Below are 72089 nucleotides of genomic sequence, written 5' to 3' on the forward strand. Positions count from 1 at the left end.
TTGATTTACATAATCAGTCCCCATATATTTAATTAGTATCTTTTGACCACAAAATTAATTCCAAATAAACTCTTCATCAATACTAATTAAATAAGATGATTTCATATATTAATATATTATACTTGTAATATATTAATAAGTCGTAAATAACCTTATTCTCAAAAGTGCATCCTATCAAATTGCACTGGTGAAGGCAACCTAAAAGGACCATGCTACTATCGGGTCAAGTACATCCGAGTTATAGTTATGGGCATAGACACAAAATCCAACAAAGGTGCCCCAGAAACTGCACCTCGCGCAACCAGAACTCGCACTAGGAGAACTTGGCATACAATCTCTCCCTCCTCAGGGTATCCAACACCTCTCTCAAGTGCTCATCATGCTGCTCCTGTGTCTTGGAATAAACCAAAATATCATCGATAAAAACTATCACAGATCGATCCAGCATCGGTCTGCATACGCGGTTTATGAGATCCATGAACGATGTAGGAGCATTGGTGAGCCCAAATGGCATCACCACGAACTCATAGTGGCCATAGCGAGTCCGAAACGCTATCTTATGCACATCCTCGTCTCTGACTCCCATCTGATGGTAGCCTAATTGAAAATCAGTCTTGGAAAACCAAGATGCTCCTTGAAGCTACTCGAAGATATCGACAATCCTCGAGAGTGGGTAACGATTCTTCACCGTTACCTTATTCAGCTCCTGGTAATCTATGCACATCCGATGTGAGCCGTCCTTCTTCACAAAAAGAATCGGGGCTCCCCAGGGCGAACTGCTCAGCCTGATAAATCCCTTGTCTAACAGCTTCTGCAGCTGTGTAGACAACTCCTGCATCTCAGGAGGAGTCAACTGATATGGTGCCTTGGCTATCGGAGATGCACCCAAAACTAGGTCAATCTTGAATTCCACCTGTCTCTCCGAAGGTATCCCATGCAAATCTTCTGGGAACACATCTGGATACTCCTACATAACTGGCACATCACTCATGGTCGCCTTACCCCCTTCCCAGGTATCCATAACATAGGCGACATAACCTGCACAACCATGCTGAAGGTAGCACCTAGCTCTCGCTACTGAATACAAGGTCGGCCTACGTTGCAACCTCTCTCCTGAATCACCAATTATCCCCCACTTGGGGTCATGAAACGAACCAACTGCTTCTCACAATCGATCACCACCCCATTAGGGCTTAACCAATTCATGTGTATGATGACCTTGTTTCTACGAAAAGGAATGAGAACCAAATCCACAAGATAATGATCGTCATACATCCTCATGACACAATTCTGTAAACCTCTAATGTCTGGATGGATCGGTCATCCTTAATCTCTACCTTTAAAGAACAATCCAACATGCCTGAAGACTCAGCAAACCTCTTGCTAAGTGCAAGAGATATGAATGATCAGGTAGCCCCATAGTTAAATAATACCTATACTGGGACGTTGTTCACATGGAACGGTCCTAAAAAAACACATAGAATATAAATATCAAAACTGAGATATAATAAAAGTTAGGGAGAAGAAAACATACCCGTCACCACATCCGGTGTGGCACGCGCCTCCTTTTTGGTAAGCTGGAAGGTTCGGCTCCTCACCACAGGAGCATTTGACTTGACCTGTCGGCTATTTGTGATCCGTAAGGTATCTAGAGCTAGCGCCGCGCTCCTGATGTCAATCTCGGGCAATTGGCCTTTTTATGACCCCTCTAATTGCAATGAAAGCAAATTAGGTCTGATGTCTGAATGGTGGGGGTAAGGGCTGTGCAGTCCTTGCCAAAGTGCCCAGTCTTGCTGCACTTGTAGCAGCCCGATCCCCTAGCTCTAGAAACTCCCTCGGGTGGCCTATCACATTTCACACAATGGCTCCGGCCCTACTAGCCCTTCAACCTCGAGTTGAATCCCTTGGGTTTCTTCCTTGAAACCCCAGTTGTCTGCCCAGTCTCCGCCTTCCTCTTTCTGATGTGCTCTATATCAATCTCCCTCTCCCGTGCCCTAGCTATCATATCATCCAAGGTCAGGCACACCAAATAGTTGACCTACTTTCGAATTTCAGCTCTCAACATATCATGGTATCGAGTTTTCTTCATCTCCTCATCACCCACAAACTGGGGCCCCAATAAGGCCGTCTCCCTGAACTTGGTGGTAATCTCCGCCACCGTCTTAGTAGCCGTCTCATATCCAAAAACTCTATGGCCAACTGTTGAACCTCCATAGCTGGAGCCAACTTTGTTTGGAATCTAGTCACAAAATTAGACCAAGTCATAGCATTAATGGTTGGGGCTCCCAAAGTATTGATGACTGCCTCCCACTAGTCGCTAGCCCGCTCTCGCAAACAACCAACAACAAACTTGACATTCGACCCCTCAGGGCAAAATCTTGTCACCAGCGCAAACTCAATGTCCACAATCCATCGTCTCGCTACAATGGGGTCCTTCACACCGCTGAATTCTGGCACTCCACATCCCCTGATATCCTTGAAGGAGGGTGTGTGAGTCCCTGACTGGCCAAGTGTCGTATCACTCTTGAAAGACCTAAGGCGATCCTCCATCAGCTCAATGATATCCTCCTTGATCGACCCAAAAATCACCAGGGTCACCTCAAGCATGCCTCTCGTAATATTGGATGCAATGAACTCGCGCAATCAGTCATCAACTGGATCGAAACCTATACTTGAACCTAACCCAAACCCTGAACCTCCTGCTCCGTGACGTGTCATCACCATTCTGAAACAAACCACACAATCATTAGATTCATACATAATATCGAGAGACCTCATGCTTACTACAAGTTCCCTGGTTTAGTCTCAACTCTCCTTGATTCGAGTATGGATCCTCTGCTTTTAGTAGTACGGGCCCATACTACCTTCCACATCTATCCGTACTTTCCTCAAGGATTGTCTTGACTCCACCAAGTCCCTTTCACAACAACTGCCCACTGTACTAATCTCATCCTAGGCTTACCCTAGGGTAACCTCCGGTCCACTCTCCGCCATCAGCTGCATAAGAAGTCCATGCTATCTCCCCCTAACAAGCTCGCGAATACCATTACATATTACTAAGACCAGATAATTCTTCGAATGAGAGGTCTCTCCCAACAACAGTTAGACTCAAACAAGAGCTACGAAACAGGGCTAAACCTAACCTTCTAAAATTATTTAGTCCCTATAATATCTAACTTAGCGTATTCGTTTACTAGTTAGTTAAAGATAATTAGAACTCCTAAAAGCACAAAGCAAGCAGCATTCGAGCATTGAGTAACCAAACCCAAGCATATCCTAATCATACCATCATATCACTTAATAATCAATACTAGCATGCAGCTCAATAAGTACATACAACAGGCATACAAGGCATCATTCCTAGATCCTTAGCCGTAATCTAGCATGCAATTCTCATACACATACAGTAGGCATAAAAGGCATCCTTCCTAGATCATTAGCCCTAATCTAGCATGCAATTCTCATAATCATATCATATATCGTAGCAAACATGTATGGTATCATGGGGAAACTTACTTGAGCTCCGCCGATTGCACACATCAAACTCCTTAATCTTTCTCAAAACCCTTAATTTTAAATTTTTAAAAAAAAAATTGTTTCCATTGTAAAAATTTCTTAAACCCTCGATTTGATTCCAAACACCCCCAAAGGTGTGTTCGAATCCCTCAAACCAAGGCTCTGATACCAACTTGTAACATCCCAAAATTTAAGACCGAAAATTTCGTTTTTTCATTTAATAATATAAAACCACTTGTCTGAAAACATCTATAGTATCAACTAATATCGAAACTAATGTATCAATAATCAAATCATGTCATAGTAAATCAATATCAGAGTATAACTCCCAAAGATCTCGTGTGCGGAAAACGTAGTGTAATGCGCTGCGATCATGCCGGCTCCTTACCTTTCGAAGAGGAAGTACCTGAAACCAAAACTAAAAATCGTAAGCACAAAGCTTAGTGAGTTCCCCCATCATACAACATATCATACAATAAATATACTTCCACGCATATATAGGTGCCCGACCTACCCTACTGAGCATACCTGGGTGCTCAACCTACCCATGTCAGGCATATCGGGGTGCCCGACCTACCCGTATCAGGCATATCTGGGTGTCCGACCTACTCTGACAGGCATATCTAGGTGTCCGACATACCCTCCGGTTTATCTCAACCGAGTACGGGGTCTATTTAACCCCTACCACTACCACATAATAACCTATCATAACCATAATGTCAGGCATATCTAGATTCTCGACCTACCCTGTCAGGCATATCTGGGTGTCCGACCTACCCTCCGGTTTATCTCAACCAGTTACGGGGTTTAATTCATCCATCCTACCACTATCACATAATATCATAACATACTAGCACATATAGCATAACAGATAGTGGCATACTAGACAATTGTCACAAAGACAGTCATCTCTACTATAACTAGCTACTAGTGGGTCGGGATGGGCGCCTTCGACCCACTTCTACTGGAAGGTAACTCACCTCAAATACTAGAAAGTAGCTAAAAATCCTCAGATCCGATAATCTACCCAACTCAAGCTCCTATACCTAAAAGATTTCCTTAATTACCTTTTCATACTTATGACCCATTAAGGGTCAACATTGGTCAAATTTAAAGTCAACATTCTGGTTAAAGTCAACATTCCAAGTTGACTCAACTCATCGAGTTAGCCGTTCAACTCGCCGAGTTCCATAAATCATAAAACCCTAAACTCGCGATCCAACTCGTTGAGTTCTTTCATGAACTCGTCGAGTTCCAACTATCAACAGAATCAGGATTTTCCAAATCAACTTGTTGAGTCCATCCTTGAACTCGTTGAGTCATTCCTCTTAACAGAATCAGGACACTTTGACTCAACTTGTCGAGTTCCTCTATAAACTCATCGAGTTCTTCAGTCTGTTAAGCCTTCTTCATGCATTGGGCCATTATTCTTCGAATCTAAGTCCCATATTCTAGATTTGGGTTGAATACACATCTACAAGGGTAAAGTTTCCAACTTTACCCATTAAAACCCATCCTAGAAGAAATAAGCTCTAACCCTACCTCAAAATGTCTTAGATCCAACTCCAAAAGCCATCAAAACTTCAAGATAGACCATAAGGTCATAGATCTGGACTCTAGGGACGATTTGGTCACGTAAACTTCCTATATTTACTTGCATGCATGACCTACTTGGCTCTAAACACCAAAAAGATGGTCTAAAAGTTTCATGGGACTTCCATGCCCATAAAGTTGGCACCTTTATGCCATGAAGTCCCATCAAGACCCGAGATCTGAAGGGTTTGCCCACATAGGACGTCTAAATCCTAAAAACCAACATACTTGGACCAAAACATGAAGAAAGCATTATAAAACTAGATCTAAGCATGCGATAGACAAGGTAGGAGCTTTATACTTCATATAAACCAAAAATGAAGCCCAACTTCTGGATCTACTCTGCTCCTACACATCCTTGCTCCTTCTTCAAGTACCTTCTTCTTCAAAATCACCATGAATGAACAAAAGTTGGCTCAAAACTCTCAAAAGTGAATTAGGGTTTCGAGGTAGGGTTTGGGAAAATGGAGGCTAGAAATGAGGGCTGTTTATGGGGGTTAAGGTGTTTAAATATGGTGCAAAACCCTGAAAATTAGGGTTTCATTCTACCAGCCTAATCATCGAGTTAAGGCTTCTCAACTCGTCAAGTAGACTTCTTAACCCGCATCCCAATCCATCTCTACTAAACGAGTTTGGGGCATCAAAATCATCGATTTTCTATACAAAAATGAATAATTATGAATTAAATACACACTAGGAACCAGGCGTTACACAAAACCTCTAAAACCAATGCAAAACCATCAAATACCATAAGTATTAATAAACCATGTGGTAGAGTACTAAAATTCAAATAATAAAATGCATAGGATATATAAACCCATTTTAAAAAACAAGGATACAAAACCCATGAACCTAAACCCAAAAGATGAATAATTCAAATTTTCTATCCAAAGAAGGTAATAACCAAATCCAATATCAAGGATTTACTAATCCACAATCTATAAAAAGGGAATTATTATTCTACAATCCAAAACCAAGGGTTATTTAATAAGCACCCCTAACCAAATCAAATTAGGGTTCTAAAGGACCCAAACCGAAACAAAAAGTTATTATATGACCCATAGTTCCAAACATATCCAAAAGCTAAGCATTGATTAGCAAATGATAAATTTTATCGGAATCCCAAAAGGTTAAATAAATAATGTATAAATAATATGCAATGCATTCAACTATTCCCAACTCGTGTCAATATCCTAAAGTCCAAACTTCAAAAACGTTGATGTTTTAGGTTGAGATTTACGAATGGTGTACTACCATCTGAATTTTATCTCAAGCCTTAAACTCACAAGTGGTGAACTACAACATAACTTTTTTCTAAGATCTAACTATAACTAGGGAACCATTCACCTTATCCTACACAAAGGGTAGCTAACATTTGCTTGTGTAATAAGGATTATCTAGAAATCTACCCATAATACTAAATACAATGTACCATCAATTTGGGTACCTAAGGTCTCTTAGCCAACCCATAATAACATGTATGCAACAAGTAGGTTGCTCAAAAATATATTTTCAAAATAAGCAATTAACTTTTATCAATTAATTAGCATTTTGGAAAATGATTTCATGAAAAACAAATAATACTCATATAATCTATATAGCAAGCAAGGTTTGAATATAACATAATACAAAATAACAAAAACAAGAAATCAAACTCTAAGTTATATATTGTTGGGTTTTGAGCAATCTAACACTTCCTAAGTGTGCATGCAACCCTAATAAACCTTGGATCTATGTTTTTCTAAATACATGCAAAATAATAATTTTCCAAGGTTCATAACCTATCTAACATGGCATGGGGTACTTTTAAACATAAAAGAATTAGATGAGATTACATACCTTTTTGATAAGTTTGATTCTTAAGGAGTTTGAGGGCCAAGCACCAATAGTGTGAATGCCTCAAATGGAATCACAAATCACCACAAACTCTTGGAAAACTTTGAGAGAGTGTATACACACTACAATTTTCGGCCACGCACAAACACACACACTAGTGGCTATTTCATGCAACAAAAGCATGCTTATATAGTGTACATGATTAGGGTGAAAACCTAATAACCCATGACCTTTCCTTTTCCAAGGATCCATGGGTTAAAAGCTCCATGGATCATCCATGGACTTCCATACAAGCCTAGCCCATTAACAAATGAGTGTTAGCCCACACCATATAAAACCAATAGCCCACAATCTAATTAGTCTTCCTTTTAATCTCTAAATTAATTCATAATTAATTTAAGACTAAGACTAATTAAATAACTTGACTTCATATTAATATATTATAACTTATAATATATTAATAATCATATGTGTATAACTCTCATAAAATTATCCATAAATAGTTTGGATGAAATGCAACCCAAATGGACCATGCTGGGTCGGGTCAGGTATATATCAAATAAGTTATGGACTTAGACACCTTATCCAACAGACTCCCACTTGGATAAGTCTAATCACTGTATTTGCCTATTACTTCAGGAACCAACCAGCAATTATAGCTCTCGAAAACTCTGTTGAACTATGAAGCACCATTTTAAGATAAGTGATCATACAATCCTCTGTTCTCATGATATCAGCCAGACAAACACATAGAACTATGTCTTGCTTATTGTTTGGCAGTTGTTTCTCGATTTCCGATTTGTTTGACAAAGAACTCAACTGAACACATCAATTTAGTTCTGACCGGGCCCGGTACATGGGTCAACACAAAATCATCGAGGGGCCCAGATATCGCTTCTATTTCTAGAAGGAACAGATAAACTTCGACTCATATACTTGTTCTACTATTTGTTGAATTGTACACAAAGGCACGTTTTATAACATCGAGTTACTGATGCGTTTACGTGCAATCAATGCACAACCAACTCATAGGTAACAACTCATATCTCTAGGTTTGAAGACTTATATGATATTACCGTCTCAAGATCACTCGAGATAAATTCCATGAAGTGATACAAGTGAGTGTGGGTTTATTCCAATACTCATAACTTATGAGTACTCATGAACGTTGCAGCAACCATTACCATGTCTAAACACTTTTAGCCATCTACAAACCCAATTCATGACAATCTTGATTCATACCTACTTCCGACGTATGACCGATTGTGGAGGTTTGAATAAATTAATTATTCTGGAAGTCAAAACATGTAAAGCTGAAACAATTGTAAATAATTGACAATGATAGCAACACCTTACTCATAAATAAATCACAATTTTATTCATCATCAAATGTCGATTACATTTTACAAGTTTCAGAGAATCTATCTAATCTGCAAAACTAATGTCGTCCCTCAGCCCGATGCGCCTCGCATGCTGAAAATGCTTAGCCCTCGTCAGTCCCTTTGTAAGGGGATCCGTAGGGTTCTCATCTGACGATATCCTCTTTGCCACAAGGAGTCCTTCTTCTATCTTGTGTCTTATGAAGTGATATTTTCTGTCAATGTGTCGGGATCTCCCATGATCTCTCAGTTCTTTAGCTAAAGCAACCGCACTATTGTTGTCATAGAAAATTTCCATAGGCTCCTTAATAGCTGGCACAACTCCAAGGTCTCCGATGAAGTTCTTTAGCCATATTGCCTCCTTCGCTGCTTCACTCGCTGCTATATACTCTGATTCACAAGTCGAATCAGCCACTGTCTCCTGCTTGGAACTCTTCCAAGAAATTGCCCCTCCATTTAAGGTAAAGACCCAGCCCGACTGAGAGCGAAAGTTATCCCTATCGGTCTGAAAACTAGCATCACTATACCCTAATACTCTCAATTCATCACTCCCACCAAGGGTAAGGATCCAATCCTTAGTCCTCTGCAGGTACTTGAGAATGTTCTTTACCGCAGTCCAATGAGCCTTGTCAGGGTTCCCCTGATACCTGCTGACCATGCTCAAAGCAAAGGCCACATCAGGGCGGGTACAAGTCATAACATACATGATCAAGCCAACAGCGGAAGCATACGGTAATTGGCTCATCTCAGCTATCTCTGCCTCTGTACTTGGACTCTGAGTCTTACTCAGCTTGGTATTGCTTTGGATCGGTAAATCTCCTTTCTTGGAATTCTGCATGTTGAACCTTTTCAACACCTTATCCAAGTAGGTACTCTGACTAAGTCCAATTACTCTTTTACTCCTTTCTCTTAATATCCTTATCCCTAGGATATAGGCAGCTTCCCCTAGGTCCTTCATAGCAAAGCACTTCCCAAGCCAGGACTTAACCTCCTGCAAGGTTGGGATGTCATTTCCTATAAGTAGTATGTCATCCACATACAGTACCAAGAAGCTAACTATACTCCCACTAGCTCTGACATACACGCAAGACTCATCTTCACTTCTCGAGAAGCCAAACTCTTTGACCTTCTCATCGAAACAAAGATTCTAGCTACGAGATGCTTGTTTTAATCCATAAATGATTCTCAAGCTTGCATACTCTATTAGGGTACTCTGCACTGACAAAACCCTCTGGATGATTCATGTACACATCCTCAGCCAATTTTCCATTAAGAAAAGCGGTTTTGACATCCATTTGCCATATTTCATAATCATGAAATGCAGCAATGGCTAGCATAGCCCTAATAGACTTAATCTTTGCTACCGGCGAGAAGGTTTCATCATAATCAATACCCTGAGTCTAAGTAAAACCCTTCGAAACCAGTCGAGCCTTATAAGTATGCACTTTTCCTTCCATGTCGGTCTTCTTCTTGAAGATCCATTTGCACCCGACTGTTTTACGGCCTGGTACATTGTCAACCAAGTTCCAAACTTGATTTTCATACATGGACTGTATCTCACTGTCCATAGCCTCCTTCCACTTAGCAGACTCCGAGCCTGCCATGGCTTCCTTAACACTGCTAGGTTCATCCAAATTTACCAGTGTACTATCACTGATAAACGTATCACCTTCCGTAGTAATATGAAAGCCATAATAAAATGCAGGTGTGTTCCTAACCCGTGTGGAACGCCTCGGAGGTACAGACTCGTCAGCTGGCTCAACAGGAGTTTCCTCCTCAGGTTGATTGCTAGTGTCTGAGGTTCCTTCACCAATTGATTCTTGAATTTCTTCAAGATCAATTTGCCTCCCACTGTCTCCTTGGCTTATAAATTCTCTCTCACAAAAGACCCCTCTTCTTGCTACAAAGAGCACATTTTCACTGGGTCTGTAGAAGAGGTAACCAAAGGATTTCTGTGGGTAGCCGATGAAAATACACCTTTCACTTTGGGGTTCAAGCTTATCATGAGTTTCACGCCTCACGAAAGCTTCGCAACCCCAAATTTTGATGTGGTCCAAATTGGGAACTTTCCCAGTCCACATCTCATGAGGTGTTTTGGTAACCTTCTTTGTAGGGACTAGATTAAGGATATGGGTGGCAGTCTCTAAGGTATACCCCCAAAAAGAGATTGGTAGCGAAGCTCGACTCATCATAGAGAGAACCATGTCTAACAAGGTTCGATCTACACCATTTATCTGTGGTGTCCTGGGAGGAGTCAATTGTGAGACAATCCCACACTCCTTAAGATAGTCAAGGAAATCGGTACTAAGATACTCACCACCTCGATCGGATCGTAGCATCTTAATGTTCCTGCCCAATTGATTTTCTACTTCCTGTTTGAATTCCTTAAACCTTTCAAAGGTTTCTGACTTATGTTTGATTAAGTAGACATACCCATATCTACTAAAATCATCAATAAAAGTCACATAATACCGATTAGCATCCCTTGTGGCGGTTTTGAATGGTCCACATACATCAGTATGTATTAGGTCCAACAAACCCTCACCCCTTTCACAAGTTCCAGTGAAGGGTGATTTTGTCATCTTTCCAAGTAGACAAGACTCACAACTATCATCCAATTTAAGGTTGAATGACTCCAAGACTCCACTCTTTTGGAGTTGGCCTATGCGTTTCTTGTTTACATGTCCAAGATGACAATGCCACAATGATGCCTTATCTAGGCTAGTAGAAGAATCAATATACAACACATTATTTCCTAAGTTGTCTACAATCGACACAATTTCATACACACCATCACAAGGTAATGCTTTAAAACAAAACACATTATTAAAGAAACAATTAATACCACCACATTCATTATCAAACGAAAAGGTAAAACCTTGTTTGTACAAAGCATGAAAGGAAATAATATTCCTCACCATTTCAGACGAGTACACACATTTATTCAAATCTAATTTTAACACATTATTCAGCAACAAAGTATAAACTCCAATCTTGGAAACAGGTGAAGCCTTCCTATTCCCCATGATCAAGTTTATCTTCCCGTGCTCCACATCCTCACTTCTTCTTAGGCCCTGCAAATCAGAACATATGTGAATACCACATCATGTATCAAGCACCCAAGAGTTAGAATATGGTGAGTTATTAGACAATATTGTGTAAATACCTGCGTGGGTGGGTTTCACCTTCCCATCCTTCAGATCCTGCAAGTATTTAGAGCAGTTTCGCTTCCAGTGCCCCTTGTCCTAACAATAGTATCAATCAGCATCCTTGGGAATGGCAGAAGGAGTGGCAGAACCGCTCTTGGTCCTTGATGAGGAGCCTTCAAGAGACTTTCCCTTGGTACCCTTCAAAGGGCTCTTCCTCTTTTTCCATTTGCCTTTCCCGATAGACAAAACAGGGGTAGATGTTGGAGTAGGAGTAGTAGAGGTAACAACCGCCTTGCCCTTAAGACCGGTTTCAGCGGTCTTCAAGAGTCCTTGAAGCTTGCTAAGGGTAACTTCCTCCTTGTTCATATGATATGTCATACGAAAATGGTCATAACAAGAAGGTAAGGAGTGCAAAATGATGTCAATTTCCAACTCCTCAGGGAAGTTTACATTCAGCTTTAGAAAACAGTCCACATACATTTGCATCTTTTGCATGTGGGCCGTGACGGATTCACCATCCTTCATGCGGGTTGTTATTATGGAGGAGATTATTTCATACTGCTCTTGACGAGCACTCTGATGGTACCTTTCCATCAGGTCTTGGTGCATCTCAAAAGGGTAGAAGTCCTCATAGGACTTTTGGAGCTCGGCTGTCATCGTGGCCATCATGATGCATGCCACCTTAGTAGCATCTTTCTCATGTGTCCTGAATTCAGTGATCTCCTCAGGAGTAGCAGTAGACTCATCAAGCTCTTTTAACTCCTTATCGAGGACATATTCCTTGTCCTCATAACGAGTTACCATCCTGATGTTCCTTATCCAGTCCATGAAGTTGGAACCATCAAAGATGACTCTCCCACAAAGATTCATGAGAGAGAAAGAACCAGTTGGGTTAGAGCCCGAAGCATTAGTGTTGGAAGACATCTGAAAGAAGAAAGTAAGTTTAGATTAGATCTATAGAGTCCTTAATAAGACACCCAAATGTAATATTAAGGCTAGGATCCAATCACAATATATTATACTTAGAAGAGGGATTCCGTAATCTAAGTAATAATATATTTGAAAGGTAGGTGAATGATGATTCACCAATTTCCACCACGAAAACGAAATGATTTATTAGGTTTTAATTGGATTTGAAATTCCTAGATTCTTTTGAGATTCATTGAACTTTTCAATGGCATGTTTCAATCTCGATTGTGCCCTTCAAGTATTGTGACTAGGATGCCGAGGATCACAAAACAAGGTGTGAATAACCATGCCAATTCACTTGGTACCCTTAATATTATCACCTAATCAATGTGTCGGTTAACCACACACGCTCCATTGATCTATGACAAACATTAAGTCACCCTTCGTGATCCTTACTAGTCCAAGTTAGTGTGCCGGTTAACCACACACGCTCCACCAACAACTTGGTAAGGTACAAAGTGTGAATTCCATGGATTAGCACCATGTTCACATTTTTCCTAAAGTAACTAAGATTGGGAATTAAATAAAAGATTTAGTTACTTTATAATATTCATCATACTTAATGAGAATTTATAAGTCTTTATCTTACCCGTTCGGCTAACGACCCTCCACCAGTCAAGCAAGCGGTGGGTGAGAGTATACACCCATTAAGTCGCCATTTTATAGGCAACAACCTTATACCCACCTTATAGACTGGCTTCGTGAATGAGGCCTACTAACGGTAAAACGACTTGTTCTTATACATACATACATATATATATATATATATATATATATATATATATATATATATATATATATAATTAACCATTAATGTTATAAATAGTATAAGTGTTGAATTTTAACTTTTAAAATTCTAAGTGTTGGAATTAAAGTTTATTAAATTATGTGAAACTTTTCCAAATTCCAAAACTTGAGGACAAGTTTTGTAACTCTTCAAAACTTTTCATTTCATAACTTATGAATTAAAGGTTCATAAAATGAAGACTCTTCATTTTATGTAACTTATGTGTTTTTAATGTGTGTTAAAGAAAGTGACCTTTGGATATCCTTGAGGAAAAATTATGGACTCCATTAAAACACATAAATGATCAAGAATTAATCCTAAACAATTCAGCAAATAATTCGTATCATCTTCTAAATTCATAAGAACATGAACATGATTATCAAAGTTTCAAAAAAAAAATTATATGAACACATACAAAGCATGAAATTTTGATATATGATATTGTAAATGGATTAGAACAACCATTACACCAACTAAAATAAGTTTTAAAACATCAAAACAATTTGGGGTAAAGTTTCTAGTCCGTTTCCAGCAGCAAAAGTCAAAAATCTGCATTCTGAACCTTCTACTCGCCGAGTGCACGAACCTACTCGGCGAGTAGGATGAATTTTGCCTTGGACTTGGCGAGTCCCCCCATAGACTCGGCGAGTCCATCATGCAGACAGAAAAAATTTAGATTTTTTTCACTATTGTGCATCAAGTATCAAACAAGCAAGCCTAGGCTCTGATACCACTGTTGGGTTTTGAGCAATCTAACACTTCCTAAGTGTGCATGCAACCCTAATAAACCTTGGATCTATGTTTGTCTAAATACATGCAAAATAATAATTTTCCAAGGTTCATAACCTATCTAACATGGCATGGAGTACTTTTAAACATAAAAGAATTAGATGAGATTACATACCTTTTTGATGAGTTTGATTCTTAAGGAGTTTGAGGGCCAAGCACCAATAGTGTGAATGCCTCAAATGGAATCACAAATCACCACAAACTCTTGGAAAACTTTGAGAGAGTGTATACACGCTACAATTTTCGGCCACAAACAAACACACACACTAGTGGCTATTTCATGCAACAAAAGCATGCTTATATAGTGTACATGATTAGGGTGAAACCCTAATAACCCATGACCTTTCCTTTTCCAAGGATCCATGGGTTAAAAGCTCCATGGATCATCCATGGACTTCCATACAAGCCTAGCCCATTAACAAATGAGTGTTAGCACACACCATATAAAACCAATAGCCCACAATCTAATTAGTCTTCCTTTTAATCTCTAACTTAATTCATAATTAATTTAAGACTAAGACTAATTAAATAACTTGACTTCATATAATATATTATAACTTATAATATATTAATAATCATATGTGTATAACTCTCATAAAATTATCCATAAATAGTTTGGATGAAATGCAACCTAAATGGACCATGCCGGGTCGGGTCAAGTATATACCGAATAAGTTATGGACTTAGACACCTTATCCAACATATATATGATATCAAACTCCAAGTAGGAAAAACAAAATTCAAATAGAGAATCAGACATAAAGTGTGAAATAGTATAAAGACTTGTACTCCCGGTAAACTTACATCATTTGATTATGATTTTGGTTCACATTGCTTACATGTTAGAATGATATCTTAATCACCACCTAGTTATATATTCAAAAGGTTGAAAAAATGGGCAAATTACCCTTGAGAAGATCCTTAACTTTCTTAGTCTCAATTTATTTGTTTATCCTTATGTGGGAGGTTTAGGGATAATTGGAGGTCAAATGCTAAGGGGTTAGGATTTACAAATCATTATTAATCCTTTAAGAAGTCTACACGGTCGTGTAACTTTTTCTATGGGAGTTACACAACCGTGTAGCTCACAACACACCCCCAGAAACTGAGTTTGTACTCTTAAGTCAATGTACGTTTCTCCTCTTACTCCCAAACACTACCAAAATTTCACCAAATAGTCTTAATGACCTAAAAATATCTTAATATCATTATTTCATCTCTTTTAATTCCTACTACTCTTGATTTAATAGTTACGGCATTTTGACATCACAAGATCTATAGGGCAGCTCATGTAGATATCATAACATCAACAATGATTTCTAATCTCTTAATGTATTCCAAATTCTTCAATCATCATTCCAATCAATTAATAAAATCTTAATGGACATCTAAAAATCTTAATTAGTTTTTATACATCTATTAAGCCATTTAATTCATGATTCCATCAACCATACATGATTCCAATCCTGATTGTGAAATTATGATGCTTTATTTCTTATAAAACATTTGTGAGTTCAATTAGATATTTAAACCATTTTAAAACCTTATAGCGTATGGAGTTTTGAAATAATTTATTCCCTTTTAATGTTTACAAAAGGGTTTTAAGGTTAACATTAGTTAAAAACAAGTTTAGTCCATTTCAATGGCGAATATTATAATTACCAACTCCAATCACATAGAAAATATAGGGATCATCATGAGGATTAACATAGATAAGCAACTTACTCCATGAATATAAGTTAAATCTATATTTGAATTCAAAACTTCAATCACAATCTATAGTGTAAGTTTCTAAAGCTTAAGTATAACTTCAAACATAAAGTTTGGGTTTCAATTTACCCAAAGCCATTATGAATGATGGAATCATCCATTTCATGGGGAAATGATGATCACTTACTGTTCTGTAATACCATTTAATCTCACATTTTTTTTGTTAAACCAATGGGTTAATCTATCGATTCGAATCTAAGAGGTTAGGGTTAGGAACCCCCCCCCCCCCTCCTTCTAAAATAAAAACTTTATTAATTATTCAAATCTGATCACACCTATGAGTTAGGTGTTGTCTGAGAATTGATATATGAATGGAATTACAATATAAAACTCAAATAAATATGAACATATCAAGGAAATTTGAGATTATACAATGAACCTCGAACCTTATAATTCAAATTTAAGAATGGTTCCTTCAAGCTAGGGTATAAAAGAGATTTGACCATAATTTCAACAAATTAACTTGCAACCTTTAAATCACCATGGAAATAAAAGGAAATAACTCATGGAGAAGCTCTTAGGGGCTAATACATTTGAATGAGGAGGAGAAAAGTGGGTTGGAGATCTACTGCTAAAACCATGAGCATTTGGCCAAAATAGTCCCTCAAACTTCAAAAGCTTACATTTAAACCATCATTTTGACTTGGAAATTTACCAATACTTTAATATTTTCCTAAATAGTATTCCTCATATAATTTATGATTTTCAAGTCCTATTTTGGTCGACAATAGTCAAGTTTAAACTTTCATGAATTTTCAACTTTGATCTCTTAATCATTATTTTTCAAATTTTGAGTCTATCAAACTTATAGTTTATTTATATCATGATATTTATTATATACTCCGTATTTTATTTTTTAACTATTAATTATTTGTTTTTAAATTATTTTTCACTAAAAAGACAAACTTCTAGGCCAATTTTGAGGATGTTATATAATAAAAGTTTTATATTTTTAAAATAATAACAAATTGCAAAAAATCAATAAAAAAATATTTTGGTCATATAAGAAAATTTACTCTCCATTTCTTTTGACAAATTTACAAACTAAAAAGAAAATATATTGCATTTTATGTAAACCAAATGCATAACAAATCCTAATTCCTCCAAACTCTAATTCATTTGACATATTTCATTTTTTTAAAAACATTTTGCAAACTAAATCTAAACATCCATTGTTGATATGTTTGAAAGATAAAAATTATAATGTTTATTTATATATAAACGATCAACAAAAATAATTATAAATTTTTAGAATGAAACATAAAGGTCCTAAAAGTTCTAATAGAACTAGTTGAATGTAATTTTATATTGATTTAGAACTAGTTGAATGTAATTTTATATTGATTTTTTTTGTTGATAATAAAATTTTGAAGTTCGTATTCTCTCATTCTCAAAGGAAACCTTTTTTTTTATTCTTTTAAAAACGAAAAGCTAAAATCTTTTTAAAAAGTTTGTTGTCGACTGTAGCCTTAGTATTTCTATATATATTTCATGAGTCTTCAAAATTTAATAAATTGCAAGATTATCATTGTATTTTTATTATTTATCATTTATTTTTAGTTTTTTACCTAATTTTTATAAATATATAAATATTTTACAAATAATTAAAAAAATCAATATTCTAATTATAAAAACATAACAGTTTACTAAACTCAAATTTTATAAGATATTTTATTTAGATCCGTACTACAAAATTTAGAGATTATATAGATAAATGACACTCATTTTTAAATTGAGATTTTCTAACATGTGTCCTAAAAGCATACATAAAAAACATCAATTGAACTATTAATTATAAAAAATATTATTATAATTAAATGTGGAATTTATTAATATAGAAAATATTTTTAATAGTTAATGCATTTCACATTTATGATAATATTTTCCATAATTAATAGTTCATATGTAAGCCCTTAAGATATATATTAGAAAATCTCTTATAAATTTTATTTTTTTATATTTTATAGAATTTAGATATTATATTATACAAAATCCAAATCATAAATTATTATATAAATATCAAATTTTAGTTATAACTTATATACTTCGGTAGTATTATCTAATAAAAAATCCAAAGTATATGAAATTATTTTATAAAACATAAATTAATTTAATTAATGCTTTAATCAAGATTCATGTTTATAATATAAATTTGAAACTCAAACCAATTGAACCATTCGATAGCCATTAAACTTGATCATTCATCTTCGTCCATAATCATTTACCCACAATCTCTTCAATCCTATTCATCATGTGCTCAACCTACATCAAAATTCAAAAAGTGTTTTAAATTGTGACCTCTAAATTCTCAAAAAATATTGTTGAACACGTAATCTATGTAGGACACAGGTGTGCAATGTCCTCGATGCTGACGTCTCTTTATATTATATTTATACCTTTCTTTTTTTTACTTTTTTTCTTCCTTCCGATTATGGACAAACTCAGTCGTACACAACCGGCGTTCACGGAGCCGGAGATGGAGGTGGCTCTGCAGCTTATTCAACTCTGCGGTGACTCCGATGAACTCCATCCAAACGAACTTAGTAATTCCCCCTGCAACATGTTAAAGACGACGAATAGGAAAAGAAAACGAAGAAAAGAGATCGTGGATGATGATGATGATGATGAAAGTCAAGGAAGTTGTACTTCCGGTGTTTTCTTCATTACCCCGTCGTTTATGGATATGGACGATGATGACGTCGCCGGAAGCAGAAGGAAGAAGAGGAAGTTTAGATCCGTCGTTGAAATCTATCAGATAAGTAACTAATATATGTTATTCAATTTAACTTACGGATTGTAAATTAATTTCGATTGTAGATTTGTTTATATTCATAGTTTACATGATGAAATAAATCACTGAAAGTTTCAAAATCTCTATGCTTTGGTTGCAAGTTATTGATAGAAAGAACAACAAGTTGAATGCGAAGAAACACATCGTTTTTAAGCATAAGAATTATTCGCAGGATTGAGTGATCATGGATCAGAAAATATAATCGCATTACACACTTAAATTTAGCTTGATTGGGGTGGTTATTGGATTTTTATGGTAGTTATGTGGAGGTAGTCTATCAAACACAAAATCATATTTTTCATGAATTTAATTAAGAAGTGGTTACGAACATTGCGAAATTTCATTCACTCGTTTACAGATTTGTTTTTTCCTAACAAAAGCAAATCAATAACTATTTGTATGAAGTATACATCATTCACAAGATGTTAATATTACCATCTCCGCAACCCTTAATAAGAGTATTTATTGCATATATATATAGTAAAGGAACATCACTTTTGAGCAAAGGATTATACTTTATCTACAATGATTTAGTTATGTATTGCGATATCTTTAAATATATACTCCTATCTATTATTTTAAATGATGATAGAATGGCATGTGTCGTATAAATATATTAAAATAGTTTTTTATTTTTATTAAATATGACACGTATAAATGATAGATAGAAAAATGTATAAAAAAATATAGAAATACATTTAATATCTCATGTATCTCATATTAATGGACACATTTAGCCAATATGGGACTAGCCATTTGGTAGAGATGAAACCCTCTTAAATTGAAGGTTTGGGGTTTAAACTCAGGCATAGACAAACTAACTTATTTGGTAAATTTGACTTTTAACGACTAATCAACCGTTGAAAAAAAAATGACACATTTATGGAGTAGCCCGAAAATGTTGAGATAGACTTGGCGAACACCATGCCATGAACTCGACATGTTGGGTTTGGAACCCCAACTTGGCATCGACTATATGATGAGAGAGAAAATTCAACTTTTAAAAAAATATTCATTTTTTCATAAAATTTCAAAATTTAATCCAATTTCAATCATTATAAATACCAACAACTATCTAATTTTTTAACAAACAACATTCTTCAATTTTTCATTCAAATACTCTTCTTATTTTATGAAAAATGGTTTCTTCTAATTCTCCATGCAACCTAAAAACACCAAGAAGAAACAAAAAAAAAATACCCAAATTACAACAACTTCAAACCTTTCATTACCTATCTTTTTCCAAAATCATATGAATCGTCCTATTTATTCGTCTACTAATCTCCATTGTCCCAGTGCTCATCTCCATTGTCCCAGTACCAGTACATACTACACTTCATCTCTTATTCAATCTTAATCTAACCTCCATTACAATCTCAACTCTAACCTCAATTCCAATCTTGATCACAATCTCGATTTGAAAATGATTTCAAACCATTTGAGAACATTGTCGAAACCTAATTCTGATTCCAATCTCAAACCCCATCCTAACCCCAATTCCAATTTGAACCCTAAAGCGTACCAAAAACGGATTCCAAACTTGAAGATGTTCAACCTAAACTGGAACCTAAGAAAAAAGGAAAGACACCTTCTAAGGATTGGACACTTGAGGAAGAGAAGGCTTTTACACATTCATGGGTTGATTAGTTGTTTCGGAAGACACAACAGTGGGGAACAACCAATATGCGCAAACTTTTTACCAAAAAGTTACAAAGTGTTTTCTATCAGAAATAAATCTTGGAGACTACCGAAAAAAGATCAAATTTACTAAAAGTTGAGGAATACAAACAAAGTTGTTATGGAGTTTAACACTATATGTGTGAGCGTGAAGCACAAGTGGCAAAGTGGTGCGAACAATGAAACAATATTTTTTAAAGTGTTGGGTTTTATTAAAAAATAGTATATAGTAAACTACGAGTTTAGCAGCGAAAGCGTTAAAATTTAAATAACATTAAAACAATTTTATACCCACCAAGGATCATTTTTCATGACATGAAAATATTAAGTCAACCATAGAAGGTAAAGATTACAACCTTTGAAGAATTTGATTCTCGTGGGAGATTGAAATTATGAAATGAGGCGAAAGACTCAAAGTAGAGGTTCTCTACAAGTATCCATCAAACAAGAGTAAGGTACCAAAGATGCTAGTTTTTATTTGTATTACACATTTCTTCAGCCTTAAAGAACTTATATCAAATAAGTCTAAAAAGAGAAGTATCTTAGAACACCCAAACTACACAACATATTACAAGAGAGATGAGAGCAGATGAGCATAATGTGATCTCTGCATTTGGCTCAAAAGAAAAAGAAAAACTAGCAAGTTTTTAGTCCTTACTTCTTTATATACACACGCATCTTAGATGAAGGCCATACTTCCATTAAATGAAATCAAGACTTCCAGGCAACATTAAGTATCTAAGACAACGTCAAAGAAGCAACCAAGCTATGCTTCCGCCTGTTTAATATATATGCCTAAGAATCATTATAGAGTGACATTGCTAATAATATATGATCCTATAAGGTCACATATGTATCAAGTTGGCACATTTTTTATATTTATTATTAATATGATTTGTAACATCTCGAGTCCTGACATACCTTTAAACCCTTGATCTTTTGAGTACTTGTCCATTTTAGCCCTTTATTGAGAAAAGGCGGCAAATGAGTATGAGGGGCGTATGCAAGTGTACGCTCAGCGTACTCATATGCGTTCATTTGACGCGGAAACCACCTAGTACGTTGGGCGTACTAGAGGCTACGCTGAGCGTACTAGGCCCAGAGTGAAAATCCTAATTTAGGGTGAGTCCCTTATATAAAGGATATGATGGCCTCATTCCTGGCCACTATTCTCAAACAAAAAACCCTCGTGTGCCCTAACCTTTGTGCTTAGAGCTTGTGAGTGCATTTGAGAGCCTTTGAAGGCCTTTTTGTGTTCTTTAAGTGAAGGAGAAGCTTTGAAGAAGAAGGAGTGAGAGTCCATGCCCTTGGATCTGAGCATATATGTGTTGAGCGCTTCACATGGAGGTATAAAGCTTCAAGCTTTTTTACTCTTTTGATTTGTGCATCATAGTAGAGTATTTTAGGATTTTTGTCCCAAAAGTTGGAGACTTTATGAGATATTGAGCTCCAGAGACTTTGATCAAACCCTTTGAGTGTATTTAGTGGTGTAATGTCATAAAAATCCAATCTTGGACGTTGGAATCAAGCCATGCATGAGTTATGAGCTTTTGAGATAAGAGAGAGTGTTTTGTCTGTTTGTGACCATATCAACATGTAAAGGCTTAACGTCACTAACTTTATGGAGTAAGAGCTATTAGGGAGTCCAGATTTATGATATGAGCCAAGGTCATAACTAATTAAGACCAAATTAATGAGAAGAGTGAAATTGGGGCGTATGTTGGGAGTAATCCCAGTACGCGCAACGTAGGGGTCGAGCATCTCTGATGCCTGCATGGCAGCTGAGTACGCCCAACGTAGAGAGCTGTTACACACAGCGTACTCCATGTCGTTGACTTTTTGGTTGACTTTTAGGGTTTGGCCAATTTGTGGACTATTAAGCCTATGGAGGGGTAAAATGGTCTTTTACCATTCTGTGAGTTATAAAAGTGTAACATCCCAAGATTCAAGGCCAAAAATTTCAATTTTTAAATAAGTTATTATAAAACCAACAGTATAAGAAACATCCATCATATCATGTCATGTCAAAACCAAAGTCGAAATAATTAAAACATGTTATCATAAACAATATCAGAGTGTAATCTCAAAGATCTCATGTCTGGAAAAACCATAGTGTGATGTAACATCCCAAAATACGACCCAAAAGTTTTTGTTTAATAATTATTAAAAAGATCATGTCAATATCATAAAATAAAACCCATACGTCAATATCTCAAAACCATAGCAAAGTATCACGAGAAAACTGTATCAAGACTGTATCAAATCACATCTATGAAAAGCTAAAACAACTCCCAGGACAAACTGAAGTTGTGGTGTGTGCGATGCCATCAACCCGATCTCTTCCCTTTACTTGCGGAAGTACCTGAAACCAAAACTGAAACTGTAAGCACAAAGCTTAGTGAGCTCCCCCAAACTACCACATACCATACAATAACATATAACACATATTGGGCCTTTCCCACTGCATCGGACCGAAGTCCAGAAACTGCATCGGACCGAAGTCCGGAACTAACCAGGGTCTTGCGCTTTGCATTGGATCGAAGTCCACGACTAACTGCATCGGACCAAAATCCGGAACTGACTGGGACCTTGTCCCCTGCATCGGACCAAAGTCTGGAACTAACTGCATCGAACCGAAGTCTGGAAACTAACTGAGCATAACATAGCATAGCATAAACATATCAACTAGCATGAACACATAAATTGCATACTGTGTCGGGTCGTAGCCCGGAACACATAACACATAAATACTGTCTGAGCCACGATGGCATCAAACATTCTAACTACTGCATCGGACCGAGGTTCGGAAACTACTACTAATTAAATGGGCCGACATTGTGGCCTTAGACCCGTTCTTACTGGGAGGAAACTCACCTCGTGATGCTGACTGCTGAACTCCTGAATGAGAAATCCCTGACTGCTGCTCCGGCTGCTTCCCAGCTCTTTTGAATGCCAAATGAAGGAATGATCCCAGATCTATGAGCTCAAGGTGCTCAAGTTCTTCTTCTTCCACTTCTCTTCTTCACCTTCTTCACAAAAATAATCTCAAAGATCAAACACACACAAGCAAGGAGCAAAGGGGACGAACTAGGGTTTCTCTGGAGTGAATGATAAGTGAGGAGGCCAAATGGGAGGCTATAATGGGGTTTAAATATGCCTTAACCCCTAAAATTAGGGTTTGCCACCTGGTCGCGTATGTTGGGTGTACCATAAGGTACGTTGCGTGTACGCTCAGCCTCCCCGCATTTCTTTTAAGCAGTATGCCCAGCGTACAAGGGGTCATGCCCCGTGTACGACTTATGGGCTGCTTACACTTTGGCCCAAAATAAAGGCCCACTCTCAAGAACAATTCAATTATAGCCCAAAATAAACTGAAGAATTAAATAAATTTATACCTCGAAAACGATCGTTACAAATATCCCCCACTTAAATCACACTTCGTCCTCGAAGTCTACTGCTACTGAATCTGAAAATAACTCCGGGTAATGCTCCTACATCTCCTCCTCTGATTCCCACGTCCACTCTGAACCCTTCCGGTGCTGCCACTGCATCTTCACTAGCTGAATTACCTTGTTCCTCAAGGTCTTTGTCTTCCGGTCCAGAATCACGATCGGCCTCTCAATATAATTCAGGCTGCTATCAACCTGAATGTCCTCTAAGGGAACAACTGCTGACTCATCCACCAAACACTTCCTCAACTGGGAAACATGGAAAGTGTTGTGGATCTGGCTAAGCTCTGCCGGAAGATCCAACCGATAAGATACCCGGGCCAATACACCCTAAAAGGACCAATGAACCTGGGGCCCAGGTTACCCCTCTTCCAAAACCTGATGACATCCTTCCAGGGTGATACCTTCAGGAGGACCATGTCGCCTTCCTAAAACTCCAAGTCTGATCGCCTCCTGTCGGCATAACTCTTCTTCCAACTCTGCGCAGTCTGCAGCCTACTGCGTACCTGCTGGATCAACTCTGTCGTCTTGAGCACCACTCCGGTTCTCCCAATGACACGTTAACCGACCTTGCCCCAACAAAGAGGGGTCCTACACTTCCTCCCATAGAGCATCTCGAAGGGAGGTCGGTCAATACTTGCATGGTAACTGTTGTTATACGAAAATTCCACTAACGGAAGATACGTATCCCAACTGCCACTGAAATCTAGGACACATGCCCGAAGCATGTCCTCAAGGGTATGAATCGTCCTCTCGTTCTTTCCGTCCTTCTGAGGGTGGAAAGCGGTGCTGAAATGGAGACGAGTACTCATCTCGTCATGAAACCGCTTCCAAAATATGGAAGTAAAACGGACATCTCGGTCTGACGCCACTGAAACAGGCACCCCATGTCATGCCACCACCTCTCGTACATAAATATCGGCTAGCTTCTCAGCTAATATGCTCTCCTGGATCGGTATAAAATGAGCACTCTTCGTCAACCGATCCACTATAACCTAAATCGTGTCCACTCCTCGTGCAGTCCTGGGAAGCTTAGTGATGAAATCCATGGTGATATCCTCCCATTTCCACACAGGAATGTCTAACGGTTGCATCTTTCCGTGAGGTCTCTGGTTCTCCGCCTTATCCTGCAGGTCAAGCATCTTTCCACATACTATGCCACATCCCGCTTAATGCAGGGCCACCAATAATCGGGTCTAAGATCTCTATACATCTTTGTTGCCCCTAGTTGGATAGAGAATCGAGACTTATGAGCCTCGTCCAACAGCACGTGTCGTACTTCGCCCCAGTACGGCACCCAGACCCTCCCATGAAGGGTCAACAATCCTCGACTATCATAGTCAAAGGAAGCTACCCGGCCCACGATCCTCTCACACTTCTGCCTCTCCTCCTTGAGGCCCTCGGCCTGCACCTCTTTAATTTGCTCCAGCAATGGAGTAATCACTGTCATCCTCACACAAATGTCTCTGATCGGGGCTGCTGCTTCCTTGTGGCTCAGGGTGTCGGCCACTACATTGGCCTTCCCTGGGTGATAAGGATCTCACAGTCGTAATTCTTCATCACATCTAGCCATCACCTCTGCCTCATGTTCAGATTCGGCTGGTCCTTGAGGTACCTCAAGCTCTTGTGAGCCGTGTAAATAGTACAACGGACCCCATAGAGGTAATGTCTCCAAATCTTGAGGGCAAACACCACTGCCCCCAGCTCTAAATCATGCGTATGATAGTTAGCCTCGTGAGGCTTCAACTGTCTTGAGGCGTAAGCTATCACACAGCCTCGCTGCATCAACACTGCTCCCATACCTGCGATCGAAGCATCACAGTAGACTACAAAATTCTCTACTCCCTCTGGTAGGGTAAGAATCGGTGCCTCGCACAATTTCTGCCTGAGGGTCTCGAATGCTGCCTACTGCTCAGGCCCCCAGTGAAACACCACCGACTTCCTAGTCAGTGGATGGTATAATGGTTATGCTAATCCATTTTTAATGGCTAATATAAAAATTTCAAGCTTTGTATGGTTTATTTATGGTTCTTGAAATTGTTGATATGAATGTTCATGAACTTATGAGTTTAGAAGATCATAGGAATTATTTGTAACTTGCTTGTTAGCTTAATTCTTGATCCTGCTGTGTTTTAATGGAATACATAATTTGTCCTCAAGTTATGGATTACCAAAAGTTACTCTTTTAAAGTCCATTATGAAACACATAGGTTACATAAATTGAAAAGTCTCTCATTTAAATAAAGCATAAACTCATAAGTTATGAAAGATGAATAGTTTTGAAAGTTCCAAAACTTGCCCTCAAGTTTTGGAACATGTAAAGTCACTTTAAAAACTTTAGTTCCAACCCCTAGAATTTTAAAAGTTCAAATTCAACCCTTATACTTTACAATATTATAAATTAATATATATATATATATATATATATATATATATATATATATATATATATATATATATGAGAACAAGTCGTTTTACCGTTTGTAGGCCTCATTCATGAAGCCAATCTATAGGGGGGGGGGGGGGGGTATAAGGTTTTTCCTATAAAATGGCAGCTTAATGGGTGTCCACTCTCACCCACCACTTCCTTCACTGGTGGAGGGTCGTTAGCCGAACGGGTAGGACAATGAATTTAATCCTCATTAAAAGTATGATGATTGTAAAGTAACTAAATCTTTTTTTATAAATTCCCAATCTTAGTTACTTTAGGAAAATGTGAACTAGGTGCTAACCCATGAAATTACACTTTGCACTTTGCTTAAGTCGTTAGTGGAGCGTGAGTGGTTAACCAGCACACTAACCTGGACTTAACAAGGTAGGCAAAGGGTAGCTTAGGGTTTATCATAGGTCGGTGGAGCGCGTATGGTTAACCGGCACATTAATTGAGTGATAAACATTAAGAGTACCAAGTAATTTGTATGGTTACTTCACACCTTGTTTTGTGATCCTCGGCATCCCAGTCACAAAACTTGAAGGGCACACTCGAGATTGAAACATGCCATTGAAAAGTTCAATGAATCTCAAAGAATCTAGGAGTTCCAAAACCAATTAAAACCTACTAATCTATTTCGTTTTTCATGGTGGAAATTGGTGAATCGTCATTCACCTACCTTCAAATATTTAACATCTTCGATTACGGCATCCCTCTTTTAAGTTATAAAATATTGTGTTGGGTCCTAGCCTTAATATTACATTTGGTTGTTTTATTAAGGACTATCTTTATATCTAATCAAAAATTGTCTTTCTTCTTTTTCAGATGTCTTCCAACAATAGTGCTTCTAGCTCAAACCCTATCGGCTCCTTCTCTCTCATGAACCTTTGTGGGAGAGTCATCTTCGATGGTTCCAACTTTATAGATTTGATCCGGAACATCAGGATGGTCACTCATTACGAGGACAAGGAATATGTCCTCGACAAAGAGATTAAGGAACTTGATGAGTCGTCTGCTACTACTGAGGAGATCGTTGAATTTTGGACTCATGAGAGAGATGCAACTAAAGTGGCATGTATCATGTTGGCCACAATGACAGTCGAGCTCCAAAACTCCTATAAGGACTATTACCCTTTTGAGATGTACCAGGACTTGATGGACCACTACCATCAAAGTGCTCACCAAGAGAGGTATGACATTATCAGCTCCATGATACCAACCCGGATGAAGGATGGTGAATCCATCACGGGCCACTTACAAAAATTGAAAAGGTATGTGGACTGTTTGTTGAAGCTAAATGTGAACTTCCATGAGGAGTTGGCAATTGACATCATTTTGCACTCCTTACCTTCTCCTTTTGATCAATTCCGAATGACATACCATATGAACAAGGAGGATGTTACACTCAGCAAACTTCAATGACTCTTGAAGACTGCCAAAAGTAGTCTCAAGGGTAAATCGGTTGTTATCACTCCTACTCCTACCGCGGCCCCTATCTTGGCAATCGGGCAAGGAAAAGGGAAGAAGAGGAAGAGCCCTTCGAAGGGTACCAAGGGAAAGGGCCTTAATGGCTCTTCTTCAAATGGAACCAAGATAGGTTCTGTCACTCTTTCTACCAACCCTAAAGAGGCTGATTGCTTATATTGCCACGAAAAGTCGCACTAGAAGCGAAACTGCCCAAAGTATCTGCAAGATGTTAAAGATGGGAAAGTGAAACCCAACCATGCAGGTATTTACACTATGTTGTCTAATAACTCATCTCATTCTAATTCTTGGATCCTTGATACTGTTTTTGGTATTCATATTTGTTCTGATTTGCAGGGACTAAGAAGAAGTGAGGATGTGGAGCATGCAAAGATAAGCTTAATCATGGGGAATAGGAAAGCATCACATGTCACCAAGATTGGATTTTATACTTTGATGCTAAGTAGTGGGTTAACAATAGATTTGAATAAATGTTGTTACTCGTCTCAAATGGTGAGAAATATTATTTCCTTTCATGATTTGTACAAACAAGGGTTTACCTTTTCTTTTGATAATTAATGTGGTGGTATTAATGCTTTCTTTAATAATGTTCTTTATTTTAAAGCATTACCTTGTGATGGTGTGTATGAAGCTGTTTCGGTTGTAGATAACCTAGGAAATAATATGGTGTGTATTGATTCTTCCACTAACTTGGATAAAGCATCATTGTGGCATTGTTGTCTTGGACATGTAAGCAAGAAACACATAGGCCAACTCCAAAAGGATGGAGTTTTGGAGTCATTTGACCTAAAGTCGGATGATAGTTATGAATCTTGTCTACTTGGAAAAATGACAAAATCACCTTTCACTGGTTCTTGTGCTAGGGGTGAAGGTTTGTTGGATCTGGTACACATGGATGTGTGTGGACCCTTCAGAACCGCTACAAGGGATGCTAACCGCTTCTATGTGACTTTTACTGATGATTTTAGTAGATATGGATATGTCTACTTAATCAAGCATAAGTCAGAAACCTTTGAAAAGCTCAAAGAGTTTAAGCAGGAAGTGGAGAATCAATTGGGCAGCAACATTAAGATGCTTTGATCCGATTAAGGCGGTGAGTATCTTAGTACAGAGTTCCTTGACTATCTTAAGAAATGTGGAATTGTCTCACAATTGACACCTCCTAGGACACTACAGCTTAATGGTGTGACTGAGAGGCATAATCAAACCTTGTTGGACATGGTTCGTTCCATGATGAGTCGAGCTTCAATACCAATCTCATTTTAGGGGTATACCTTAGAGACTGATGCCTATATCCTTAATCTAGTCCCTACAAAGAAGGTTTCCAAAACACCTCACGAGATGTGGACTGGAAAAGTTCCCAATCTAGATCACATCAAGATTTGGGGTTGCGAGAATTTCATAAGGCACGAGACTCACGATAAGCTCGAACCTTGAAGTGAGAGGTGTATTTTCATCGGCTATCCACAGAAATCCTTTGTTTACCTCTTCTACAGACCCAGTGATGATATGGTCTTTGTAACAAGGAGAGGAGTCTTTTGAGAAAGAGAGAGAGAGAGAGAGAGAGAGGGAGAGAGAGAGAGAGAGAGAAAGAAAGAGAGAGAGAGTTCATAAGCCAAGGAAACAGTGGGAGGCAAATTGATCTTGAAGAAACTCAAGCATCAAGTGGTGAAGGAACCTCAAACCCTACCAATCAACCTAAGGAGGAAACTCATGTTGATCCGACAGATGATTCTATACCTCTGAGGCGTTCCACGAGAGTTAGGAATTCACCTAAGCATTATTATGGTTTCCATATTACTGCGGAAGGTGATACAATTATAAGTGATAGCACACTAGTAAGTCTGGATGAACCTAACAGCTACACAGAAGCCATGGCAGGCCCTGAGGCTGCTAAATGGAAAGAGGCAATGGACACTGAGATATAGTCCAAGTATGACAATCAAGTTTGGAACTTGGTTGACAATGTACCAGGTCGTAAGACAGTTGGGTGCAAATGGATCTTCAAGAAGAAGACCGACATAGATGGTAATATACACACTTATAAAGGGCGACTGGTTGCAAAGGGATTTTCTCAAACTCTGGGAGTTGATTATGATGAGACCTTTTCACCAGTAGCAAAGATTAAGTCTATTAGGGTCATGTTATCCATTCTTGCATTTCATGATTATGAAATATGGCAAATGGATGTCAAAACTGCTTTCCTTAATGGAAAGTTGGCTGAGGATGTTTACATAAGTCAGCACAGAGTACCCTAATAGAGTGTGTAAGATTGAGAAATCCAGTTATAGATTGAAACTAGCACCTTGCAGATGGAATCTTTGTTTTGATGAGAAAGTCAAAGAGTTTGGTTTTTCGAGGAGTGAAGATGAATCTTGTGTGTATGGCAAGGCTAGTGGGAGTATAGTTAGCTCTTTGGTACTGTATGTGGATGACATACTATTCATGGGAAATGACATCCCAACTTTTCAGGAGGTTAAGTCCTGGCTTGGGAAGTGTTTCGCTATGAAGGAGCTTGGAGAAGCTTGCCTATATCCTAAGGATAAGGATTTTGAGAGATAGGAGTAAAAGACAGTCTTGGACTTAGTTAGAGTACCTACTTGGATAAGGTGTTAAATAGGTTCAAAATGCAGAATTCCAAGAAAGGAGAGTTACCGATCCAGAGTAATGCCAGATTGAGTAAGACTCAGAGCCCGAGTATAGAGGCTCATAGTTGAGATGATTCGAGTACCATATGCTTCCGTTGTAGGCTCGATCATGTATGCTATGACTTGTACTCGTCGTGATGTGGCTTTTACGTTGAGCATAGTCAGCAAATATCAGGGGAACCCTGGCAAGGCTCACTGGACTACGGTAAACAACATTCTCAAGTACCTGCGGAGGACCAAGGACTGGGTCCTTACCCTCGGTGGGAGTAATGACTTGCGAGTAGTAGGGTATAGTGATGCTAGCTTCCAACCTGATAGGGATAATTTTCGCTCTCAGTTAGGTTGGATCTTTACCTTAAACGGGGGAGCAATTACTTGTAAAAGTTCCAAGCATGAGATAGTGGCTGATTCAACTTGCGAATCAGAGCATATAGCAGCAAGTGAGGCAGCGAAGGAGGCTATATGGATAAAGAACTTCATTGGAGACCTTGGAGTTGTACCGTCTATAAAGGAGCCTATGGAAATTTTTTGTGATAATGAAAGTGCAGTTGCCTTAGCCAAGGAACCAAGGGATCACAGAAGATCCAGACACATCAACAGAAAATACCATTTCATCAGACATCGAATAGAAGAATGGCTCCTCGTGGAAAAGAGGGTATCATCGGATGAGAACCCAGCAGATCCCCTCACAAAGAGACTGGGAAGGGTTAAGCATCTTCAGCATATGAGGCGCATAGGGCTAAAGGATGATATTAGTTTTAGAAATTAGATAGTGTTTTGAAATTTGTAATATGTAATTGACATTTGATGATAAATAAAAGTTGTTGTTTATTTATAAGTGTTGCTATCTTTTGTCAATCGTTTACTATCATTTCAATTTTGCATGTTTTTGACTTCCAGAATAATTATGTTATGGTATATCATATTATTCAAATTCTCCACAGTCGGCCATATGTTGGAAGTAGATATGAATCAAGATTGTCATGAGTTGTCTTGTAGATGTCTAAGTTGTTGGACATAGCAAGAGTTGCTACAACACTCATGAGTACTCATAAGTTCTGAGTATTGGATCGAACCCACGATCACTTGTATCACTTCATGGAATTTATCTCGAGTGATCGTGAGATGGTAATATCATATAAGTCTTCAAACCTAAATATATGAGTTGTTGACTAGGAGTTGGTTATACATTGATTGTACGAAAACGCATTGATAACTCGATGTTATAAAACGTGCCTTTATGTATAATTCAACGAGTAGTAGAATAAGCATATAAGTCAAAGTTTATTTGTTCCTTATTGGATTAGAAGCGATATATAGTCCCCTTGATGATTTTGTTTTGACCTATGTACCGGGCCCAGTCAGAACTAAATTGACGTGTTCAATTAAGTTTTATGTCAAATAAATCAGAAATCAGGAAACAAACTGTTGGACAATAAGTAAGACTTTGTTCCATGTATTTGTCCGGCTGATATCTAGAACAGAGGATTATATGATCACTTATCTTAAATGGTGTATCATCACCATCTCAGTTCCGCGAGACATTGAAAGAGCTACGATTGTTGATCAGTTCTTGAAGTCATTCTTGTAGTTATACTTATTAGACTTATCCAAGTGGGAGACTGTTGGATTAGGTGTCTAAGTTCATAAATATTTTTGGAATGTACTTGACCCGGTTGGCATGGTCCATTTGGGTTGCATGGATTGCAACACTTGGATAGACTAAATGAGAGAAAGGACACTTAAGGATTATTAATATATTATAAGTTCTAACATATTAATAATATTATTTAATTAGTATTGATCAAAGAATTAATTTAGAATTAAATTAAGTGATCAAAATGATACTGATTAAATATATGGGGTTGATTGTGTAAATCATTCATTGTTGTATAATGGACTAATGATCCATTGTTTATATAAATTTGGCTAAACCCATAAGGTGCTCCATGGATAGTCCATGGAGGTTATAAACCCATGGATCATGGAATATGGAAAGCCATGACAATTAGGGTTTACATGGTGTAACCCTACTTGTGACACAACTATATAAAAACCCCATGTCTAGCAAAATCGGCACTAAAAGCAAGTATAAGAGGGCTAGCCGAATTTTGAGTGTTAGTGATATTCTGTCAAGGTTCTCAAGGAATCCAAGCAACAAAAGGTCTGTTCTTCTACTAGCTATTATGTTTAAAAGTTCCCAATGCCATGCTAGTTAGGTTAAGTACCTTGGAAAATCAAATTTGCATGTATCTTAGTAAAACATAGATCCAAGGTTTCTAGGGTTGTATGTACACCTTAGGAGTGTTAGAATGCTCAAAACCCTTCACATATGAGCCCAAGGGCAAGGGAAAGTCTTGATGGCCCGGCGTGCACTCTCTCGGATATTTTATGCGACAATCTTATGTTTTAAAATAAAGTTATAATTGATATGGGTTTTGAAAACAATTGTATCTGGATTTTGTGGTTTAGGGAAATGTAATTTGAGTAATTAAAAATGAAAATTTTCTTTTAAAAATTTAGGTCGTTACTGTTTTTATATTCATAATTCTGGACCTACTCGACGAGTTGTTGCCCTAACTCGTCGTGTAAAAGCTGATAAAGTCGCGTGAATTCTAGAACCTAATCGACAAGTTGGAGGACCCAACTCGACGACTAGAGGTTGTGCATGAAAACCCTAATTTTTAAGGTTTGCACCCTATATAAAGGACCTTAAGTCCTCCTTCCAGCCTCTTTACCATCTTTTCATCGTCCCCTTACCATAGAAAACCCTAATCTCCCCATTATGTGAGTGTGTGAGCTTGGAAGTCATTTTGGGTGCTCTTTTGAAAGGAAACTTGAAGGTTGAGGAACTTGGATCAAGAAGAAGGTTGTAGATTCGTTATCTACTTTGTATTAACAACCAATCTGAGGTATAAAGCTAATACATGGACTTCTCATTGCTTAGATCTTCCTAGTGAAAGAAATGGTCATTTCTAGTGCAAAATGGAGTCACTTCGGGTTTGAGCTTGTCACAAGGACATGGTTTCAGATTTGGACTCCTCTAGGCCCTCTTTGACATAAAGCCTCAAGCTTTATGAATCTTTGTCCCTTCTTCATTCCCTAAACGTCTTATTAGACTTAGTTTTGGTGTTTTAAGCCTTTTAAGACCTTGCATGCACGTAAAGTTAGCAACTTTACGTGGTAACTTCACCCTAGAAAGCCAGATCTAGATTTTGGAGCCATGAACTCAACTGGAATGAGCTGAATGCAAAATGGCTTAAGGAACTCGACAAGTTGGATGAGGATTTGCCGCTCTCGGGATTCTGCATGAACTCAACGAGTTAGCAAGGTGACTCGACAAGTTGGTTAGGGTTTTCCCGATATTCTGGATGTTGCATGGACTCGACGAGTTACTTGGTAACTCGACGAATTGACTGGGGTTTTCACGACTTTATGAGTTCTAAAGGAACTCAACGAGTCTATAAACTACACTCGATGAGTTAGGTCAACATGGACTGTTGACCTTGACCGTTGACATTGACTTTGACCAGGGATTCACCAAGTTAACTTCTGGGGGTATTTTGGTAACTTGCAAATTTATGGAATTGGATCAATGTTGGTTGTAGATGTTTGAGTTTGGAGCCGTGTTTCGGAAGTTGATCTTTTCAGTTCAGTACAGTTCGACATTGTGAAGTGAGTTGTCCTCACTATACTAACAGGGTCGAAGGCACCAATGCCGACCCTTTTTGGATTGTTATCCTGGTTATTACATAATGATATACTACGTTAGTGATATGTTAGGTTAGTATCCTGATATATATATATATATATATATATATATATATATATATATATATATATATATATATATATATATAAGATGATTTTATGTTAGTGACCGGTTAGGTCGGTATCCTGGTACATAGGATGATGTTATGATTAGTGATCGGATTGATTGTTTCTACATGCTAGCTAGCGTATGATATTTATGTGTTGATTGTATATGTGTGGTTGGTTGAGGCGGACCTACTTTGTGTTGAAGGCCAACAAACCCAGGGGGACCGGATAGACTGCAGGCCCATTAGGGCATATCAATTAGGCCGAAGGCCCGGAGAACGATCCAGACAGACTGAAGGCCCGGGTGGGTGGACCAGACATGCTGAAGGTTCTGAGAGTGGGCCAGTTAGACTGCAGTCCCGATGAGGGCAATCCAATCTTTTTGTAGACTCTACATGCATGTTGTTTACTTGCTATGATATGGTTATGAATTGTATGGTGTTGGTATTTTGGGGGAACTCATTAAGCTTCGGGCTTACAGTTTTGGATTTTGTTTCGGGTACTTTGGATGATCGTGGGAAGGCGAAGGCTTGATCGTGCCCGTCCTCGCATTTTTATGATTTGATTTCTGGGATACTCTGATATGACACTATTTTGAAAACAATTTGTAATAAATAATGGATTCTGAATGTTTGAAAAAGTTTTAAATTTTCATGAATTTTATGGATGTTACAATCGGGCCCCACCCGGCATCGAGCAAAGCTCAGTATACATATAAGAATATCAACAAATACACATAGAATAATCATATAACATAAGCATATAAACGTTCCTCGGTCCCCGCCCGGCATCGAACCGTAATCCGAAAAGTATACAAACATTCGTCAGGCATTGCCTGGCATTGGGCCGTAATCCAGAAACATACAAACATTCCTCGGGCATTGTTTGGCATCAGACCATAATCCGGAAACATAAAAACATTCCTTGGGCATTGCCCGGCATCGGACCGTAATCCGAAAACATACAAATACATAAACATACAAGAATCACGAAGACATCAATCATACAAACATTCATCGGACACCGCTCGGCATCAAATCAATATCCGGAAAACATATAAACATACATAGGGCACTGCCCAGCATCGGACCTTAGTCCGGAACACATACAGTCATACATATGGGTCGGCATTAGTGCCTTCAACCCGTTCAAACAGGAGGAAAACTCACATCGCACCGTTGAAGTCCCACGAATAAATCTTTGGTTGCTGGCTGATAGATCCCTGAATTGTCAACATCAAAACAAAACCCAATTAACCATTTGGGTTTCAATGCATAACCATAAATCCACACTTGGGGTAAAAGGACCATTTTACCCCTAACCTAGCTTGGTCCAAGACCAAAACCCAACTCACACTCTGAAGGCCCAAAAGATAAATAATCAACCAAGGCCCAATTATAGCCTAATTTTCCAAATTGGGCACAAACCCCTTACATGGGCCTTACCCTAAAGCACATCCAAATATTCTAGTCCATATACTTGTTCTTGAATGGCCCATTAAGAACCCAAACACCAAAACCCAAAAGAAAGGCCCGACTTGAAGCCCAATCATAATTAGGGTTTTCACATAAAATGAAGATTAGGTTTAAGTGTTCTTACTTAACCCATTAAGGACTTAATCCATTAAGTCCATCACTCCACTAGGCTAAACATACAATTTAATCGAGCATAATTCATAACTTCAATCCATTGGACCAAACGTGGGTCCCGATAAATTCCAAAACTAACATTTCCAAAATTAGGGTTTTCTAAACACTAATTAGGGTTTTCAACCCAATCACAAGCCAATCAGTCCAATGGTTAAGTTTTTAGGTCAATTAGAGTTTCATTAGGTCGGACACCGCCCATTGCCACCTCGGTTAGTGGTGGTCAACGGCAGCTCACGGCGGCAGCCACCTGTGGTTATGATTCTAACCAAAATACATCAAAAGCATCCCAACTAGTAGTCCAATCACACACAAGTTCACACAGGCACTCAAGTGATGGGTTTTGAGCACTCTAACAACCTTATGGTGCACATGCAACCCTAGATGCTTTGCATCTACAATTTCTCTAATTATACATGCAATTTGATTTTCCAAAGCATTCATTCTAACTAGCATAAAACTTGTAAGGCATAAAGAATAGAATAATATAATAATAAGACAAAATGAATACTATAATATTACAGTTTAGAAAGAATATAATAAAAATATGTGATATATAAAGGAGAGATATAGTAATATAATACAATTTGTAAGGCATAAAGAATAGAATAATATAATAATAAGACAAAATGAATCCTATAATATTACATTAGGATAATATTGTGTCTTAGAGAATACAATAACATTATATCAAGATAATATCATCTGTCACATAATGAGAATATATAATAAGATATTATCATCTGTCAAATAGAAAGAATACAAAAATAAAATAGTCTTTGTTAAATGGAGAGATAGAATATAGTAGGATGATAGTCAAATATAGAGAATACAAAAATAAAATAGCCTTTGTTAAATGGAGAGATAGAATATAATAGGATAACAGTAAAACAATATCATATATTAGCCAGATAGAATACAATAAGATATACTCTTTGTCAGACAGACAAAGATAATACAATAAGTCTATATTAAGATAGTATCATTTATCATATAGATAGAATATAATAAGATTCCAATAAAACAAGATCATTTTTCAAATAGATATAATATAATAAGGTTAGACTAAGATGATATAGTATCTTAGATAGAGAGAGTAGAGTAAGATTAAAGTAAGATATATCATTTATGAGACAGAGAGAATATAGTAAAATTATAATAAGATCCTATATCTTTGAATTAAAAAAATAAATAAGTTTACAGAAAAAATACACTATGTCATATAAAAAAGTACAATAAAATTACTGTAAGATAAATATCTTGCGTATAGAAAAAAATTTAGTAAATTATAACAAAATAACATTTTCTATCATTTTCTGTTTAAAAATAATCAATATTTTTATCATTAATGAACATATAGTATGACTTTATGAAGAGTATCGTCTAAAATCTCATATGTGTCGATGATTATCGATTTCTTGTCTTGTTGTAAATAATTTTCATTTATTTTTTCTTTTCTATCAAAAAGAAATGAAGGTTTTTCATAAATAATGTCATTAGGAACTAAACTAGAAATATCTCATAATTTATAACTACTTATGAAAATCTAATTATTTAATCTTTTAAAAGGAATAATCATAATCAAAAATTGTTCAAACATTGAAAATTAGTTATCTACTTCTTTAAAATATAATCATAAGCTAATAGTTTTTCTTTTGCAATCCAAATACCCTCAGCTATTATTATAAACAATAAATTTAAAACAATTTAACTTTAATGTTACCTCCATAGTCCCATCTCCGTCTAGAAATTTGACCATGGCTTCTTTGTTTATTTAGTTATTTGAAGATACCCGTTTCTTGGCCCAATTTGTTGAAATTATATTCTATTTTCATTTGAAAACGCTCATAATATCCATAAACTCATGGCTATTAAGAATTCGATCTCAATCTTAAAATCTTACAATTTAAGATCCTACAAACCAAAAATGATTCTGAACTCACTAAGATCTATCTGAAGCAAGATCCATAGTGGGATATTAGAATCTCGATCAGGATTTTAAGATCTTAACATGATTCGATCTCACCGCCTTAGTTTGTTATACATCCAAATCTTAAAAACCTGTCTATTCAACTTGAAATTGAGTATCGCAAGTTGCAAGAAGTTTCATAAAAAGTACAAAATACTCAAGGTTCCCTATACATGTAAGAACATCAATCAGAAATAATAGTAATCATATATACGTAATAATATCATTCAATCTTGAACATAATATTCTTGAAACACCTATCAATTACCAACATTGAATTGTTGTTATTTGCCATCATTGAAAGGTTTTATTGCATTTCACATTATAATTTAACTATTTATTGCATGAATCATTCATTTCATATTCCTTTAATATCACATAATGATAATCTACATTTCTAGGAAACCTATTTTCAATCATGATTCTATATGTGATCTTAGATATCCTCCATATCGTTTAATTTCAAAATATTATTAAGCTAATTACATCACAAATGTTGCCAAACATTACCTACATTTCAAGACTCTTATTTTCGATTAGGAAACACACTTTTTTTATAACTATATAACATCAATTATGAAGTTTCCTTTAAGTTGTACTATCCATCAATTACTATCATTTATCCAGTCATTTAAATATCATTCCAGCATTTTCCAATAACTAAACATATCTCATAGAAGCAAGTTTCTATATTATCAACATACCATATTTCCTTCATCTATATGATGTATTACATGCGACTTTACCAAAACTCTTATATTAGCAAATTCATGGCATATCTTCATACTTTGCAATTTACAAATTTCAACCATTCTTTGCATATTACTCAAGAAGCATCACTTACTAATCTAATCATATCAGTAACCATAACAAATACCAAGTAAGCAAAACATGAGAGAAGCAAATCTTCTTAATGTCTACAGACACAATTTCTTTAAGTTTTTTCAGTGCTCAAGGTGAAACACATATTCAGTCAAACGCTGCAATTTTGAAGGATCTATCTTCTGTTCAGTTACAGACACTTGTTTCTTAACTGTAAGCATCTGAGAAGCTGCATCCACATTCCACCCTTGTTGCATTACATCTGCATTTTTCCATCACACAAAGTCAAACAAAAGTCAAAACACAAAACCCTAAAGCATCCAACAAGATAACTTACAGTTTGTGGCATCATTCTCATTCATCCCCAAAAAGAGAGCTGTATCTTGGATGCTTATAGTTGAATAAGCAGACATCAGTAGCTCCAACATTCTTCTTGTGTATTTTTCTGTAAAATATAATCAAAAACCACAATACATCTTTTATTATTTAAAGGGGTTTTAGATATTTGACTAAAAAGTCAAACAGTTTTATTGAAATAGTAAGTGGGAAGTAGGAAATTGCCTGTAAATGAGGCAATAAAATCTTGAATTTCTGCACTCCAATTGAATGAACGGATGGAATCATAGACACCTGCATAATTTCGAATCCATAACTGCTGTCCAATTTTCCATACAGCACAAATTTCTGGATGACTCTCCTTGATTGAAACTGGAACAGATTTCCATAGAAACCGAGCACTGTTTCTATAAGTTTTTTTAAATAAATCAATTAGTGAAAACTATTTCCATCATCATCTTTTTTTTTATAGCATGACTCTTAAGTAACATATTATGCATACTTTTGTCTTTAAATAATATAATTTCACAGTAATTGAACAAGAATATTGGGGGAATTTGAGTTAGGATTAAGGGGTAACTCATCTTACTTGAAGAAGAAAGTTGAAAGGGCACTGATCATAAAGTTAGAAACCAAGGCTAAATCTTAAACAGATACATGTCTTATGGTTGCAGGAGAGAAAGAAGGATCAAGGAGACTGGAGATATGCTGTTTACCAAAAAAAAATCACTCAATTGCTAGGACTAATTTCAGAGCACGAGGTAACATATGAATTAAGCAGCAGCTTCTTTATTTATTTAACTATTTTTGACTTTTGCACACACACATATTAAACAAACTTGCACCTTAACATATGCACATAGAAGAATAGATACACAACAAGTTAAGACAGACAAAAAGAGGTCTCGAAATCTATATACTTCTCTAAGACATCATACTTGTAACAATAATATAACACTGATATTTTAAAGTTCTGGAGGGGAAATTTCACCAACTGCTTATAACTTAGCTTCACAAAAATCCCAGGCTCAGTCGACACTTGACAAAGCCACATATGTATAGATAGAATACATGAAAAAGAAACAAATTGTCTAAACTTACAGATCATTAAGGTAAATGTGCCCTAGAAGATGAACGGCATACGGCCATTCGTCTTGAAATGCAACGCCTTGTGAAGCAATCTACATGAAAAAAGGAAAGAAAGTAAGAGTAAGATTGAAATCAAGCCAGCAGATATAAAATTAGGGTTTCAAATCTAACCCAAAACACAATCAGTCGTAGTAGTAAGCAACGATTAGCGCACAACGATCATTACACAGATTCATATGTATGTTACCTGAAGCATAAGTTGATCGCAGATATCAGCGACTTTGTCGTACGATCTTGACGCCATTGCGTCTGTGAGTTGAGAGAAATCCATTGCACTCTGCACTGCAATGCAACAATGCTCTCTTTTGCTGCTGATTTTTGACTTGTTAGAAAAAGTAAAGGCAAAATCTGGATAAGGCCCAACTTATAGTGGGCCTGGCCGGTCTGGGCCTAAAATTGTGTCTTTATTATTATAAATTTAAAGAATAATAATGTTATAAATTTTACAAATAATAATGTGTTAAAGTAATATTTGATTTTTGGATAAATTAAATAGTTCCTTTGATGTTTTACAAATATCGGAATCATTATTTATTTTGCTATGTTTTTCTTATCCACTTGACCCATTTATCATAATTTAAATCAGTATGAAAGAAACTAATTGACATGGTTATTAACTTATTATTATTGTTGTTATATATTTTGGTTGAGTATGTGTACGTATATTTGTTTGGATATGAACGTACCGGTATATGTAGTTTATTGGATATACAACATTTCAAATATTTAATGATTCTTGTAGTTATTAATTATTAAACTTGGTTAATTGTTTGTAACCTGGAGTGTTAAAGATCCGGACCTAGAAAAGGATTTCAACATGGATGTATGTTGGAGACTTGAATGCTTGTAAAAGGTTTATATGTTAAGGTCAACACATATCCGCAGGGGCAAACCGTACATGTTTAGTGAGTGGCATTTTCCATGTTTTAGATCGTCGATGCAAATATATGTAGTTCCTTAGTAACTAACATTTTGTGAATTGTCACGTGGGGAAAAAAAACACACACACACAACTAATACACAGGGGCGGATGCAGGATTTCATAGTAAGGGTTGCACGAGAAGATTAGTGATTGCACGATAGTAGAAAAAATAAAAATTTTAAAAATTTTCGAAAATTTTTCCACTGCGGCCGGAAAATTTAGGGGTTGTCGGTGCCACCCCGGAACCCGCCTAAATCCGCCCTTGCTAATACATGTAGCATAAAAAACTAAATTGCATATTTTAAGAGAAATGATTGACTTCCATTTACTCACCTGTGTGAAGACATATCGAACTCTACATCTATTTATCTCTTTTTGGCTAATTGTGTTTTGTATATGGAACTCTATATTTGATTTCATCTCCTTAACTAATCACTTTTAACCTAATTAATATCTAGTTCATATTAAAAAAGCAACCATTTCTCTTAAAAATTTGTAATTTGGTTTCATTTTAAAAGTAATTGTTAAAATAAGTACTTTTTTTGCCTTACATTACCAAATATTTGTATTAAATAAAGAAGAAAGTTTTTCATAGACGTAACGGGTAAACGAGCGACAAACTGTGTCACAACCTCTTTTTGGATGGCAAAATTAATTCTTTGGAAAACAATATCTATATATCTAGGAGTCATGACACTACTATGCATGACCCATAGGACCCTATTGAGTAGCTCCACAATTTCTGGCGCAAGGAAACCGAAAGTATCAAATGCAAAGGGTATAAACATGTGTTGATTTTCCAGACACGCTTTCTCATGTTTTGTCACTTTACTTGATGCAGCTTTTAAAGCATTTTGTCCTACAGTGAAAACCCCACTCCTCAAGCCCACAAGAGGAGAAACCCATGTTAGATCCACGCATGTATGTTTTCCTCCAGCTTATCCAAATACTAAAACATCAGTTGGTATAAGTGTTGATCTTCCTTCCAATGGATCAATCAGAAAATTCGAAAGTGCCTCTTTCTTGACAGAAACCACAGCACGCCTAAATATGTCAAAAAGAACATCCTTAACCAGATCGTATCAGTACTTGAAACCCGTGAGCTCGTTGCAATAAACTGCATGCTCCCTAAATGAGTCCAAGCATGTCTTGCGACAAACAGTGCAAGTCTCGTCAGCCGGAAATAAAGGGATCATAAGGCGATACTTGAGGATAACATGATACTCCACTAGCGACATATGCCGGCACAGACCGTCAATAGGAATAGTCATAAAAAAATCCTAAGCATGTGGGGCCCTTAGACACTTAAAAATTATTTTCTGCCTAATCGTCATGTTGCAGTGAACTTCCATGTCTTTGACAATTTTACTAAAAATGGCACTCGCCAATGAATGTTAGGCTTATGGAGGGGTGGTGTTCTTATTAGTGAAATCGCCGAAATCAAATTCTGGAATCGTATCATGAAGACAGGCCAAAGCACAAACATAATCTAAATCCATACCACATATACCGTTATATCGTAAGATGTGGTCTTGTAACACTCACGCTTGAGCTCGTGAGGCCACAAACATAATCTAAATTCATTGTGATTCCTTGTTTTCCTTTCTTATGCAATAACCATATGTGTTTAGTATATGTGATGACATCTATAGAGAAAAATAATCAAAATGATTTAAACGGTGAAATGTGACAATTTATTGTTTAGCTGATAATCAAAATAGTTTAAATCATGAAGAAAAATAATAATTGTAATGAAGGTTTACGTTTTGCAGTGAAAAAAAATAGAATTCAAGGTAAGTGGATATGTTTACCTAGTTTAAACTAAATGGCTAATGGTCTAGCGGTATGGAGTCACCATCTCATATGAGAGGTCATATATATATATATATATATATATATATATATATATATATATATATATATATATATATATATATATATATATATATATATATATATATATATATATATATATATATATATATAACTTTCACATTTTCAAGTCCTACTAATTATATGTTTGCTTAATTGAAAATTTTTGGCTAAACATTATTTTCATGTTTGAATCCTTACATTTCCTTCGATTATTGTTATCTACAGTTTATAAAAATGAAAAAGAAGGTGCACATATATATTAAGCTCTAGTCGTAAGATTGAAGGTGAAAGGGATCTATAGCCATTTAATTTAAGAAATACGAGTTGAATGATCAAATATATTAGAAATAACTAAATACAAGTATGATAATCAAGATTTTGAAAGATTAAAAGCGATTTAAGTTATTTTCCCGATTTCAATTTATATCCACATTTTTCCATCTACTTCATTTAGATTTCAAGAAAACGTTTTTGTTGTACATTTAGAGCAAAAACAAAGATGCCTATATTTTAATTTAATGTAATACGTTGTTGAAGAAGATGTATGCTCTTAATTTGTAATATATATGATTGAAAAAATTATGAAAATATGATATGGTGTCCAATTTTAGTATATAATAAAAAAGAAACACATAGAATTGAAAATATATTCTAATTATAATTCATCTTTATTAGTTTGTGTTTTTTTTTCAGCTTCTAGGTATTTATTAAAAATAGATGTATCTTATAGTTCATATGTTAATGGTGACTTCATGAGGGGATAGATGAGTTTACTACAATATCAAAAACCATCTAACAAAAACACACAAATAATAAGAGCTTAAGTTTAAAGAATATTCTATAACAAAATTATATATATATATATATATATATATATATATATATATATATATATATATATATATATATATATATATATATATATATATAGAGAGAGAGAGAGAGAGAGAGAGTCAAGATCAAATAAGAAGGAAATTTTTGATAGGAAGGTAAGAAGTTTTTTTTCTACATATTTTTTTCGCGAACAAACAAAATGAATCATTAGATGATTAATTTGAAAGATGATTTTGTTGTTATTCACTAAAATTGTCATAAAAGTGGGTTTTTTCTTAATTTATTTAAAAATGAATCATCGAGATGTTTTTTTGAAATTTTTTTCTTGTGAATCATCTTTCAAATGAATCATCTAATGATTCATTTTGTTTGTTCGCGAAAAAATATATAGAAAAAAAAACTTCTTACCTTCCTATCAAAAATTTCCTTCTTATTTGATCTTGACTATATATATATATATATATATATATATATATATATATATATATATATATATATATATATATATATATGTGTGTGTGTGTGTGTGTTTGTGTGTGTGTAAGCATACAGACACAAAATAGACATTGACAAAGGAATAGGCGTAAGCATCATGCATAGACATAGACATAAAGTGATAAACATAAGCATGGACATAGGCATTGATATATTTATATGAGTGTAAACATAGACATATGCATAGGAATATGGATAGTGACGTAGGTAAAGGTACCATTTATGCACTTCATATGTAATATGAGACCTTATTTATGTTAGTGATTAAGGTTTAGACCCAACCTTTAGGATTTAGATTAGATTTAACCTCACTATTTATATTGATTTGGTACTGATTTTATGTTTTTCTATGTTTAACCTAAAGAACACTTGGCCATTATTTGTATATTTGTTGTGTGTAGTGACCCACAAAGTGAACTAATAAAGATAATTTGAAATTCGAAACTTAATGTTGTGATGGATACGTGATTTGAACAAAAATATGCTTATATGCATTACCATTTACCATACGAAACGTTGTCAAAGGGATATAAATCAAGATTGGTGTGTATCCATATTCTAGGGCTCTTCAAGTGTGTTGATCATGGATGCAAAATACACATTAGATCAAGAAACAAAAATACATTATGAAGATGTAAAAAAAAAAAAAGAACACTTCTTGCTTCTAGCCGTTTTCGCGAAGAAACATTTTAAGAACAAAATTGAAAATCAAAATAAAAAATAATAATAATAATAATAATAAAGATTTAGAGAATTACATATATCTTCATTTTATTCTATTTTTCCTTTTTTGCAAAATTTTTAACTAATATATAAAAGATTAGAGGAAGATTATTCCACATTGCTTCATCATATTTGCAAACCATCGAATCCACATTGCTTGGAAATTAGAGATTGTTTACTTGGGCTTATCACTATTGAACAATCTATAGATACCTGCAAATCCAAATATGTACAAAATAAAAAACATTTTATTATTATTTATTTATTTATTTACTTTAGAAAGATGCTTATCTATAACTAATAAAGATATCTAGAAATTGTTTTTTACAACTTCAAGAATTATCTTTCAAATGTAAGTAAAAACTATATTAAAAAGGATAAATATGAATTTTTAATATTTTCTTAAATATTAGTAATGTTTTTCCATAGAGATGAAAAATAATATCAAATTTTAATTACTGAAAAAACAAAAAGGAAACAATAACTCCAATAAATAATATCTAAACAATATCCATGCATTTACTCTCTGATTCAAACCGAGAAAATCATTCAAGATGGGAGCAGGAGCACGATAGCACCACATGCAACCCCAAAAAACCCGCGTAAATTAGCAAGAAGGCATGTGGAGGTTTGACTAAAATACTAGTAAAACAAAACGCAAGCAACAATGCACCATTGACACAATGCCCTAATTCTAGAAGGAAGATAAAGGGTAAAATGCTAACCTGCACACTGGGCGAAGTAATCCCAATGACCCGAATCTTAGCATTTACATCACCCATGATCCGAAGCTCCACCCGATCATTAACAGAAGCATCTGTCACCAATTCAGCAGCATCCGTCTGCAACAGACTCACCCGATCCACCGACACAGTCGTCTGTACGTTCTTCACACTGTGAGCCGCCTGGTAAAACCCGGGTACTGTGCCCCGACCCAATGGGACTCCACGGTACATGATATTGAATGTGGAATCGCGGTACTTGATCCCGGCTATGTTTTCGTTTTTGGCAGTGAAAAGCATGCGTATGACGAGGGATAGAGAGGCGGAGCTGGGGGAATCGACGGCGGGGGTGAAGGAATTGGTGGCGGCGAAGTTTATGTATTGAACGGTGACTTGTTGGAGATCGAATTGGGGCTTTTTGGGTTTGATTGCGAGGACGATGACGAGGATAATGGCGAGGGAGAGGAGAGCGAGGAAGGAGAAGAGGAGGCCGAGGCAGCAGCAACAGCCTTTGATTGAGGCGGCGGAGGAGGAGGAAGAGCTGGGATAGTAGCGGGAGGTCATGGTAGTCCGGTCTCCGGCGAAGGGGTTGTCAAGGGGGGTGTAAAGGTAAGCTATGAAGGAAGGACCCACACCTTTTCTTTTGACTTTATGAGAAAATAAAAGTGGAATAAGTGGAGTGAGAGTGAGGATATATTGACTTTGCTTTTTAAAATAAAAAATTGAATTTAATAACCTTATTAATTAATAACAAACATATCATAAATACTGTTTTTCGAAAATATTAGAGTGACAATGATCTCCGAAATATTAAGAACTGTGATATTGTCTTTCTTGTGTGCAAGCGGCACAAAAAAAAATCCTAAAATTAGAGAAAACCAAAATGAGCAAATAAAACGGTGCATGTAACTAAATTTTGCCACATATATATTACATCACAAAAACAAGGACCAAAAATGACAACAAATAAAACGCCAGGACTAAAGTCGAACAAAAAGAAGTGTCCCGACACTTAGGTTTATTATATAGTATAACTCCACTGTCGAATGAAAAATGAATTGTATTTGGCCAACTCATACGTATGAAACGTATACAAAAGTAAACACATAAAGGTACATAAAATTTACTTTGAAACACAAAGAATTTCGAATTTATACCGATATGTACATAAAAATAAGTAATTAATATTTTTTTTTTTAAGTTTTTATAACAGTTGAATAAGATTTTTTTAAGTTAATGAATCGAAATTCAAATAATTTAAAATGTATTATATGTGATCCGACTTATACATAGGAAGAGTACACAAAATTACGTCAAAACGTAAACAAACTTGAATTTATACCGATATATACATACATAAAATAAAAAAAATAAAAAATAAAAATAAAATAAAAAATAAAAAATTAACGATCAAAAGTTCTAAATGTACGTTGAAAAGTTAACCACCTAGAATTTAACTATAGGATAGAAAATGTAATTATAAAAAATAAAAAGATGTAAAACATCCTTAGAAATATCCGTAGTTAATATTACTACGATTTTTAAAAATAAGAATTTTTTAAAATATATTATATTTTTGATGTAATTTTTTCTCTTAGAAAATAGTCGTGTTATGTTTTCTTAAAGAGCATTTTTCTTTGCTTTTTTGTACTAAACATCGTTGCTTAAAAACTATCGGACTTTTTTTAAAAACACTCTTATTTTAATGGTATTTTATATACAAAACATTGAGTTGCTTATTTACCTTTTGGTACGTTTGAAACAATAATACTTTTTAATATTTCATATGGTTCATTAATCATTTATGACATTAACCATCTTTATATAAACACTTAATCATAATAAAATACATGTATTTGGATCGATTGTAATTTTCTTGAAATATAACAAATGGTACATTAATCTTACATCATTTAAAAAAATAAAAAAAAATAAAAAAAATCTTAACATATAACTAATGTTATATCGACCATAAGAAGCTGTGATAACGAAACTGAATCTCAATAAAATCCTTATCGATGTGATTGTGGAAAGGAATCAAACATTTCAATTAGTTGGAGTTTGGAGAATAAAAAAATCATATAGGTAAAATGTTTAGAACAATTGTGTTTATCAGTTAATGTCTTAACTTGAAAGCTTTTTCTCGATGCTCATCTAGGAAGCAAATTGAGAGTGGATTTCTGCTCCTACATCGAACATTTAACAGGTGTTTTGTCTTATGCCTCATATCATATCTATTTGCGGTTGAAGGTTTGTAAGAATATGTTTTAAGTTCTTTTATCAAATATCATGCCAACAATTGGAATAATATCCTTCCAATTTTATGTAGGATAACGTTTTGGTACTTTGTCCACTTTGTCCTCAAAGTTTATGTTTATCACAAGTTCATTCAAGAAAGGGTATGAGTGTTCAACATTACCTATAAACTTCAGGCTCAAAGATCGATTGAAACATTATATCATTTAATACCATTCATCATGAGTATCACCCTCATGTTGTACTTGACTTGAGGAACTTGAGGATTGATCGTGTACTTGACTTTCATGTTGATCTACCCCCATTTTCAGTCACATGCTCTATAAGAATCTCGGTACTTCAAGAGTCTAAGACCTTTATAATTTGGTTTGTTTGGAATACATTAATACACATTGCGGATTATAGAAATAAGTGTTTCATGAAGAAAAACAAGAAAATAATTATGATCCATATTGGTGAATCAGCAACACCAATGTTTGTGGAATTTTACATTGTGCATGCATCGATTTTTATTGCTAAGATTAGTGTTTAAATTTTCAATCTTCTACAAACACTAAGATTATGTTTGGCGCACAGCTGATGCCGAAAAACTAACTGATAAAAAATATTGTTTGGTTAAACTATATGAAAAATATAAAATGATTTAAATGGACATTTAAAAGAGTGCATTTCTATAATTAATTAAGGATTATTTTTGAAAAAAAAAAAAAAACTACTCCAAGTAGTTTTTTAAAAAGTTAGAACTTCAACTTAAAAAGCTATTTTTTGTCTCATCAAACATAACAACTTAAAAAAGTTGAAAAAATAAACTAACTTATCAACTATACACGTTAAACACAGCCTAAAACATAATACCTTAATAGATGTAATCTATGAAGTTTGAACTTTGAAGTAGTGCCTTTCCTACAAAGCCAATGTCATTTACCGATCACTATTGTAGAACAGTTTGAAAACATGTAGAACTTCAACAATCTCACTAATTACGAGCTTATATGATGTGTAAAATTCCATGTCATTATTTTTATTCCGCATAATTAATTTATGAAAAAATATTCATGCCGCATGTTGAAACCAACACAAACCAGTAAAACAGGAAGAAAAAAACACCAACATCAGACAAAAAGAAAAACAAACAAGAGAGGCCAAAATGGAACAAAAAAAAAGTACTTTGATGAACTATTTCGTTGTTTGTCTTAAAAGTAACAGATGCAATTATTATATTTTAGGTATATTTTCTTATCTGAATTCATCCATAATACCATATAATTTGTGTCCAAGTCTATAATATCTTTAATGCGCCCTTAAATACCACCAAATCATTCAATTACAACAAAACTCCCAAAAGAAAAGAAAAAAAAAAAAAAAAAAAAAAAAAAGTACACATGCCCACACTCATAACATCAATAAAATAACAAAATCAATTCCACGACCTTAATAATTATATTTAATCTTTATTTTCCGGTGGGCTCGGATCGCCTGCATCAGGCTTCACATTATCATCAACATCCAGCACATCATCCATCATGTCATCTTCCCCAACATTCATATCTTCCACGTCATCCTCATCTTCGTTGGCATCGCCACCTGGGATCTTACGTGTCTTGGGCCCATGTTCAAGTCTATGTGTCTCAAGCTCTTTGTCCATTGTTTCTTGTAAGTTTAATGTATCATTGTTGTTTCCTCCGTTTCTTGGTTTTCTCCCGTTTTGCCACCTGTCAAGCTCTTTTTCCACATTGGCAACATACTTTTCAACAATTTGGTTTTGGTATTGAGATAATTCCTCTCTCCTCATAGCCTTCCATTCTTGAAATGCCTATCAAAGAGACATAAAATTAATATGAGAATATACAAATAAAGGATTACATTTTTGGTCCTTGAGTATAAATGATTTTTTCAATTTTGGTCGTTATTTAAGGTTTTTATAATGTTTTTGGTACCTGCTCCAAGTAAAATGACTAATTAGGGACCAAATTTGCAAATATCAAATACTCATGGACCAAAATAGTCATTTTATTTACTTGGAACAGAGACCAAAAAATTACAATAATCTCAAATAAAACCATCATTACAAGAAAATTGTTTTTGGAATCAAAATTACAAAAATCAACAATACTCAGGGACCAAGTTTGTAATTTACTCTAGTATCTAGAGTATTAGGTACCTTCATTTTTGCAACATAACCATATATTTAGACGTTTTATTATTTGTAGAGCAAATTACAATTTTGCCCATGAGTACAACTGATTTGTTCAATTTTGGTCCCAAAAGATTTTTGCAAGTTTGGTCCCTTATTAAAGGTTATTGTGACATTTTTGGTCCCTGTTCCAATTAATATGACTTTTTGGGACCAAAATTGCAAAAATCAGCTATACTCAAGGACCAAAAATGTAAATTATTTTAGCATCTATGCATTATGCACCTGCAGGCTGCATCCTTGCAACATTGCCACATATTTGCTTACTTCATTTTTTGTATAATATTATACTTTTTTTTTGCACACAAATATAAAAATATAGCAAGAAGCTCACCTGCTCTTTCTTTTCCTCAAGTAAAGTTGAATCTTGATCAAGCGGTTTTGCAAATGAATAATAAATAGCAGGCTCTGTTTTGGTCCTGAAAAAAATAAAATCCAGCAAAAAAATATAAAATGAGCTTGTTTTTATAACACAATATTTATATATTTAACCTAGAAATTCTGCAGCCAGGAATCTTCGAGTCATCCACTTGAGAAGAAACTTATCTTTGTCTCAATAAAATTGTGAATATGGATACTTTTTTGGACCAAAATTAGAAATAACCTGTAATAAAAAATAAAAAAAATTAACCAAAGTTAGAATCTTTTCAATTTAGTAAAGTTATATGGAGTTTTAACCAAAAAAAACACATTAAAATCGTATACATTATACAAAGTTACAAACCTTAAAAAATTGCCAAGTTTTTTTTGATGCTCACTCCACCGAAGAAACAGCAGTTCCAATTTCTTCTCCTCTGCTTTAGCAGCAACTCGTGCTCTAAGAGTCTGTAAAAATAAAGAATTATATACATGAAATAAGTCAAATAACAACATACTTTGATTTTTTTTGTTTATTATTTTATTATATTTTCATTTCTTTTTATTACAACATTGTACTTTGAAAAACCTACTTATTATAAGTTTATAACTTTATAACATTGTGCTTTGAATGCTTTCTTTATTAAGACATTGTAGTTTGGAAATTCTATCCAATTTATAGCAGTGAAAATTCAATAATTTTTATAAATGAGTAGTAGATTTTTCAAAATACATTACTTTAATACGAAGGAATATAAGTAAGATTCCATTCTAAACAAATAATAAATAGAAATACATTGTTATTTATTGCAAAAAGACAAAATAACCTACCAAGTCTCTTCGCCTTTTCTCCGCAATTTGTTCACGTTCTTGTTGCCTCAATCTTTCACTTTCTTCACGTGCTCTTTGCTCGGCCTATGTCAAGTGATCAAAATTACAATATAGTCCCCAACCCTCGAGGCTAAAGCTAGGGAAGATAGAGGAGGATATAAGAAGGACAAATATGTAAATAAACTCACTCTTTTCAAAGAATCGGATCTCCTCATAAACGCCTCTGATCCAGACAGTTTCACGTCTTCTTTTCTAAATTTCTGAAAATCAACAAGTAAACACAATAAATTTAATCATGCCATAGAAACAAGATTCAAGAAAGACAAATGCAATAAATATTTACCTCCAAAGTTCCAAGGAGTTGTCCCAACATTCTTCTATTCCTATTAACCAAGCTAGGGTCCTCATCTTTTGGTAACACTCTAGGAACATTCTCAAATGGAGGAACTTCAGAATCCTAATCAAATCAGAACAGAATAAGCATACATCAAAGTATCAAACAATTGTCACTTAGACTCTAAATGACTAAATCCACAATAAATATTTCAAAATGTACAACCTTGAATGCTCTATTAGTGCCATCCCTCCTAGCCCAGTTTGATGTCTTCTTATTGTTCTGGTTCTCAGCATTGCCTCCCCATGGAGTTGCTTCTTTGTTGCTATCGTCACCCTTTGAAGCATCCACAGCATCCTCGATGATCTCCCCTTCTTCAATCTTCACAATCCAGAAGAGTTTCACATTAGAAAGTAGAAATCAAAACTAGTAACGACTAGAAATTCGTGTTTTACGTCTCGCGTACCTTCACAACAGTGGAAGAAAGTCGCCTCTTTGGGGCAGGTTGATCTTCTGAATCGTTCCTATCCGCCTATACGAAATAAACAGTTAATCGATAAACAAACAAGCAGTAAACGATTGATAGAGTGTGGAATGGATGAGATAATTACAGGTCTAACAAAACCACGCTGACGAGCTGGACCACCGGCGGCGAAATTACGTGGACCAGAAGCAGTCATACCTCCACGACGGATACCTCTAGGATCACGAAGCCGCTCTGTAATCTTTACACGGAGTAATCTATCAAACATATGGTGTGCATACATGAAGAAATTAACAAACTCGCCTAGGATCTTTATACATACCTCCCATTGTTGACGGTGGAGTTCTTCGATCTCCTTCCGAAGCTCTTGTTCAGTCTTCTCGACTTGGGTGGTTCCCATCTGTGGATGTCTGATTTCTCTGTTATCTTCTTCCTCCAAGAAACCCTTGTTTCAGCGGAGCTGTACCTCTTGGCAAAACCCCTATTTTCGTTGGATGCGTTTATTCAGAATATGTTCACCCAGATTGTATTTTTCACCCCCCAACAAAATATTAATTAAGTTTTGTACCCCAAAACTTTTGTAGCGTTGCAAAAAAAACGAAAATTTTATCCAAACCAAAATAATAATAATAATAATAATAATAATAATAATAATAATAAATCAACCTTTTGTTTTGAAAAACCTACACTTTCTTAATTCCTATTAAATAAAATCTTTGAAGATATTTAGATATAATTTATTTAATCGATCGGAGAATGTAGTTTTTTTTTAGAATAACATTTTTGGAGTTTGAGATGATTAGAATTAATTATTTGATTTTCGTAAGCAATTTTATATTAGGCTAAACAAAATGTTGCTATTTTGCTATGTGTATGATAAGTTGGCACAAGAAGTTACATGTGATTTTCTTTCGGTTACCACCCCCATGCAGCGTAAGTGTGACTAATCATGGTTGCTTGCTGCTACGATGCAATATAAATGAGAGATATTATGACTATTTCAAATTTGACCGTTTGAAACAATTTTTTTTAAGAATAATCTTCTAAACTAAATTTATAAATACCAATAAAACTTCTACACTAGAACATACCATACTTTCATTTCTTTCTCTCTATACTATAATCCTAAAAATGGGTTAAAATCCAAACACCCGACACACACTTACTTCGCCTACCGACACATTCACATTCAACATAACACCTTGCTAATATCTGAATTTTGAATCATCACCAAGAGGTTTCATGAATATGCTTCTCCGAACAAACTCACAAATTCCACAATCACCTATTTTCCAACAACCATACAAACAGGGCCGGTCAATTGTTTTACTATGCCCTGGGCAAAGATGTTTACTTATGCCCCTTTTTTACCAATTCTATATAAATTTTAAGTGTGTAAGAAACATTATTTGTGAATGTTTTGAGTCATAGTAATCCATAGATATGATTAATGGAAATTACATTTGGTATAGTTTAAGATTGCTTTTATAGTTCTAAGCCTAAAACCATTCCCAACACTTCCCTCGATCTCCATATGATGATTCTGATTCTTAATTTTCATTACAAATTACATGTATGAAGGATGAAAATCCTAACATGCCTATGTAATCAAAGTTTCACTCACAAACAAATTACACAATCACCTCACGAAGGAAAGGAAATATAAAATAATCATGATCTATCACCCTAACATACTTTTGGAGGGGGGCACTCCTATCAAAATTGTATTGACTTTAAACCAAATGGCCAAACCGGTTGTCTTGCAATTTTATCATATTCACATACTCAAGTTTAGTAATTAAAGTACACAGGAAAAACGATTGAATATGTTATATTTTTTAAATATGCCATTGAAATAAAATCAATGAAAAAAAAAAGTTGATGTTTAATTTTGACATTGAACACTAAGACCACAATAGTAAGATATTTTGTAAAATCTATGATATGGCAAAGGTAGATAAGACCATTTTGTGTTTCCATCAGCATAATTGTTACTTAAACATAAAAAAGGGAACATAGATGATAAACAATTTGAGAAAGATAAATTAGACATGGAACTCGTAACATTAAATCTCTATTCATTCGCTCAGTGGCATGAAACAAACATTTACAAGAAATATGAATTACTTGAAACTAAGGAATGAAATGCTGGATACATAGTATCAGGCGAGGATATTTAAATTTTAATTTATACCGAAATGCTAAAAGAAAAACCCAACGAAAATAATTTTGGTTCCTTTGCATCCAATGAAATCTTCAATCGAGGCCAATCGGCATGAAGAATCATAGAAATATCTAGAATCAAAACATGAAGAATAAGAGAAAGAGTATGCTAAAAGAATATATTTTTTGCTAACAGATCGTCGTCTATGAGAGATCGACCGGGTGTGGTGGTGGTCGGATCTGGAAAAGAATTAGAGAAAAACCAAGGACAAAGGTGTGAGTTTTTATGCACTTCTTCCTATACAACTAGATCTTATATCCCATTTCCATGTCTCACCGTCTCCTCGACTTCTGCCCCGTCTCTTCGTTTTCTGTTGTTAAGAGTATAGGCGAGAGATTTTTATCAGGTTAAAATGTTCAATTGCCGCCTTCACTTCACAGTAGTTCTGCTTTAGGTCGCGCTTCCCTTAATCCCTTAATCCCCTGTATTGGACTTTTATATTTTATTTCAAGTTTGGCCCAAATGAAATGAGATGCACCCATAATAGTTTTATAAATTTTGTTGCCCTCATTTAGTTGATGCCCTGGGTTGTGGCCCATCTCGCCCAACCCTTGGGCCGGCCCTGCATACAAACAAAACTACTTCCAACAACCAAACATTTTCCAAACACCAAACCAATTTCAACAATTCTAGCAATCACAATTTCAACAACTTCAAACTCAACCTTCCCAACTGCCACCTGCCCAACCTAAATATCCTCATGACGATGTCTAAATGGTGCTAGAAACACAACCACAATCATCAAGAAGGCAATGAAGGGACAAAGGAAAAATGGTGTAGTGATTTCAGCCTTTAAGCACCGCTTTTCAAGAATACAAAATCATCAATGGTGGTAAACCATTTAGTCATCAAAAAGCTTGGCATATTATGCTAGTGTAACATCCCAAAAATACAAGCCAAAAATTTCATTTTTGAAATCATTTAACAGACATAATATTATCATCACAAAATCAAATCATCAAACGTGTATCTTAAAATCTCATAGAATCTGTCAATATATAATTGTTTCATAATAAATATCAGAGTAAGCTCCCAGGCTAAGACAAATTGTGGTGTGTGTCATGTCATCAACTCGAGCCCTTCTCCTTGCTAGCTAACGTACCTGAAACCAAAACCGAAACTGTAAGCATGAAGCTTAGCGATCCCCCCCCCCAAACTACCACATACCATACACATATAACATGCAACTAGGAGATACGGGCCTCGCCCACACTCCACTAACTAGGAAATACGGGCCCCGCCCACACTCGGCTGCTATGAGATATGGGCCCCGCCCACACTCAACTACTAGGCAAACATACAAGTACTGTAGCACCTGCTTCCTGGTATGTAAATCTTATTTGAGTACTTCCTATTTTAGCCTTGGACTCGGCGAGTCATAGGTCCGACTCGCCGAGTAGGGACGAGACCCAGGACACATTTAAGTTGGCGACTCGGCGAGTCCATATCCTGGACTCGGCGAGTCGCCACTGTTGGATGAAACCCTAAGTTTCAGGGGTTTGCACCCTATTTAAACCTCATATCCGCCCCTTGCCAGCCCCCATTCACCCCCAGAGCTCCCAACCCTCGTCCTAAGCTCGTTTCTTGTGAGTTTGAGGCTCTTGTGTGTATTCTTGAAGGTTTTGAGGCAAGAAGGGGAAGAAGATCAAGAGGAAGGAGAGCCATCCAAGCATCATTGTGTTCTTCAGCTGTTTCATTGAGGTATATCTCCTTTTCCCCCCTGTTCCTATGCTTAAGATTTCATTTAAGACACTCTTGAGCAATTCCCCAAGCTTGTTTGTGCATAATGTTTCGTAATAAGTGGATTGGCCTTTAGATCTAGGCAAGATTGAGCTCCAGGAGCTCAGATCTGTTAGCTTTATGGACCCATGTGGCTTGTTCATCCTAGATCTACCCTTTCAAGGAATTTTGATCCCTAAAATCCATATTAGTGAATATCTACACGTAAAGTTGGAAACTTTACGTGTGATTCGTGTCTTAGAAGCCCAGATCTATGAATAGCATGGACTGAAATCGAACAAATCGGTGTATTTAATGGATGCATGGCGACGACTCGGCGAGTCGGCTCGCGGGTCACCGAATTGGTCCCTTTATGCTGTATCGAGTTTGAGCAGTGAGTCACAGGGGGTGACTCGGTGAGTTGGAAGCTGAACTCACCCATGGTAGGACTCGACGAGTCATGGTCTGGCTCGGCGAGTCCACGACAATCTTCATAGACCAAGAACAGACTCGGCGAGTTGTTCATACAACTCGGCGAGTCTAAGCATGAGTGTTCATCGGATGAAGATGAACTCGACGAGTTGCTCATACCACTCGGCGAGTAGGACGAAGAACTTCAATGTTAGTTTAGAAGAAGAACTCGTCGAGTCATAACCTAACTCGACGAGTAGAATCAGGGACCCAGGACAATCGTCTGGATAGGGACTCGGCGAGTCGGGTCAACTGAAAGTTGACTCTGATTTGACTTAGGGCTAGACCAGGGGTAAAATGGTCTTTTTACCCAAAGGACAGTTAGCAGTGTATGATTAAGTATGTTGTGGGAATTGCAGTCGGAGAAGTTTCGAAGCAGCAGCAACAGTCAGTCAGTTCCCGATCAGTTCAGCAGCTACTTTGAGGTGAGTTGCCTTCCAGTAGCGGTGGGTCTAAGGCCACAATGCCGGCCCACCAGTAGGAGATGTGTGACTAGATTATTATCTTTGTGATATTCATCTAGGGTTGTTAGACTATGTGATATATGTGTTATGTGGTAGTAGTAGGGGGTGAAATAGTCCCCAGTATCCGGTCGAAAGGACCGAAGGGGAGGCCAGCACCCAGATATGCTAGGCAGTATCCGGTCGAAAGGACCGAAGGGGAGGCCAGCACCCAGATATGCTAGGCAGTATCCGGTCGAGAGGACCGAAGGGGTAGGTCGGGCACCCAAATATGCCTGACAAATTTATGTATGTTATGTGATTATGTGGTATGTGGTACAGTGGGGGAACTCACTAAGCTTTGTGCTTACGTTTTACAGTTTTGTTTTCAGGTACCTCTTCTTCGAAGGGGAAGGAGCTGGCGCGGTAGCGGCACATCATGCACACACTCTGGTTTCCGCATTTACGAGATTCACTGGGATTTGTACTCTGATATTTTGATGGGTTGTATGGTTTGGCTTTTAAACATGGTTTGCGTGTGTTGTGGTTTGATCAAACAATGTTTTTAATTATTAATGTTTTCTAAAGTAATGTTTTAAAATGAAATTTTCGGACGTGAAAATTGGGTTGTTACAAGTTGGTATCAGAGCCCTGGTTTGAGGGATTCCGACTCACCTTCGGGGGTGTCTGAACTCAAATCGAGGGATTAAAAGATTTCTTAAAGGGAATGTTTTCTAAAATGGAGAAAAGAGTTTAAGAAAGAACAAAAGTGTGTGTGATGTGCGCAACCGGCCGAGCTCAAGTAAGTATTCTGTAGCACCTGGTTTCTGGTATGTAAATCTTATTCGAACATTTTCTATTTTAGCCTTGGACTCGGCGAGTCATAGGTCCGACTCGCCGAGTAGAGACGCGACCCAGGTCACGTTTTAAGTTGGCGACTCGGCAAGTCCATATCCTGGACTCGGCGAATCGCCACTGTTGATTGAAACCCTAAGTTTCAGGGGTTTGTACCCTATTTAAACGACTTAACTGCCCCAAGCCAACCCCCATTCACCCTTAGAGCCCTGTATACCTCGTCTTAAACCGTTCCTTGAGAGTTTGAGACTTTTGTGGGTGTTTTTGAAGGTTTTGAAGGAGGAAAGAAGTAGATCCAGAAGAAGGAAAGCCAACCAAGCAACTATTGTGTTCTTCCAGCAGTTCCTTTGAGGTATAACTCGTTTTCCCCATGATTCTATGCTTAAAACTTCATTTGGGTCTTTCTTGGTCAAATCCCCAAGCTTGTATGTGCATTATATGTCGTATTAAGATGTTTGGCCTCTGGATCTAGGCAAGATTGAGCTCCAGGAGCTCAGATCTGTTAGCTTTATGGCCCCATGTTGCTTGTTAGCCCTAGATCTACCCTTTTAAGACATTTTGAGCCCTAAAATCCATATTGGTGAATATCCACACGTAATATTGGAAACTTTACGTGTGATTTGTGTCCTAGAAGTCCAGATCTATGAATAGCATGGACTGAAATCGAGCAAATTGGTGTATTTGGTGGATGCATGGCGGCGACTCGGCGAGTCTGGTCGCGAGTCACCGAATTGGTCCCTTCATGATGTATCGAGTTGAGCCGTGAGTCACAGGGGGTGACTCGGTGAGTTGGGAGTTGAACTCACCCATGTTAGGACTCGGCGAGTCAATGCCCTGACTCGGCGAGTCCAAGGCAATCTTCATAGATCAAGAACAGACTCGGCGAGTTGTTCATACAACTCGGCGAGTCTTAGCATATGTGTTCTTCGGATGAAGATGAACTCGACGAGTTGTTCATACAACTCGGCGAGTAGGATGAAGGAGTTGAATGCCAGTTTAGAAGATGAACTCGTCGAGTCATAGCCCAACTCGACGAGTAGAATCAGGGACCCAGGACAATTGTCTGGACAGGGACTCGGCGAGTGGAGATCCACTCGGCGAGTCGGTCAACTAAAAGTTGACTCCGAATTGACTTAGGGCTAGACCAAGGGTAAAATGGTCTTTTTACCCAAAGGACAGTTAGCAGTGTATGATTAAGTATATTGTGGGAATTGCAGTCGGGGAGGTTCCGGAGCAGCAACAGCAGTAGTAGGTGATCAATTCCCACACAGACCAGCAGCTATTTCGAGGTGAGTTTCCTTCCAGTAGTAACGGGTCTAAGGCACCAAGGCCGGCCCGTATAGACGAGACGTTAGTATTAGAGTGTGGGCCGAGCCCGTATCTCTTAGTTGAGTTGATTATGATATATGCCAGTATGATAGAATTATTTACACTTGTTGTCTGTGCGATACTTGTATGATATGAGTTGGCGGTTGAGTGTGGGCGAGGCCCGTATCTCTCTGAGAGTGGAGTGTGGGCTAGGCCCGTATCTTCCAGATAGCAAACTGTGGGTAGGGCCCGTATCTTCACGAGTGTGGGCATGGCCCGTATCTCTTATAAAGCGAAGTGTGGGCGGGGCCCGTATCTTCACGAGTGTGGGCGTGGCCCGTATCTCCTAATTGAATGTTGTTGTTATATGCTTGCATGGTATGGGGTATTATGGGGGAACTCACTAAGCTTTGTGCTTACGGTTTCAGTTTTGGTTTTAGGTACCTCCTCAGCTAGGGGAAAGGAGCCGGCGCGGTAGCAGCATGTCACACACACACTCTCCGAATTCCGCATTTACGAGCTTTTCTGGGATTGATATTCTGATTAGTTGTATGTTTTGGTTTTCAGACATGGTTCAGTTTATATTATGGATGATCGAATGATGTTTTAGTTATTAATATTTTCTAAAGTAACGTTTTTAAACAAAAAAAATTTTGATGTGAAAATTGGGTCGTTACAAGTTGGTATCAGAGCCCTGGTTTGAGGGATTCGGACACGTCTTCGGGAGTGTCTGAACTCAAATTGAGGGATTGAAAGATTTTCTAAAAGAATATGTTCTTTAAAATTTAGAAAAGAGTCTTAAGAAAGAGCGAAGTGTGTGACGTGCGCGACCAGCCGAGCTCAAGTAAGTATTCCCCATAGTACCCATACAAGTTTATGTTATGTTTATCAGCTTTCGTAGAACCGCATGCTAGAATAGGACTAAGGATCTAGGAGTGATGCCTTATGTGCCTACCATTCGTGTTTCAGTTGTATGAGAAATTGCATGCTAGTTACGGAGTAGACAGTAAGTAGGATAGCCTGAATAGGTTATGCCTGGTAGTATGAGCTTAGCACTATATGCTAGCTCAGTTCCTGAAAGTGGATAGAGTTAATTGAGATTGTTACCCTTGTCTGAATGTTGCTTGTTTTGTGCTTCGTGGGACTCTGAATAATGGGAGTTAGCCATTAGTCGAATGCGTCACGTCACATGTAATCAGGATTGGATAATCTTAGAGTGCCGAATTTGATCCTACTGCGCAGCTCTTGTTTGAGTCCAACCGTTGTAGGGACAAGTCTGGTACTCGAAGGATTATCTGAGCCTCGTCACATGTGATGGCATTCGGGTAATGGCCAATTGGCATTATAATGAGGCCTGCAGCAGCTGAGGACTGGTTAGAGTAGAATTAGAGATCTCCCTAGGGCAAGCCTAGGATGAGTATAGCTGTGATCAGCAGTAGTGAAGGGGATCTGGTGGAGTCGAGGAATTCCTTGGAGAAGGTACGGATAGATGTGGAAGGTAGTATGGGCCCGTACTACTGAAAGCAGAGGATCCGTACCCGAACCAAGGAAGGCCAAGATAAGACCAGGGAACCTGTAAGTAGTTGAGATCCCTCAGAAAGTAGCAGTATCACTAATGATTATTGTGATGTATTGCAGAATGGTGGTACTTCGATCGAGACTGGCAGATGGCAGATCAGGAGAGGGGTCAGGTTCAGGATCAGGCTCCGAGCTGATTGATGAGAGGCTACGTGAGTTCATCACGTCGGAGATCACCAGGGGCATCCTTGAGTCGACCCCCATTCTCTTTGGGTCGATCAAGGAAGGGATCATGGAGTTGATGGAGGATCGCCTACGTGCATTCAGGAGCGATTTAGCCTCTAGCCAGTCAGGATCTCGCACACTGTCCTTCAAGGACTTCAGGGGCAGTGGTGCGCCGGATTTCCATGGGGTGAAGGACCCCATTGTCGCCAGGCGATGGATTGCAGATATCGAGTCTGCCCAGTTGACTAGCTTCTGCCCTGAGGGGTCGAAGGTGAGATACGCAACAGGGTGTTTACGAGACCGAGCCCGAGATTGGTGGGAGTCAGTGGGTGACTCGTTGGGAGCCTCAGCTATCGAGGCAATGACCTGGTCGGACTTTGTGACCAGGTTCAGGGCAGAGTTTGCACCAGTGGTCGAGCTTCAGCAGCTGGCTAGAGAGTTTCTAGACATGAGACAGACGACGGAGACTGTGGCGGAGATCACCGCCAAGTTCTGGGAGAGGGCTTTATTGGTGCCCCAGTATGCCGGTGACGAGGACATGAGGAGGACTCGTTACCATGATATGCTACGAGCTGACATCCGGGAGCATGTTAGCTTTTCGGCTTGCCCTACCCTAGACTCTACGATTGCCAGGGATAGGGAGAGGGAGATAGATTTGGAGCACATCCGGAAACGGAAACTAGAGGACAGTCAGGCAGGAGGGGCTTCGGGGAAGAAGCCCAAGGGATCAGATGGTAGGGCGAAGGGCCAGTCAGGATCGAGCCGCTGCGGGAAATGCGGCAGGACGCACGTGGGGGCATGTAGGATGGGATCAGGAGGCTGCTACAAGTGCGGAAAGATGGGGCACTTTAGCAGGGATTGTACTGCTCCAGTTTCAGCTATTCAGACATCCGAGTTGCTGTGTTTTCACTGCAACCAGAGGGGCCACAAGAAGGCCAATTGCCCCCAGTTGACAGTTGCAGCGCCAGTGAAGGCGCCAGCTCCAGCGACCCTGCGGATCACGGATGGTCGGCAGGGCAAGGCAGAGGCTCCAGTGGTGAGGAGTCGGGCATTTCAGTTGACTGATGAGGAGGCACGCGCCGCACCCGATGTGGTGACGGGTATGATTCTTTCCCTCTACCTTTTTTTATGATGTTATGATATTGATATGTGCTCTATATGTATATGTATGCATTAGGATCGTTCCATGTGAACGGCCTCCCAGTTCAAGTGTTATTCGATTCAGGAGCATCCCGATCATTCGTTTCCCTTGCACTTAGCAAGAAGTTTCATGAGTCATCGGGCGAGTTAGATTGCCCTTTGGAAGTGGAGATCGCTGACGATCGATCGGTGCGAGCATCGATGATATTCCGAGATTGTGTGCTGCGTTTGTTTGAGGAGTGCTATTTGGTAGATTTGGTTCCCATTCCGTTGCGTGGGAACAAGGTGATTATAGGCATGGATTGGCTGAGCCCCAATGGGGCGGTGATAGATTATGCGCAACAGCTAGTACGGGTCAGGACCCCAAGCGGGGGAAAGCTAGTGATTCGTGGAGAGAGGCCTCAGTGTGGACCCACTATATGTTCAGCTGCGAGGGCTAGGCGCTACCTCCAGCAGGGATGCGCAGGATATGTCGCATATGTGATGGATACCCGGGAGGCGGGTAAAGCGACAGTGAGCGAGGTGTCGGTGGTTCGAGACTTTGCAGATGTTTTCCCAGAGGAGCTTCCTGGGATACCTTCGGAGCGACAGGTGGAGTTCAGGATTGACCTAGTCCCTGGCGCGACTCCGATAGCCAAGGCGCAGTATCGGTTGGCCCCTCCCGAGATGCAGGAGTTGTCTACGCAGCTGCAGGAGCTGCTAGACAAAGGATTTATTCGTCCGAGCAGTTCACCTTGGGGAGCCCCGATTCTGTTTGTAAAGAAGAAGGACGGGTCGCATCGGATGTGTATAGATTATCGGGAGCTGAACAAGGTAACGGTGAAGAACCGTTACCCGCTTCCGAGGATTGATGACCTATTTTACCAGCTTCAGGGGGCATCTTGGTTCTCCAAGATTGATTTGCGTTCGGGTTATCATCAGATGAGGGTCAGGGAGGAGGATATGCAGAAGACCGCGTTTCGGACGCGCTATGGTCATTATGAGTTCGTGGTGATGCCATTTGGTCTCACCAATGCTCCTGCTGCGTTCATGGACCTCATGAACCGCGTATGCAGACCGATGCTGGATCGGTCTGTGATAGTCTTTATCCATGATATCTTGGTTTATTCCAAGACTCGGGAGGAACACGAGGAGCATCTGAGGGAGGTATTGGAGACCCTGAGGAGGGAGAGCTTGTATGCCAAGTTCTCCAAGTGTGAGTTTTGGTTGCGCGAGGTGCAATTTCTTGGACACCTCATCAACCAGAACGGGATTCTGGTTGATCCGGCCAAGGTCGAGGCCGTGATGAGATGGGAGGTCCCGAAGTCTCCATCTGAGATTCGGAGCTTCCTGGGATTGGCGGGCTACTATCGGAGATTTATCTAGGATTTTTCCAAGATAGTCGTACCCCTGACACAGCTGACGAAGAAAGTCGTGGTCTTTCGGTGGGGACCCGAGCAGCAGGCTGCATTTGAGACGCTGAGACGGAGACTGTGTGAGGCGCCGATCTTAGCCCTGCCAGAGGGCGTAGAGGATTTTGTGGTCTATTGTGATGCATCCGTTTCTGGGTTGGGCGCAGTACTGATGCAGAGGGGGCATGTCATTGCCTACGCTTCAAGGCAGCTCAAGCCTCACGAGGAGAATTACCCGACTCACGATTTGGAGTTGGGGGCGGTGGTCTTTGCCCTCAAGATTTGGCGACATTACCTCTACGGGGTTTGGTGTACCATCTACACGGACCACAAGAGTTTGAGGTACCTCATGGACCAGCCGAATCTGAACATGAGGCAGCGTCGGTGGTTGGACGTGGTGAAGGATTATGATTGCGAGATCCTTTACCACCCGGGGAAGGCCAATGTGGTGGCCGATGCGCTTAGCCACAAGGCGGCGCCGATCAGGGACGTCTGCTTGAGGATGACCGTGGTGACTCCCGTGTTGGAGCAGATTCGGGAGGCTCAACAGGAGGCTATCAAGGAGGAGCATCGGAAGAGTGAGCGTGTGGTGGGTCAGGTTTCCTCCTTTGATTATGATGGCCGAGGACTTTTGACACTACACCGTAGGGTGTGGGTGCCGTATCACGGAGGCGTGTGCCAGATTTTGATGGAGGAGGCACACAAGTCCCGATTCTCTATTCATCCCGGGGCGACGAAGATGTATAAGGATCTTCGTCCGGATTACTGGTGGCCCTGCATGAAGCAGGATGTGGCATGGTACGTTGAGCGGTGTTTGACCTGCAGGAAGGTCAAGGCCGAACATCAGAGACCGCATGGCAAGATGCAGCCGTTGGATATTCCACTGTGGAAATGGGAAGATATCACGATGGATTTTATCACGAAGCTTCCCAGGACCGCACGTGGAGTGGATTCGATTTGGGTCATCGTGGATAGATTGACCAAGAGTTCTCACTTTATTCCGATTCAGGAGAGCATATCGGCCGAAAAATTGGCCGACATCTATATCATGGAGATTGTGGCACGGCATGGGGTGCCAGTATCGGTGATCTCGGACAGGGATGTGCGTTTTACTTCCAGATTTTGGAAGAAATTCCATGACGAGTTGGGCACTCGTCTGCATTTTAGCACGAGTGATTGGTGAGACGATAACATCTTATATTCTTGAAACCGAGATGTGTGAGTTGTATCTTGCTAATCGGTTGCACATTGATAATATGTAAACGCACTAGTAACTTGGTGTTATAAAACATATTGTTGTGTGTGATTTGGTTAGTGAGTGCAAGCAAGCATTGTATCAAAGTTTATCCGTTCCTTTTATCCAAATAAGGATAAAAGCAATATCTGTGGGCCCCTCGATGGTTTAGTGATGACATACGTAAATGCTCGGCCGGGCTAGGGCTAATTTGATTTGTTCAATTAGTCTGTCGTCATAAATCAGAAATCGAGAAGTAGTACAAATAGAATGATTTAAAATCATATCTCATACGATATCTAGAATGGAGGAATATATGATCCCTTATCTAAGGACACGCGTATCTGATATGATCAGAGTTGACAACGGCTTTGGAAAGCTACGATTGCAGATCAGGATCTGAAGTCATACGCTGAATAGTTATTAGATTTATCCAAGTGGGAGACTGTTGGATTAGTGTCTAAGTCCATAACTATTTTGGTATGTACTTGACCCGATGGTGCATGGTCCTTTTGGGTTGCCTTCACCAAAGCAACTTGATTGGAGAAATAAATAAAGAGAGAGAGGTTATTATGATTTATTAATATGTTATAAGAATAATATATTAAAGGAGAAATCATATTTGTTTAATTAATATTGGTCAATAATTAATTAAGAATTAATTTTGTGATCAAGTGTAATTAATTAAACTAGAGGGGTTGAATTGTAATTATGTGATAGTTACAAAATAAGGTAAGGATTATCTTATATATATGGTGAACGAATTAGAGGTGTAAATCCCTTAGAATTAGACTAAGATAAGGGTTTCTAGGACTTATCTTATGGTTGCTTGGTGGACAAGCAACTAGATAAGGATAAGGACTAAAACCTTAATCTTTACACCTATATAAAACCCCTAAGGCCTTGGAATTCGTGTACTTCTTCCCCAAGAGGATCTAAGGACGAATTCCTACCCTTCTCCTCTCTCTTTATACCTTCTCCATTTGCTCTTGGTATTTGTGAACCATTAGAGGAGTGACACTTGTGACTCTAAGCCTTCCAAAGTCATTACAAGGAGATTTGGGATTCTTATTGCTACATAACAATCAAGGTATGATCTTAAACCTAATTACATGTTAATATGATTACTTGCATGCTAGAATTAGGGTTTATAGTCTTGGATTCAAATCATGTACAATAGAGAAACCTAGATCTAAGCATTAGGGTTTGTATGAGCACATAGGATGTCTTATGACCAAAACTCATCAGTGGTATCAGAGCCTAGGATGGTTTCAATTGTATTGATGCATTGTATATCTAAAAATTCGATTTTTTTGGTGTTCTAAAGGTTGGACTCGCCGAGTCCACAGCTGAACTCGCCGAGTCCAGGGTGACTCGACGAGTCAACTCGTTAGATAATGCTTATCTCGGGATTTCTTGCTGTTTTTGCATATGGATAGTTACCTTATCATGTTAAATCAATATTAATCCGATTATATGATATATTTGACTATATTTTTGATCTAAATGAAGATATTTATCAATTAATAAGATAATTGTTTCCTTATAAAATAATTGATTAATTATTTTGAGTAAATTGATAAATTGTTTTGCAAGAAATCATTAAATAAATCAAATATGGATAATTATGTGATTAAATGTTAATTTAAAATTATTTGTTATTTGATCCTTGTTGTTATGAAAAGTTTCATATTTTCCCCTTTAGGTTTTATAGTTTAAATTTGAACCCAAAAGTTTTGTTGTTTTGAAATTTAAATAGTTAAAACCCTAATGTTAGTAAAAAATGTTTCAAAACTTGCCCTCAAGTTTTGGAATTTAAAAGTTGATTAAAAAGTTTAATTTGGAATGTTTAAATTCTAAAACCCTAGTTTTGAAAAGTTCAAATACACCCTTATGGTTTTATTAATTAATTAAGGTGTATAGTTAAAAGAGATTTAATAAATCCATAAAAGTTTAGGTTAACCAATTAATTGAATTAAAAGTGTAATTGTTAAAGTTAACCACATAGTATTTTAAAAGGTTGTAAAACACACCCTATACTATATATATAACATTAAAAGTCTAACATTATATATATGTATGAGTAAAAGTCAGTCTTACCGTTAGTAGGCCTCATTCACGAAGCTGGTCTATAAGGGGTGTTTAAGGAAATTGCCTATAAAATGACGATTGAATGGGTATCCACTCTTACCCACCGCACTCTTGACTAGTGGAGGGTCGTTAGCCGAACGGGTAGGATAGGACGAAACCTTCTATTATAAGTATAATGAAGTACAAAAGTAACTAAATGTTTTTCAAATTCCCAATCTTAGTTACTTAGGCAAAAGTGAATTGATGCAATTCCATGAAATTACACTTTGTGCCCTTACAAAGACGTTAGTGGAGTGTGTGTGGTTTACCGGCACACTAAATGGTTCTAAGCAAAGGTAGCAATGGGTGACTCAATGTTTTTCATAGTTCGGTGGAGCGTGTGTGGTTTACCGGCACATCGAATAGGTGACTGTAACATGTGAGGGCACCATGTAGTTTGCATGGTTATTCACACCCTCTTTGTGATCCTCGGCATCCCAGTCACAAACTAGAGGGGCATATCGAGATTTAAACATGTCGTTGAAATGTTCAATGAATCTCAAAGGATCTAGGAGTTTTCATAGATTTGAAACTTAAATTAATTTTTCGTTTTTCGGTGGAAATTAGTGAATCGTCATTCACTTACCTTCAAATATTCTGCAACTAGATTACGACATCCCTTTTCTAGGTTGTAGCGTATTGTGTTGGGTCCTAGCCTTAGTATTTCATTTGGGTGATTTACTAAGGACTTAATCTATAAACTAACTTGAATTTGTTTTCTCCCGTTTTGTAGATGTCAAAGTTCGACAACTATGGTCTTCCCGAATCCCGTGGAACAAGTATTCCACATGAAGATGATATTCCACGATTCGATCGAGGAACAAGAAATCATGCTTCACTTCCTCCTCCTCCTCCAATTATTCTCCCTAACCCACAAAATTGCAAAATTGAAAGGTTCAATATCACTCAAGCCCTTTTGGCAAGTAAACATAAAGAAGGAAAGTCGGTGTGTGCACACGTCCTAGGGATGAAGTCGCACATTGATAGACTAAGAATGATGGGATCCGTTGTTAGTGAAGTGATGGCTGTTGATTGGGTTCTTCAGTCACTTCCCAACTCGTATAGTGAGTTCGTAAGAGAGTACTATATGATGAAGCACGACGTGACACTTATAGATCTCACCTACATGCTTATTGCTGCTGAATCAGCAATGGTTTGGCGCAATAGAAAAGAAAAGTTGATTGGTGAATCTGCCTTCAAGACCTCTATGGATATAGACAATGGCAATGAAAGACATGCAATGATCGAAAATTTTGATCATAAGAGAAAGGCGATGTCTGAAGTAGTTCCATGTGTTGTTCCAAAAGAGTCAATTTGCTTTTATTGCCAAGAGAAGGAGCATTGGAGACGAAGTTGCCCTAATTACCTAAGAGATCTAAGAGATGGGAGAGTCAAAACGTATGGCTCCACTTTAGGTAAAATCCTCTATATAACTCTGTTAAGTTCCTATTCATTGATTCTTAATACATGATGTAATAAGATTGCATTTGAGTGTTTAGCAGGATCGGTGAAAAGAAAGGAAGCTTGTTGAGAAAGCAAGATGAATCTAATCACCAAGAGATGGATCTCGATCGCATGGACTTGAAGATTAGATTTTGAGCTTAGATAGTTATGATATAGTTGTTAGAAATTTTCATTTTTTACATAGTTTTCAATGGATTTTGCATTGTAAGGACAAATGTTTTTCCGCTGCGTTTATAAATAAAATAAATTTTTGTTTGACTTATTTATTTATTTGTTTGTTTATTTCCTTGCAATGAAATCATTATGAAAATTGATGTTAGCATATTTCTACAACGAATGGATATGATTCTTAGTTATGTTATTTATGGGAATGTCGAGAATTTACCAAATAGGGAGAGTTTCTCATCGCCCAAAGTTTCAATTGGACTGAAATTTGGAATCACGCAACTTAGTTGCATGATGAATGAGAAATTTCATATTTGGAAATTAGACTAATTCATTGACAAAGTGTCAAGTGAAGGACTAGGAGATCGAGTACAAAAAGTTGTGTGTTGATCAAGTTCACCATAAGAGTAACAAAGATATTCGTCATGATTTACTAAAGGCTTAGTAAATATGATTACATTTACAAGATTAAGTGTAATTCTGAATTAATTAAAGGGTTTAGATCAATAGTAGAACGAATAAGAAGAATCAAGTAGGCAGAAAGATAAAAGTTTCTCCATTCTAAGAAGAAGGGAGAGTAGCTTTTATACTTTGTAATGGGTCTTAATGATTAAGAACCATATCTCAATTGATCCTCTAAGTGAGTCTTAGTACAATTGTATGTTTAAGAAGAGGAATCAAGGATTAAAAAAATGGTTAAATCAAGAATTCTATCATACTTCGTTCCAATAACAAGTCTTAAAGTTAACATTGTGACAATAAGTGAAAGGTTTTAAAGGTTTATAACATTCATCAAATGTGGAAAGTTGTGATGTCTTGGATAAGACAAAGACCAACTACGACCAATTTATGAAGTGTTTTGATAAAAACTACACAATTTATGAAGTGTTTTGATAAAAACTACACTAACTCTTGAATATTTGTTTGTCAAGAAATGTTTATTGACAAAAGAAGCTTATATGTCAAGGAGTCAGTGGGAGTCTTAATGATCTTGAAAAGTTTCAAGAACAAATCAAATAAACCTTATCAATCATCACTAGCACACGAGTTGAGGTTCACGACCTATCGTGTTGACGTTATTTTGTTTCTATGCCATTCAAATTGAGTTAATTATGCATGTGAGTTCTATGAGTTCTCATTTGAACACATAAAAGGCAAAGCACCTTAATCAATGAAAAGTACATTGATAGGAAAATATGAGATGCTTAACTACTTGGAAGACGTGGTGGGCAGCTGTGCTACCATGAGACAAGAAATCAAGATTAAGAAAGTTTGGTCCATATGAGTCTGAATTTGTCGTAAACTTTGGTTTTAACAAATTCACATGGATAGGAACACATACACCGTTTAAAATCTAAGTGTCATAAGATTTCCTCCTTCATGAAAATGGTTGTGAGGAAATGCTTTCACTAAGAAAGATTTTAAGAAGATAGTGATTGTAAAATTGCATTCTCAAATTTGATTATGGTTACGGTATCCCTTTCCATGATTCGAATTGTGAGGTTTGGCAATTAGTCTTAATCGTTAAGACACACATATAAACTATCTAAGGAAAAGGTGTATAAGTTCAAGAAGCCTTGATAAAAGGATTATCAAAGCATTAAGTATTAGAAACATAAACTTAAGAAATTCAATAAGTATTGTTTTTCTGGAAGTTAAGATGTTTATGAATACATGTCGAAGCTAGTGTGAGCATAAGTGTTATGTTTTATAGTAATCATCATGATAGTGGGAGCATAAAAGTTATGATTGTATGATTATTATGGAATGTATTGCAAGTTGGCAATATTAATTATAGAAAACAAGAGTTATACCTTGCAAGGTCGTAAGGGTTATAAAGTTGTTTTGCTATAATTAAGGGAGAGAATATTATACTTCATTTCAAATCTAAAGGATTAGGTTGTGGAATGTTAATAAATTTAGGCAAAGGTACATAGTGTGTTCTTAAAATTTCGATTATGATTACGACATTCCTCTTCACAATTCGAATTTTGAGAACATAGCAAATAAAACATTATGCGTCGTGTTCCATACGCTTCGGGTATAGGATCGATTGAAAATGTTTTAATGTTTGACCATTCTAAAATTTTCCAAATGTCTAGCGCATTTAGAGGGAAAAAGGACTAGAATCGGTTTAGACTAAAATAATTAAACAACTATCAAAGGACAATTCAAAGTTCGACGAGAATTGGTCGCTTGTGAGTAGTTGTAAGTATAGTATTGGAAATTATTGAAATGTTTCCATATTGGATGGATCATATCGACATCATTACAAATAGAAAAGATTCTATTAAGAATGAGTTGTCATGAGGAAAATATGGAAGAGTGTCCATATTGGGAAGTAAATATTAAAAATCTATGACTAGAGTAGAAACTTTTATGCAAAAGGATGTTCAAAGAAATGCTTTGAGTGAGAGACATCATATCTAAGGAATTGTCTTGTAACGATCTCTGTTAGAGAACTTTGTAATATCATTGGCAATAGTCTTTGTGACTTTGATGTAGTGACATTACGAAAGGATCGTTGCATAAAGTGTTAGAATCTGGCATATTCTATAAGTAGCGAGAATTTGATATTCTCACACTTATGAAAAAGGATTTGGAGTTGTGAAATGAGAATGATTGGAAATGTATTCAATTTGGTCTATTTCACAAAGTAAGAACCATAGGTAAACATTGTGTGCATGCTAGGAGCATGGGACAAGTGTAATAATTCAAGTAAGAAGTTGATTACCCGAAACAACAAATAATGAGTAATCGGTATAGTGATAAATAAAAGGAGTTTCATTTATACTCAAAGGTTTGAGGCCATATGGGATTAGTATTATTCTTGTGTTTCACCTTGCATGTTTTGACTTCCAGAATAATTGAGTTTATTAAGAATAATCGAATTATTCGAACGGGCCACAGTCGCTCATATGTTGGAAGTAGATATGAATGAAGACTGTCATGAATTGGTGTGTGGATTGTCTAGAAAAGTATTAGACATAAGCAAATGTTTGCTGCAACGTTCATGAGTGCTTACGAATATGATTTGAGCATTGGATTAAACCCACCCTCACTTGGATCACTCCACGAGTGATTGGTGAGACGATAACATCTTATATTCTTGAAACCGAGATGTGTGAGTTGTATCTTGCTAATCGGTTGCACATTGATAATATGTAAACGCACTAGTAACTTGGTGTTATAAAACATATTGTTGTGTGTGATTTGGTTAGTGAGTGCAAGCAAGCATTGTATCAAAGTTTATCCGTTCCTTTTATCCAAATAAGGATAAAAGCAATATCTGTGGGCCCCTCGATGGTTTAGTGATGACATACGTAAATGCTCGGCCGGGCTAGGGCTAATTTGATTAGTTCAATTAGTCTGTCGTCATAAATCAGAAATCGAGAAGTAGTACAAAGAGAATGATTAAAAATCATATCTCATACGATATCTAGAATGGAGGAATATATGATCCCTTATCTAAGGACACGCGTATCTGATATGATCAGAGTTGACAGCGGCTTTGGAAAGCTACGATTGCAGATCAGGATCTGAAGTCATACGCTGAATAGTTATTAGATTTATCCAAGTGGGAGACTGTTGGATTAGTGTCTAAGTCCATAACTATTTTGGTATGTACTTGACCCGATGGTGCATGGTCCTTTTGGGTTGCCTTCACCAAAGCAACTTGATTGGAGAAATAAATAAAGAGAGAGAGGTTATTATGATTTATTAATATGTTATAAGAATAATATATTAAAGGAGAAATCATATTTGTTT

At 37.2% G+C, this 72089-nt stretch overlaps 3 protein-coding genes across 3 annotated transcripts; all 3 read right to left on the bottom strand.

Annotated features, from left to right (window-relative positions):
• Positions 1 to 38497: 38497 nt before the first annotated feature.
• On the bottom strand, positions 38498 to 40327 carry COP9 (COP9 signalosome, subunit CSN8). The gene is made up of 5 exons (XM_078972357.1): positions 40198 to 40327; positions 39963 to 40042; positions 39087 to 39268; positions 38863 to 38970; positions 38498 to 38787 (listed from the first exon to the last, which is right to left on the bottom strand). The coding sequence occupies exons 1-5, from the start codon at positions 40279 to 40281 to the stop codon at positions 38648 to 38650; spliced, it is 594 nt and encodes a 197-aa protein (XP_078828483.1). The 5' UTR covers positions 40282 to 40327; the 3' UTR covers positions 38498 to 38647.
• A 4510-nt stretch (positions 40328 to 44837) lies between these two features.
• LOC145017167 (uncharacterized) lies at positions 44838 to 46254 on the bottom strand. Its single transcript, XM_078975240.1, has 2 exons — positions 45585 to 46254; positions 44838 to 45072 (listed from the first exon to the last, which is right to left on the bottom strand). The coding sequence occupies exons 1-2, from the start codon at positions 46143 to 46145 to the stop codon at positions 44986 to 44988; spliced, it is 648 nt and encodes a 215-aa protein (XP_078831366.1). The 5' UTR covers positions 46146 to 46254; the 3' UTR covers positions 44838 to 44985.
• A 2849-nt stretch (positions 46255 to 49103) lies between these two features.
• Positions 49104 to 52553, bottom strand: LOC145017156 (protein-protein interaction regulator family protein). The gene is made up of 10 exons (XM_078975232.1): positions 52360 to 52553; positions 52165 to 52278; positions 52020 to 52085; positions 51779 to 51934; positions 51563 to 51676; positions 51408 to 51479; positions 51220 to 51303; positions 50756 to 50856; positions 50366 to 50450; positions 49104 to 49650 (listed from the first exon to the last, which is right to left on the bottom strand). Exons 1-10 carry the CDS (start codon positions 52435 to 52437, stop codon positions 49282 to 49284), a joined length of 1239 nt encoding a protein of 412 aa, XP_078831358.1. The 5' UTR covers positions 52438 to 52553; the 3' UTR covers positions 49104 to 49281.
• Positions 52554 to 72089: the final 19536 nt, after the last annotated feature.

Source organism: Lactuca saligna, chromosome 9, assembly GCF_052625555.1.
Source record: "Lactuca saligna cultivar CGN05327 chromosome 9, ASM5262555v1, whole genome shotgun sequence".
Taxonomy (NCBI): Eukaryota; Viridiplantae; Streptophyta; class Magnoliopsida; order Asterales; family Asteraceae; genus Lactuca; species Lactuca saligna.

What these genes read in the sequence shown, in the direction of transcription:
- COP9 (XM_078972357.1), bottom strand. Translation starts at nt 40,281, where the DNA reads ATGGATTTCTCTCAACTCACAGACGCAATGGCGTCAAGATCGTACGAC. An exon ending in CACATTTACCTTAATGATCT is followed by an intron (nt 39,269 to 39,962) that starts GTAAGTTTAGAC and finishes AAAAACTTATAG; the next exon opens with AAACAGTGCTCGGTTTCTAT. An exon ending in TGAGAATGATGCCACAAACT is followed by an intron (nt 38,788 to 38,862) that starts GTAAGTTATCTT and finishes GGAAAAATGCAG; the next exon opens with ATGTAATGCAACAAGGGTGG.
- LOC145017156 (XM_078975232.1), bottom strand. Translation starts at nt 52,437, where the DNA reads ATGGGAACCACCCAAGTCGAGAAGACTGAACAAGAGCTTCGGAAGGAG. An exon ending in TCCACCGTCAACAATGGGAG is followed by an intron (nt 52,279 to 52,359) that starts GTATGTATAAAG and finishes CTCCGTGTAAAG; the next exon opens with ATTACAGAGCGGCTTCGTGA. An exon ending in TTGAGGAAAAGAAAGAGCAG is followed by an intron (nt 49,651 to 50,365) that starts GTGAGCTTCTTG and finishes TCTCTTTGATAG; the next exon opens with GCATTTCAAGAATGGAAGGC.
- LOC145017167 (XM_078975240.1), bottom strand. Translation starts at nt 46,145, where the DNA reads ATGACCTCCCGCTACTATCCCAGCTCTTCCTCCTCCTCCGCCGCCTCA. An exon ending in TTACTTCGCCCAGTGTGCAG is followed by an intron (nt 45,073 to 45,584) that starts GTTAGCATTTTA and finishes TTGGATTTGCAG; the next exon opens with GTATCTATAGATTGTTCAAT.